The following is a 56,146-nucleotide window of genomic DNA, read 5'->3' on the forward strand; positions in this document are numbered from 1 at the left end:
TATAATTCAACCCATACAGATGCCTTGTTAATATCATAATCAAAATCTTGATCCTAAATTCCATTTGATAGAAAGCCAATGAGTAACATGATATCGACGGTGGATTGTTGTGCAAGAAATTGTGAGTATATCATGACTAATTAAAGGAAGGATGTTGTTGAAGCCTTCATATTGTATAAATTGGACCTTTATCACCTAATGGGGTTCAAGAATTTGAGCCATTTGTTTGGCTTCACCACGGTTGCTATAAAGTCAGATGACCTTCATTATCCGCCATATTGGCGTTAATGGTTTCCATTTTTTGTACTTGCAAAGAGGGAAAGCCTTTGTGCTTTGGAAGAGTTGGTCGACCTTTACACTATGGCCGTGGGCGATCTTGGCTACCTCATACGACCAATTGGAGAGGGTGATTTAAACTTCTTTTTTTTTGTGGTGTCCGAAGTTCGAACCTCAAACCTTGCATATATTATTCATTGTCCTTACCAACTAAGTTAAGCTCACGAGGACAATGATTTAAGCTTTTAACGATCATATAAGTGCCTCTAGCTTGACAATTTAAATATTACTTTTATTAAATCTTAATGGGCGATTATAAAGGAGGATGTTGAACTATTATTTAATCACTTTTTCATTATTGCTTATCTCGTCAATGTATTCTCTAATTGCTTGATAACACTTATTGATAAGGTGCCAAGTTCTTAGTCTCTAGGTGATTTTCTTCCTATATCTTGGATTGATTGTATTTATAAATTGTTGGCTAAGGTTTTTAATAAGAGTTTGGGAGAGCTTATGGATAATTTATTTCCCTCAACCGGTCATGGTGGATGTGGTGTTGACCGTGAATAAGTTAGTGGACTAGGTAAGGAAATATGGTAAAGACTTAGTGGTATACAAAAGAACCATTAATTTTTATTTTTAATAACGTTAGTTTTAGTAAAACTTAGAAGGTGCAAATACTAAAAGCCTGCGAGAAAAAGTCAAATTTTTAGGCCCAAGCCCAAGAGTCCAAACCCTAAAATAACATGTTCCTTTTGTTCCTCGCTCCCTATATAAGACGCCGCTGCATCTCAATTCTCTTCATTCCATCATCAACTTTATGTATTTTTTTTCTTCTTCTCCATTGTCATATCTTTTTTCTTGCTTCTCGATCTTGATGTATTCTTCCAACATCTAATTTATTTTGTGAGTCCAACTTCTTAAGCAAATTAGATTTGAGTCAAACTCATTTAATCAGTGTAACATCCGATTTTATCATGTCAAAATGGGGTATGTTATATTCTAGATCTGATATCAAACTAACTTTGTGTTTGATTTTAAGTCTAGAAATTATTTCCTATCGATCAAGCATGATTTTTATCAACATACAGAAGATTGACAATGATATTTTCAAAACAACTATAAATTTCTACTTATCAAATCAACGAAGTACCAAAACCAAAGGTATGCAATCAACACCAAATCCTTAATGTAATTTTTATTTGTTTTACATTATATAAACTTATATGTATATCATATTGTTTTTTACTTTTGTTTTGGATCGCCTATTTTAATATGAAATTTTAATGTTTTTCATACTTCATATTGTACAAATATATATATATATAGGAGGGATCAAATTACACCGTGATAATATTACATCGCTCAATATCGTTTTACTCGATGCATATTTTTCAAATTTGACCGTTGGATTGTAATTTAATATCATATAGATCATTCACGTAAATTTTTACGAAAATTTAAAATTATTTTGTATGTTATTGAGATACATCAAGATTAAAGGTTTATGCATTTTAGAGAACATTTTTAATCTTGTTGTATCTCAATAATATATCAAATTATTTTAGATTTTTGTAAAAATATATGTGAATGATCTATATGATATTAACTTATGATCCAACGGTCAAATTTAAAAAATATGCATCGAGTAAAACGATATTGAGCGGTGTAACATTGGTGTAACATTACCACGGTGTAATTTGATCCCTTCATATATATATATATATATATATATATATACATAACTGCATCTGATTGAATTGACGTATGTAAAGATTCAATTATTAAAAGATAAAAATAGTTTGCATATGTGCATATTAAATAAATCTTATGATATAAATAGTCTCTGTTATCTATGTAGAAGTCATGGTGGTGAGCGTTGAGTTGCTTCAACCACGAGTCTGCGGCGCTGTACATTTCAGACACCCTTGCATTATAAGAATCTGAAGAGGATGATGAGCGAAACCAAAAAGGTTCCTGCAATTTGAATCTAGCCATTCCAAAAGGAGAGAGAGGAATAAAACCACTATTGTTTTCCTTGTTTTTCTTTCCCACACCTTCCCATTCCTCAAAACAACTTATGTCTTTCGCTATGTCAATATCATCGTGCTTGTTTTTACAATCTTGAAATGATGATGACAATGTATGGTAAGTCTGGAAGCATGCTGAAAGCTCCTTTTCACTTGGCTGATGATTTGTTATGGAGTAATCAGGGTACCAAGCAACAACCATCCAACTTGCAGGGGAAATATCCAGACTTTTCAAAGTCATCAATGTCGGATGGTTTTTAGCTATCTCAGTTATCTTCTCAGTAAATAGAACCCTCAATCAAGGCCAAGTGAAATTTGGGGTCTAATTCATCCTTATAAAACCGGCTTGTGAGGTGAGGAATGTCTCTGCTTTATAAACTCTCATCAAGAATCTAATCTATCTGATGCGAGACTTGAGTTTTTCCCAATAATCTATATGTTGAAAATTTCATGAATACTTTTTTCAATATTTTGTAATAACTTAATATGGTTTTTCTTATGTAGGGAATTGGAAGAATATAAGTGGATAATAAATTTAGACAAGTATGAAAGGGTGAAAATTGTATTCCAAAACACGAGAGACTATTTCCAAGACTTGAGTCTGTGTGACTTTTCAATCACGTGACGACAACTTTACCGTTGCATATGTACATTGGTGGACATTGTTGATGGTTGTAAATAATTGAGCTATGCTCTAATTGCATGTATTACTTATTTGTACTTATACACTATGCTCTAATTGCATGTCTTACTTATTTGTACTTATACACTTGGTGAATCTATTTGATGATAATTATATATATATATATATATATATATATATATGAATTGGTGATTCCTATGATAAAAGTGATTGCTTGCTTATAACTTGAATTGATGAATTGTACTTGCTGAGTTAAGTATGCTAAATGAAGAATAAGGTGAGTAATCATTTCATTGATTGATGTTGATAAATGATGAACTTATGTCGATGACTTGATTAGAGATTGAATATGCTTGCTATGTTATGTTAGTAATGTGATAGCTTGAGATATATGGTATGAGGGATAATAATCATATAATACTAGTATTCGAGGAGGGATGGTTATATATATATAGGGGGCATATCACATGAGAATGACCATCTTATGTGAGAATGATGAGAATGTTTTTCAGCCTTTGGATTCAAATAGATGGCTGAGATTATAAGCCCATAAGTTAGACACACGCATCCTTTTCCACTCCCAATTCAATTTTCACGCTTTCTTCTCTGGCATTCCACTCCCAAAATTCAACCACCAACACCAATAATGTTTATGACCAGATCTCTTATTTTCATTATGTTTCATTGTTATGTTTTTTAGTTTTAATTATTGAAAATCAAAATCTATTTTTTTCACATAACATCAGTTAATTTCTTCATCCACCATGAGATTAAAACAAGAAGGCAGAATCGAATAACTAGAGGATGTAAACCCCCTCTACCGTCGTGCCGTCGTTAATGGCCATTGTGCTTGGGTTAACAACCTTTATGGGCGGTGGCTGCCGGAGGAAGAGGTGGATTCGAGAGCGTCAGCGGTCGGCGGCTCCCGGAGGCAGTGATGGCTTCAACGGCGTTGGCGGTCGTCAGCTGTTGGAGGAAAAGGTGGATTTGACGGTGAAATAGGCAGGCGTGATGGAGAGGACACAAATGGCAAGGACTGTATTAAAATGAGATCTGGAAAAAAAAAAAAATTACTGCAGAAGGAGAAGAAGATGGATTGAAGAAGGTGAACGGTTTGGATCAGATGTGGAGAGGCGCATGTGGCATCTAAAATAAAGTTTTTAATCTCAACCATCTATTTTAATCCAAAGGCTAAAAAACATTCTCATCATTCTCACATAAGATGGTCATTCTCATGTGATATGCCCTATATATATATATATATCTGTGTGTGTGTGTGTGTTGTGCATGAAAATCTAGGATGTCTGTATGTATGATTATTCTAGATTGATTATTCTGGATTTATTTATGTTGTGAAGATTTTACCCATTTGTCGGGATTTGGAGACCTTATTTACGGATGTATATTGTTCCAATGACATGTATACTTGGTGACATATTACTTATGTTTGATTTTGAATAATTTTATGAAATGGTATGATGGTGAGGATGTGTAACACCCATTCGGATACTGAGTCATCATCATCATGATGGGACGCCCATCCTTTAAGGGAACAAAATTCAACGGATCGAACACTTTGAGTTCCGTAAAAAAGAATAAACCATCAAATGATCCCCTGAAGATGGTAAAAACATTCGGCTTCAAAATATGAAATCATTGTTGAAACAAAAATAAAGCAAAAAAATAAAAATGAAATTTGTAACAACTTTTTTGACTTCAAAATGTTGTCTAAAACACTTAAGAACTTTTATATATAAAATGTGTAATATCATTTTTTCAAAAAAGGAAAAAAAAATTAACAAATTCATAACAACTTTTTTTGTTCCAAATTTTTTCTTAACAAAGATAAATTTTAAAAAATGAATTACAACTCTTTTTTTTTTGACAAAGAAAAAAATGAATGTGTCTGAATTACAACTTTGTTTGTGTAGTTTTTGTCATAAAACCTTTCTTACTAAAGCTTGTTTTGTCAAGCTATAAGTAACCCTAATTTTTAACCTAATATTTTCCCTCCAATGTTTATGCCTTAATTACTCCTTGGTGTTTTTCCTAATCAGCATTTCACCTTGAAAAATCAAGTCTGCCGATCCACTTTTCTTTCTTTAGCATTTATTGCGTTCAATTCAATCATCAATTTTGTTTTTCCAACATGCCATTTCAGTTTCATATTCAATTTGCTGTTTTATTTTCCCAACATGCAATTTCGGTTCCCTATGATTGCTTGAACTCCATCTATTTCCTATGTCCATTCTGGCACTATATCTATGTGTTTGCACTGAACAGTTTCATTTGCCTTATTCCAAACGAAATCATGAGAAAATCAAAACTTCACCTCCCTATTTCAAGCATGTTCGATCGTCCTCTCACTGCATCGCTCTCCTACCATTGCCTCACAGGTATATAACATCTGTCATCATTAGAATGCTTTCCCTATTTTCGTTTCTTTTGTACAACATGTTTTACCCTGAATATTTCTAACATGGTTTTTTGCTTTTTATTTTGTAGGACCTTTGAGCCGTAAGCCCGTAACCCATCAACATAATTTTACAGAACTATCAACCGCCTTCGTTTGAAGTATGGGACGTACACCATAGATTGCGAAGTTGATTGTCTGGGTTTTCAGATGTTTCGATTTTAAAATTTCTGTTTTTTGATTTTTTTATGGTTGGTTTTATGACAATGTTTATTTAAATTTACAAGTCGTACGTCTTTGTAGACACCTATCACGTAATGGTCACATGTACATGGTTCCCTTAATTGTATTTGCTGTTTTTACAAATTTAGATTCAGATTTCTGTGGAGAAGTTTGTCTTATCTGACCCAAAGTCCAGTTTCTGTAGCTCCTTCCTTGGCTCTCTGCTTTCTTTTAAAAGGGTTCTCATGCTAAACCATTCCTTTATGCCAAACCCTTATTTCCTGCTTCTTTGTTTTATTGAGCAATGTTCCGTTAGCAATTTTTTTGTATCTCCTTATGAAATAATCTACCTATTAAGTAGTTGATATTTGTTTGATTCGATATCCATGTACGATTCCGTTTTTCTTAGAAATAGCAGCTGATCGTGCTCCTTCTTAAAATCATTTTTATTAGTCATTATCATTAATAATTAATATACAAAATTTCCTTTTATGGGGGAGAAACGGTTGTACAAAGGGAGGATATATGTTCTTTCTATATAAACTCACACACATTTGTTTTCACGGTAATGTAGAGAAAAAGAATATTGTTCTTTTATTTATTCAATGTTTTTAGAAAATGAATTTTTCAGGTATCTAACTTCAACCAAAACTATTGTAAATGATACAGTAAATTACATTCTAATTAACCCTCCCCTATATGAAGTTTCTCAAGTTATTTTTAGCAAAAAAAAATCACGTGTAAAAATAAAGGGAATTATATTCGTTGCACTGTAACTTACATTTTGCATATTGGTTTGTAAGCATGAGAGGTTTTCTCACCATGACATTTTGAAATAGATGGGCATTGGAATTTTTATGCATTTTGTATTCAATTCTTCATTCTGTATAAAATCACATTATAAAGGCATATCATTTATAATTTTTTTCATTTGATTATTCTTTTTATTGGACTATGGAGGAATGTTGATAAGATAATTTTAATTTAACATGGAATCCAGATTGATTGTTTTTTTTATACGAAGGTTTAACTTTTCGATTTTCTACTATTGTTTTATAATTCACCAATATATCAATTGTCCATTCTTCTTTGTGACACTATTTTCTTTTAAGTCACCTCAAAGAAAATTCTATCCGAATAGGAGCAAGTGAAAGTTATGTTTTTATCACTATATCTTATAAAATTAAAACTAACATGCACATCTTATATATACACACACCTTCGCGAAAAATTAAATGTTGCATGAGTTGAGAAAAATGAACTAAGCTTAATGTTGGTATTAGTTAATGATTTATGAGTTCGATATTTTTAAGAAATTGCATTGCAGAGAGTTACATCTAGAGAAGGACTGAATATATTGATTACTTATGAAGATGGTGAAGATATTAATGTGGCATCTAATTTCGAAATGTGTAATATTTAATAATAAATGTTATGTTGTCATTAAAAATAGTTTATTTCTTTGGTGTAACATGTTTGGTAGGCGATACAAGATTTATCGATATTGTAGGTTTTGTTTCGCATAAATTTCGTTTTTGTTGTTTAATTTTTTAAATTCCATTCCACTATATTTCATTTTATTATGTATCAAATTATTCCAGCTAATAAGACCTGTGCGGCGCACGGATCGGCGTTCTAGTAAAGGCTAAACTTCACTTTTCGACTTTCGCCCTCTAAGTTTCAAAATGTTGCGAGTTTGGCCCCCTATTAAAAAAATGGCAAAAGTGACCCCCTATGTTTAGGGAAATATGCTCTTTTGACCTCCTAACATAAGGAAAATATGTTTTTTGATCCCTTATCTTTACAAAAAGTTGCGATTATGGTCCTTTTTTGGGACAAGTGGCGTCTTCTCAGCAATTTTGAGATAAAGGGAGCCAAAATTGCCATTTTTTTTAATAAGGGGCCAAAATCGCAACATTTTGAAACATAGAGGGCGAAAAATGCACTTTAACCTAAAATAAATTTTAAGGAAATAAAATACAGCTGGACTTTTCATTACAATTGACCAAAATTGAACCAATTGTCAGATATTAATGTGTTTGAATTCCAGTTTGTTCAAATGACGAAATTGTTAGATAGAGAGCTTGTAACACCCCGTTACCCAAAAGCAATAAAATAACATATAAACATCAGAGTAATTCCACAAACGGGCATGCTACATTGCAAATTCAAAATTCTTAAATAGAAAATAAAACTATTTAATTCAACATCATTCATAACTTCAATAATTCCCCAAACACCAAAATAATTAATATTTCATACTTATTTTAATTATTATTAAATAAACCATATAATAAAATAATATACCATATAAATCACCCAAAATCACACATATAAATATAAGCATATGTATATACTCCACATAAATCACCAAACCATCATATATAAATATATATATATACTCCACATAGTTTAAAATTAATTAAATAAATAATTAGGGCGTTACAACTCTCCCCAAATCACAGAATTTCGTCCTCGAAATCTTACCTCAAGCAAACAACTCCGAATACGACTCCCGCATCTTACTCTCCAGCTCCCAAGTCAAACTTTCACCAGTCGCTCCACCCCAAACGACTCTCACAAGAGGTATCTCTTTACCTCTCAAGGACTTCACCTTTCTGTCATCAATCCTCAGCGGTATAGTCTCAACTGTCAGGTTGTCTCTAACCTGTACATCATCCCTTGGAATCACATGAGAAGGATCCGCAACATACTTCCGAAGCTAAGAAACATGAAACACATCATGCAAGTTCGAAAGATGTGGTGGCAAACCAACTCTATATGCCATAGTACCAACTCTCTCTGAAATCTGATACGGACCAATAAACTTAGGAGTCAACTTCCTCGACTTCAAAGCCCGACCAACACCCGTCAAAGGAGTGACCCTCAGAAAAACATGATCACCCTCCTGAAACTCAAGATCCTTCCTTCGCTTGTCATGGTAACTCCTCTGTCGACTCTGCGAAGCTTTCATCTTTTCTCTTATCAACCTGACTTTCTCAGTAGTCTCGTGTACCAAATCCGGTCCCAACACAACACTCTCACCCGACTCAAACCAGCATAAAGGAGTCCTACACCTCCGACCATACAAGGCTTCGAACGGTGCCATACCAATACTCGAGTGATAGCTGTTGTTATAAGTAAACTCAATCAAAGGCAAGTGACTGTCCCAAGCTCCACCTTGCTCAAGCACACACACTCTCAACAAATCTTCCAATGATTGAATTGTCCTCTCCGACTGACCATCTGTCTGAGGATGATAAGCCGAACTCAACTTCAATTTCGAACCCAAGGCGTCCTGTAAACTTTTCCAGAACCTAGAAGTGAACCTCGGATCTCTATCCGACACAATACTCGACGGAACACCATGAAGTTTCACCACACTGTGAATATAAATCTCTGCCAACTGTGCTACCGGATAACTAATATTAATAGGAATGAAATGTGCCGACTTCGTCAACCGGTCGACAACTACCCAAATAGCGTCATGCCCTCTCGGAGTGTTCGGTAAACTCGTTACAAAATCCATAGAGATACTGTCCCACTTCCACTCCGGTACATCTAACGGTGTCAACAACCCTGCAGGCTTCTGATGCTCAACCTTAGACTTCTGACAAATCAAACAGGCATAAACAAACTGAGCAACATCTCTTTTTAAATCGGACCACCAAAACAGTTTCTTCAAATCATGGTACATTTTTGTAGCCCCCGGGTGAATACTCAACCTACTCTTGTGACTCTCCTCAAGAATCAACTTCTTCAACTCGTCATTGTCAGGAATACAAACTCTACCTCTGAATCTCAGCACACCCTGATCATCAACTTTGAAATCACTATCCTCAGTGTCATTACTAGAAGTCATCAAATCAACAAACTTCAAATCCTCTTTCTGAGCTTCTCGGATACTGTTCAAGAAATCACTATCAATTTTCAACATTCCCAACTGTATACTCTGAGGTGACAATTCACAGACAAGACTCATGTCTTTGAACTGTTCTAACAATTCAAACTCCTTCACCATCAAAGCAGACATGTGTAAAGTTTTCTTTCTCAAAGCATCAGCAACCACATTGGCCTTACCAGGATGGTAATTCAAGCCAAAATCAAAATCCTTCAGTAACTCTAACCACCTCCTCTGCCTCATGTTCAGTTCCTTCTGGTCAAATAAATACTTCAAACTTTTATGATCACTGAACACCTCAAATCTGGAACCGTACAAATAATGCCTCCAAATTTTCAAAACAAAAACCACCGCAGCTAACTCCAGGTCATGTGTAGGATAATTCTTCTCATGAACACGTAACTGCCTAGAAGCATACGCTACCACCTTACCATCTTGCATCAGAACACCACCTAAGCCCAGCTTAGATGCATCACAGTACACAACAAACGGTTCTTCTGGTTTAGGCAAAATCAAAACAGGAGCAGTTGTCAATCTTCGCTTCAATTCATTGAAACTACTCTCACACTGAGCATCCCACACAAAAGATTTACCCTTACAGGTCAACTGTGTCAACGGAAGAGCCAACTTCGAAAACCCTTCTATGAACCTGCGGTAATAACCAGCCAAACCCAGAAAACTTCTGATCTCAGTTACCGACTTCGGAGTCTCCCATTGTGATACCGCATCAACCTTTGAAGGATCCACTGCAATACCACTTCCAGAAATAATGTGACCCAGAAAACTTACTTCATTTAACCAGAACTCACATTTTGATAACTTAGCATACAACCTCTTTTCCTTCAACACTTGCAACACTATTCTCAAATGCTCTGCATGCTCCTCCTCATTCTTGGAATAGATTAGAATATCATCAATAAATACCACAACAAACTTATCCAGAAAAGCATGGAAAATTCGGTTCATGTACTCCATAAAAACACCAGGCGCATTAGTAACACCGAAAGGCATCACTTTGTACTCGTAATGACCATAACGTGTCCTAAAGGCCGTCTTCTGCATATCCTCATCCTTCACTTTTATCTGATGATAACCAGACCTCAAATCAATCTTACTAAATATCTTAGCACCAACCAACTGATCCATCAAGTCGTCAATTCTAGGAAGCGGATACCTGTTCTTGATCGTAACTTTGTTCAACTGACGGTAATCTATACACAGTCTCATACTACCATCCTTCTTCTTTACCAACAACACCGGTGCTCCCCAAGGTGAAACACTGGGTCTTACAAACTTTTTATCCAACAGGTCCTCCAACTGTTTCTTCAACTCAGCTAACTCAGAAGCTGACATACGGTACGGTGCCATCGACACCGGCTTAGTTCCTGGAACAAGATCAATTGAAAATTCAACCTCCCTCTCTGGTGGCACATCAGGAATTTCATCAGGGAATACTTCTGGAAATTCATTCACTACCGGTAACCCATCAATCACAGCTTGATTTTCTAACGACAATTGTGCCATTAGAGAATACATCAGGATACCATCACGTTCAAACTGTTTCATCTGTTTTGTAGACAGAAGCTCAACCTCACCTTCTTCTTCAGCAGAAGAGAAATGTACCGTCTTACTAAAGCAGTTGATATGAACTCGATTATATTCTAACCAATTCATACCAAAGATAACATCCATACCCGTCAACGGTAGACAAACTAAATCAATCACAAAATCTCTACCAAACATAGATATAGGACACCGCAGACAAACAAGAGAAGTGGTTACTGAACCCTTAGCTGGAGTTTCAACAACCATTTCCCCTTTCATATCAGACACATCCAAACCCAACTTATATGCACATTCAATAGCAATAAAACAATGAGTAGCACCAGTATCAATAATAGCAATTAAAGGAGTACTATTAAAGAAACAAGTACCTATGATAAGTCGGTCCTCATTAGGAGTCTGCGTACCAGTCAAAGCAAACACCTTTCCACCAATTCTAGTCTTCTTCGGCTCAGGACACTGTGAACTGATATGACCTTCCCCATTGCAGTTGTAACAGACAATGTCCCCACGCTTGCATTCAGCTAAACTGTGACCCTTCTGACCACACCTGAAGCACTTCCTATCATCTCTTCCACAAACATTACTCTTGTGGCCTTTCTCACCACACTTGTAGCAAACAATCTCAACAGGAGCATCTCTCCTCTTGGGCCTCCTATCATCACCCATCCTCTGCTTTCCTTTGTCAGCAGGAGCACTGTAAGGTTTAGGACGATTCTGTTGTCCCTTACCCCTCCTCTCACTCATAATCTTATAATGAGCTTTGGTGTCTTCTTCATAAATTCTGCACCTGTTAACCAACTCAGAAAAGACTCTGATCTGTTGATATCCAATAGCTCTCTTGATGTCAACCCTCAGCCCATTCTCAATCTTAATACACTTGGAGAACTCAGCTGTCTCCGCACTATAATGAGGATAGAATGTGGCAAGCTCCACAAACTTCGCAGCATACTCTGTGACAGACATGTCACCCTGTTTCAACTCCAGAAATTCTATCTCTTTCTTACCCCTGACATCCTCTGGAAAATACCTGCCCAGAAACTCCTTCCTGAACATGGCCCAGGTTACCACAGCATCATCCTGTTCCAACACAGGCAACAGACTAATCCACCAATCATCAGCCTCTTCAGCTAGCATGTGCGTCCCAAACCGCACCTTTTGAACCTCGGAACACTGCATGACCCTGAATATCCTTTCAATCTCCTTCAGCCACTTCTGAGCACCGTCAGGATCATACCTACCCTTGAAAGTCGGTGGATGATTCCTCAGGAAAGTCTCTAGCATCCTGGTTCCATCACCACCAGTCTCAACCTTAGGTTGCTGTTGAACAGCTTGAGCTACAGCCTCAAGCGCAGCAACAAGGGCAGCATCACTACTTCCAGCATCTCGAGATTCTACACGACAAACAACAACTCGGAACAACAACAAAAAGCAACATTAAAGTTGACACTCTATCCTAGGTGGCTCAACACGACTCTACTACTTGGCCGGACGGACCAACCTGCTCTGATACCAAATTGTAACACCCCGTTACCCAAAAGCAATAAAATAACATATAAACATCAGAGTAATTCCACAAACGGGCATGCTACATTGCAAATTCAAAATTCTTAAATAGAAAATAAAACTATTTAATTCAACATCATTCATAACTTCAATAATTCCCCAAACACCAAAATAATTAATATTTCATACTTATTTTAATTATTATTAAATAAACCATATAATAACATAATATACCATATAAATCACCCAAAATCACACATATAAATATAAGCATATGCATATACTCCACATAAATCACCAAACCATCATATATAAATATATATATATATACTCCACATAGTTTAAAATTAATTAAATAAATAATTAGGGCGTTACAGAGCTGAGCATAAATCAAATCAAACTAGTCCTATAGTAGCCAACACATCTCAACTAGGCATGAGAAATTATGATTTTAGCAGATGCGTATATGGATATGCTTCTAAATTTCTTTATAAATAACTCTCATGGAGGAATGTTTTGAGCGAATGTAATGTTTTGAGAGAATTCAACTACTTTGAGGTGAAGAGAATGTAATGTTTTGAGGGAATTCAACTACTTATTAAATTCACCTCAAAGTAGTTGAATTCCTTCAAAACATTACATTCCCTCAAAACATTCCCCATCCAAACACATTCTAAAATTTATTCCAAAGACAAAAAAATAAGGGTAAAAGTAATTAAAACATTCCCTTCCTTTTTAAAAAAAAAAAGTATTTAAAACATGATAGTTTTGTATCGTTTGACAATGTATCCAATGCGTCTATTTTATAAGAGCGAACATCACAATTAATTTTTTTTAAGAAAATTAATTTTCATTTTAGTTCAGGTTATTTTGTCTATAATCTAAGTTTTACAAGTTAATTGTTGAATCGAATTTCAAGATATTTTTGAGATGTCTTAACTCATTATCAATTGTAAATAGATGTGTCGTAGATAATTATAAAAAATATATTTATCCCTTTTTTATTTTTTATTTTTTTTATAATAAAACATGCTTATAACATTTCATTAATAATTAAATGTTCAATACAACGAGATACAATAGAATAAATAGTGGGATTAGATAATAATGTGGCAACCCCGACAAAGACATGAGTTACCTCATTTAATTGTTGCCGATTAAACTCAACCTTAAAGTTTGTAAACTTCGATCTAAACATACTTCTGCAAGCGGAGATAATAAGTCCAAATTCAGTAATATATGGACGAGTATGGTCGAAAGCAACCATGGTTGTTTTGGAATCCATGGCAAAATCAACATTGTCAAACCTCCCGTCACTAAGCCATTCCAATGCATAATAAAGGCCTAATACTTCTCCAACATTAACAGTGTGCAAAATTGACAATGGTATGCATTTAGCAAGATCAAAAGTACCCTCTTCATTACGAATACACATTCCGATCGCTATGATGTTCAAGTCAGTAGAGAAAGAGGCGTCCACGTTGCATTTAACTCTACCCCTGTGAGGTCGCTGCCATGAAAAAGGAAACATTCCTGGATGCCGTCGCTGCCCTATCACCCTGCACATTCATGCTGCTGCTGTGCGCATACAATTACTTAAATAAAATATCACATCTAGGACATTCGTCAAATAAGAAATTTGAACTAAAATAAAATTGGGGATCTTGACTATTAATATTCACATTATCAATGGCTAAGATCTATCATTAATCTTTATTTTGCTCAAAAAAAAAAAGAAATATCATTAATCTTTATTATTGATAGTGTATAGATCAATAGTCAATATTTACACATTATTTCATCTTAATCCATTTCCATAAAATTGACATAGGTAATGATTCGACTTAGAACGTCCAAAATTTTGTATGTGTACGTGAGAAAGGAAGTGTCTTAATATCATTGCAAGTTGGATCTAAACATTCAAAATTTAGGATTTATATATAATTTTTTTACACATTATGTTAAATCAAAATGAAATAATAGAAAGTTAAGTCTTAGGATAGACTTTTACAGAGCTAAATATTGTTTTTTTTCTTCTAACATAACATATAGGGGTTTTTAATAGAGTGTATCTTCTTCTAAAAGTTATTATAAATCTATTATATTATATTATATAAATTATAGATTCTGAAGGTAGCTAACAGGTTGGATAGGGCTCTTGGTGATTGTTCGTGGCGTACTACTTTTCCAGAAGCTTATGTGGAGAACTTGACACAGAATTATTCCGACCATCACTCTATCCCCTTAAGGGGTGTCGGTTTTGTTCCAGGTAAACGTTTGCGACCCTTCCGCTTTCAAGCTGCTTGGCTAACACATAAAGATTTTTTAGAGGTAGTCTATAAAGCTTGGGATAAAGGTGAACATATTGTACCCGCGAGTCTTGAGCATGTTCAGTTAGATGCGACTACATTCAACAAAGAGGTGTTTGGTGACGTTCACAAAAGGAAGGGTACTCCCGCGGTGAAATTGAAGTAGGTGCCACACATGATAGAAACGGTCGATTCTGAAGGTGAGAAAAACACAAGAAGGGGGGTTGAATTGTGTTAGCTTTTTCTTCGTTTTCTCCTAAGCTGAAAACACTGATCAGAAGCAAATAGAGTTCTGCTTCTAAAGTGATTTCCATAACTAAATAGCAGCGGATAAAACAGAGAGAGAGAAAGAAGAAAGACACAAAACAATTATACAGGTTCCTTCCACAAACCAGAAGTAGACCTGTCCCCCTTGCACTTCCAAGGAGAGTTCACTAAAATGTAATATCTGATTACAACTGCTCACTGCTAAAACTAGCAAGAGATTTCAAAAGCTCAAGCACAACTGCAAGAGACTTCCTATGCTCCTGAACACAATCAAGAGAATTCTAATGCTCAAGCACAACTGCAAGAGACTTCTAAATTCAAACAGAATTACAAAGAAAATTGTTTGAGGTTGAACACTTGATATACAATCAATGGTGTTCACAATACAAATCAGATACAGACTCTTAAGACTCTATGAACTTTGATAAGAAATTCTAAGTAAACATTAGATGCAGAATAATTTCAACAGAGTTTTGGCGCTTTCAAATTGTTGTAGAGTCTTGCCATTCTCTAAGTATTCACTCCTTTATATAGAGGTGTGAAAGAGACGTTGTGAATTGCCAGCACATCAAAATAAAGTCGTTTGAAACTTTGATCAATCACCAATGATCTTTTGCCTAATATGGTTATTGTCCTATGAAGGATGAATTTCAAATTCATTCCCAGTATGTAGGAACATTGTTGCAGGCATAGCTGTTATCCTTGTCTTGTAGCAGAGACACTAACTGAGTAGTGGAGATAGTGGTTGTACACTTTGTACAATTGTACAATGTCAACGCTCTTCAAAGAACAAGCATCCAATGCCTTTAAATCCTTTCAAAATAGCCGTTGCTTCACTTTTCCAGTCTTCTGCAATGTTTAGACGAGATTAAATCCATTGAACAACCTTTGACGCTTTAAGTCTTGCATCTCCTAATGAGCTTTAGCTTTTGGTGATCTTGCTTCTGATGACGTCATCACTTCAGGAGCACTTTTTGTCTTCAGGAGCACTTCTCTTCAGACGCCTTAAGTTTCCATTTTGTTGATTCCTTTGCTCTCTTTTTTTCTTCTAGAACCTAATAATGATTCTAAATTTTTGTCTATGGTCCTGTACACTTGAACAAATATTAGCATATCCGATTGACAATTTTTTAATACATTGTTATCATCAAAACTCTCAAAGGGTAATGTTAACACATTTTGTTCCAATAGATTCAACCCACCTCATCAAGAGCAGGACATCATTCCAAAAATAATATAATGATGTTTTGAAACAGGAAGAAATCCTTTGGTACCAAAAGTCGAGGGAGATTGGGTGAAACTTGGAGACCGAAACACGAGTTTTTTCCAAACTCAAACACTAGTGAGGAGAAAGAGAAATAAGATCCAATGTCTCTTTCTTGAAAATGGTCAATGGAATACTGATGATGCTATCCTCCAAGTAGAAGCCATAAATTACTTTAAACAGTTATTTGAGGTAGATCACTCCACTACTCCAAATACTATATTGGTTAATGATATTCCTTGTTTAAGTGAACAATGCAGAGATTCTCTTACAACACCGGTCCTTAAGGAAGAGGTGAGGAGAGCCGTGTTTAGTATGAAGTCTTATAAAGCGCCTGGCCCTGATGGCTTCCAACCCATATTTTTTAAACATTTTTGGGAAAGAATTGGTGATGACATATGGCATCTTGTGCATACCGCTTTCAATATGGGTACTATTAACACTTCAATTGCAGAGACATTAATTGTCCTAATTCCTAAGGAGAGTAATCCCCAAAGGTTAAAAAATTTTAGACCCATCAACCTTTGTAATGTTATTTTTAAGGTAATCACGAAAGTTTTAGTTAGTCGCTTGCGACCATTTCTTGTTGACCTGATAAGCCCTCTTCAAAGTTGCTTCATCCCTGATCGAGGTACTAATGATAATGCCATCCTAGGAGGTTGTTCATTTCATACATCATTCTCGTGCAAGAAAGGGATATATTGCGTTCAAAATTGATCTTGAAAAGGCATATGATAGGCTTAATTGGGACTTCTTGGAACTCACTCTCCATGATTTTGGTTTCTCCCCGCCAACTATATCTCTCATCATGAGTTGTGTCCGATCTAGCAATTTGAGTGTTATTTGGAATGGTGCCAAAACTGATCATTTTACTTCATCTAGATGTCTACGCCAAGGCCATCTTTTATCCCCTTACTTGTTTGTTATTTGTATGGAGAAACTATCTCTTAGTATTCAACTGAAAGTCTTAAGTGGAATATGGAAACCAATACAGGTATCTAAGGGTGGCCCACAATTATCTCATATTCTTTTTGCTAATGATGTTATGTTATTTTGTGAAGCCAGTACTAAACAAGTCAAAGTGGTTATGGATACCTTGGAGGAGTTTTGTTCAGCTTCAGGATTAATGATCAATACCTTAAAGTCCAATAGAGAGTGGGTTGCGAAGGTTTTAGAGCCTGTCATTAGGCTTAAACCACAAATCGGACCTAAAGAAATATTCGCTCTACTGGAGAGGGACTATGGAGTTACTATTGATGAATGCATGATATTTAGAGCAAGAGCTAAAACAAGGAAGCTTGATTGAAGGAAGTGAAAGGACGCATAATGGACTAACACCGGAGTTAATTCGAAGCAACACAAGTTCTACAGTGAAGATAAACACTACACCATCAAAAGTTAAGGGAGCTACAAGAAGACCAAAAAAACAAAGAAAGGAGAAGAATGAAGAATCTGATGAACAACAAGTTAGAAGAAATATGATTGATGCTGAAGAAATTGTGCAAGAACAGGTACCTAGATTATTGCATTTTTTTACTAACAAAACTATAAGTGTAACCCTTGAGTCAATAATACAAGATTTATTTATTTATTGCAGCCTATAATTGCTGGGAACACTGTTGAACATATTCATGATCATGCAGAAGAACATGCCCAACCAGTAATATTTTCTAATGTATTTCACTAATATTTTTACAATATGTAGGGTTCAATTTTCTTAAAAAGTGTGGAAATATAGTGTTAATAAGTGTACTATAAATATCTCACAGGTTTCACCAATAAGAAGGTATGACACAAGAGGACCAACCATTTCAACTAAGAGTCCCAAGAAAGGTCACAACATCAGGATTTCCACAAAAGAAGCTGTGAAGAATGATCATGTTAGGGTTATCAAAGGCTACCTTTTGGATATGTGAAAGTTATTGAACTTGTTGGTTTAAGGTGACTTATTTATGGCTTTATTTTGTACTATCAATGATGACTCTTTCATGGCTTTATTTTGGGTGTTTAATGAGTTTATTATGGTGCATGTTGCCATTATTTTGGGTATGTAATGACTTAGTTATTGCACAGGTTGCCTATTATGCACTTAAAAAATTTCGTCCTACATATATGTTTGTTTCTTTTTGAAGAAACATATATGTTTGTTTCTATTTACTCTGATATTAGTCTATATTACGCAAGAATTGATTTAATATAAAGTTATATACTTTTAAATCAGGCCAAGGGCTATATTGATTGTTAAACTAGGCTGTCTTTACCTCCTTATGTTAGCGTCTTGCTTTGTGCCCAGACGGCACGACACTTCTTAGCACATTGGCTAGAGCTCACATAATTAATTGTGGAGAAATGGAGTGTTTGGAGTTCGAACCCCAACACCTGCATAAATTATGCAATGTTCCTACCAACTGAGTTAAACTCACGGGGATTAGCACTTCTAGTGTTTAACAATGTTAATACTTAATACATATAATTTTAAATTATACTAAAAAAAGTTAAAAATTTAACAATGTTTTTAGCGATTTTGCCCATAAACTGTTTATACATTCCATATTATATTGACTAGCTACTACTTTAGTAACATAGATATCTAAAAATACTACTAACACTGATTCAATTACATTGTAATATACTACAGTTTTTTATTAAAAAGTAATTTTAAAGTGCTGCTGACTATTATTTTAATATATTGCTTGCCTTGAATCTTCGGTTAAAATTTGTTCCAACAGTTATGTACAAATAAAGGTAATTTTTTTTTCTTTTTTCTAACAAACCAAAATAAAATACATTACTCAAAACAAAGATAATCAATGCCTATGAATGTACTAAATTACACTACATGTGGGAAGGCCTTTAATTATCTTACTAATCTATAATTTAAAAAATTGTGATTAAAAATAAATAAAGAATGGTTTGGATGTTTTTGGAGTTTCATATTTTAGTAAATTAATATAGTTTTGAACAGATCTTTAAAAACTTATACTCATCTTACCCTCCGTCTCTTTCCATCACATATCCATCGCATCAATCACTCATACTGCTTTTATTACCTCCTCATTCTCTTTTTCTCTCTCTCTAGTCTCTTTCCATCACCTATCCTTCGCATCAATCACATATTTCTTTTAGGCTAAACTATAGTTTTAGTCCCTTAAATTTATCAATGTTGCAATTTTGGCCCCCTAATAAAAAAATGAAAATTTTGATCCCCTAAAATTTAACCCCTTTGCAACATTGACCTTTTGCCAATTTTGACTAGGTCAACGCCTATGTGGCATGAGGGCATGCGACATGTATATTTACTGAATTAAAAAAAATAAAAAAACCAAATAATCAATTTTTAAATTAAATAAATTTTAAAAAAGAAAGTAAAAAAAAATTTAAAAATCATAAATAATTAAAAATAAAACCAAAAACAATACAAATTCACCATTCTTCATCTTTTCCAACCCAACCCAAAAAAAGTATAATCTTTATGTCTTCATATCAATCTTCAATCTTTAATTCTAAACTAGAAATTTTTATTGTCTCTACCTTTCTTCTCTCTAATAACCAGCTAGCACCTCTCTATCTCTTCTAGCTGTTGAACAACATATTCCAAACCTCTTCTATCTATCATCCTTTTTCTCTCCTTATTTGTTACGCTGTGTTTTGCATCACTTCTTTTTCTATATCCACACACTTTTATACTAAAAAAAAAAAATAAAAAAAAATCTTGGGTTAATCTCATATGGCTTCTCTCTTTTTTTTTTTTCTATGCTTTTTCTTTCCGCTTCTGCTTCATCTAGAAATTTACCTTTGATGAAGGGTACACACCTTTGTTTGGGGATAACAACGTCTTTGAATTAGGGTTCTGAAATTTGGAGAGTGAGAAAGTGAATTGATTTGAGTGAGATTTAGAGGTGGTGAAAACTGAATGGAAAGGAATTGGAGTTGTTGTCGACGGTGATTGTGTAGTTAATGAGATTTGGTGTGGAGTGTTGGGAGTTTGAATAGAGATGCACAATGAGGTGAGAGAGAGCCCTGAATCAATGATCCAAGAGTTTAGAGAGAAGCTATGACATGGTAAAGAAGAAACAAAACTAGTACCTTGCTTTCCATCTGATGGATGATCAATGGAATAGAAGGAAGAAACTTGATTTGAAGAAGCATGTGCAGGGACTGAATCATGGGTAATGCATGAATTATGAAGTAAAAGCATTAGATTTTCATACTGCTCAGTAGTTATAGTAGGAGACGATTGCACTGCTTCTGGTTGGGAACTAAAATCCACATTTTCACCAACATTATATGTGGATGCATGATGATTTGTAGAAGAACCAACTTTGGAATTTCTCTGAAAGTGTGGAGGAAAACCATATTTCTGATAACAATAATCAATGGTATGTCCATTTCTTCCACAAAAAGTACAAAGTAGGTTTACCAAAATTAACAACATTGATTAAAGGTACATTGTCATCAAGAGGAGCAAAATTACACTGCCCTACATGTTTCAAAACCGTAGAGAAGATTTTCTTTATAGGAGGGAGAGGATCCATCAATAGAATCTGAGACTTCAGCATAGAGAAATTTTCATTCAAACCATTGAGAAACCTCATAGCATATAGCAAAAGATGATTCTTTCTAGCAGTTCTCATGGATTCACATACACACTGATGTCTGCAACTGCAACTAGGTATAGGAATATAAATCTCTAACTCTTCCCACAAAATCTTCAATTCTGAAAAAAAAAATATGTAGTAACTAACTTGGATTCTTGTTGTAACGCATAAATCTCTTGCATCAATTCTGAAATACGAACCAAACCACCTTGAGAAAAACGTTCTTTGAGATCATTCCACACATCCATGGCGTTTTCCATGAAGATGATGGACTGAGAAATTGAAGGGGAAACATAATTCAAGATCCATGAAAGTATTAACATATTGCAACGATTCCAAGAACAATAGGTTGGATCAAACAAATCATCCACCGATGGGATCGTTCCATCAACAAACTCAAACTTCATCTTCGCGCCAAGAGATCTACGCATAGCTCATGCCCAAGAATGATAGTTAGATCCATTCAAAACCAGTGTAACTGTAAATGAAGAAGGACCATCACCAGGGTGAACAAAAAATGGACTAGACTGATCAAGAACAATCTCAGATACCTAGCGTGTTCTTCTTCCTTATTGGCTAGCAAGCTTGACTCTAACTCCTTGATATCTTGTTTTAATAACTGATGTTGTGACCTTTGTTGGAGCAGACCCCCCAAATTGTTGGATACTTGGAACTCTTAGTTGAAATGATTAATCCTCTTATGTCATATCTTCTTATTGGTAAAACCTGTGAGATATTTATAGTTACACTATAAACTATATATTTCCAGACTTCTAAGAAAATCAATCACTACATATTAAAAAAATGTTCGCAACAATTACAGGCTACATTAAATAATTAAATCTTGTATTATTTACTCAAGGGTTACACTTATAATTTAGTTAGTAAAAAATGCAACACTCTAAGTACCAGTTCTTGCACCATTTCTTCGGAAATAGTCATATTTCTTCTAACTTATTCATCATATTTTTCATTCATCTTCCCTTCTTCATCGCCATCTCCTTTCTCCTTTGTTTTTAGGTCTTCTTGTAGCTCCCTTAGCTTTTGATGGTATAGTGTTTATCTTCACTGTAGAACTTGTGTTTTTTCTAATTAACTCACGTGCATATTCCGGTGTTAGTCCATACTGCTCCCTTTCACTTCCTTCAATCAGCTGCCTTGCTTCCTTTGTTGCTCTAAATATCATGTCGTGATCAACGCCAAATGCTCTTATTATCAGTTTGAGAGGCTGATTTGACGGTTAATTCTTTTTTATGAACTCGAAGAGTTAAGTCTGTTGAATTTTGTTCTCTTAAGTATGCGCGTCCCATCATGATGACATGGTACCTTAAGGGACAATTGATAGAATTCAACATCACCGAATGCGCCTACCAATTTGAGGGGCTATTTTGACGGCTTATTCTTTATTATGGAACTCAAAGAGTTCAGTCCGTTGAATCTTATTTCCTTGAAGGATGGACATCCCATCGCGATGACCGGGTAGTTGAAGGGGTGGTTTATCGAATTTAACATTGCTGAATGCTTTTACCACTTTGAAGGGATGATTTGACGGAGTAATCTTTTTTATTGAACTCCAACTTTTCGATCCATTTAATTTTGTTCCCTTGAAGGATGGGCGTCCCAACATGATGACTCAGTACCTGAAGGGGTGGTTTATTGAATTCAACACTGTGGAATGCTCCGAACAATATGAGGGGCTAATTCGACGGTTTATTGTATTTTATGGAACTCAAAACGTTAGGTCCGTTGAATTTTGTTTCCTTGATGGATGGGAATCCCATTGTGACGAACTGGTACCTGAAGGGACGATTTATCAAGTTCAACATTGTCGAATGCTTTTACCACTTTGAGGGGCTGAATTGACGGTTTATTCTTTTTAATGGAACTCGAAGCGTTAGATCCGTTGAATTTTATTCCCTTGAAAGATGGGCGTCCCGTCATGACGACTCGATACCCGAAGGGGTGGTTTATCAAATTCAATAGTGTGGAATGCTCATACCAATTTGAGGGGGCCAATTTGACGGTTTATTCTTTCTTATGGAACTCAAATATTTCTGTCTGTTGAATTTTGTTCCCTTGAACGATGTGCGTCCCGTCATGATGACCGAATACTTGAAGAGGACCGACGTTTATTGAATTCAATAATACTAAATGCACCTACTAGTTTTAGGAGCTTATTTGATGGTTCATTCTTTTTTGTGGAACTTGAACTGTTTGGTGCATCGAATTTTGTTCCCTTGAAGGATGGGAGTCCCTTCATGATAATTGGGTACTTGATGGGGAGGTTTATCAAGTTCAACATCGCCGGATGCAGCTACTAGTTTGAGGGTTTGGCTCGACGGTTTATTCTTTTATATGGAACTCAAAGCGTTGAACTTTGTCCCCTTAAAGAATGGGTGTCCCATCATGATGCCCAGCTACTTGAAGTGGCGGTCTATCGAACTTAACATCGCTGAATTTTTTACTAGTTTGCGGGGCCGATTTGACGGTTAATTTTTTTTTTATAAAACTTTGAGCGTTCAGACGGAGGGAGTATGATGACCGGGTAATTTAAAGAGTGGTTTATCGAATTCAAAATCGTCGAATTCTCCTACGAGTTTGAGGGACTGATTTGACAGTTTATTCTTAATATCATTCATTCCATGCAGCCTCCTATTGACGAATACACTAAACAACTGTCAAATATTATAATAAAAATATTAGTTCATTACTATGTAAAAGTTGGGATAATGTTGTTGCAAATTATAAAATTTCTTCATCAAATATCAACAAAAGTAAATTAAATTTACTAACAAAAAACAAAAGATTTAAAACTCCAATACAAGAAGATCAGGAAAAAAAATTCTATTTACATTGAAATAGTCCGTTTACATTTACACCACAATTACAAATATCATTACGACAGACAACTACAACACACATTTTTAAAAACATTAAAAAATAGGTGAATAGAAGCAATCCCAGATCTAGACTAATATGGAACACAAAGGTAAATGGAAAAGAATATATCATAAAGTAGAACACTACAATAAATGTTGCATTTTGCCAGAGGCAGAAGCCCTGACAAAATATAAAAAGCCTTGGCAAAGGGACGTTTGCCATGAGTTTTGCCAGGAGTAAAATCCCCAGTTAATCTGCTCATCACAAATAACCCTGCCAGGGCTTTAACTCCTGACAAATGTTCTCCTGGCACAACCCCTGATGCAGAATAAATTACATCCTATAGATCCGCACAGTGTAGAAAGAAGGATTCAATTGTTGCCTTTTATCAGCCAAAAAAGAAACCTTCCTTATTCAGTAATATCACTCTGAAAGAGGTTTGACACAATAGCCGACTGTTGGTCATGTCACTCTTTCGATCCCCAAAAAAAAGAAGAATAAAGAATGGTATGATTGATTGACAGCTACATATGTTTACGGTCAATAGCATCTTTGAATTCTTCCTATCCTTTGTGGAAAAAATGGTGAAAGAAAGGAAGAATTTCACCCTGAAGTGATAAGGAAAGTAGAAATATCTTTACTTGCTTTGGGAATGTATATGTATTTGTAACGGAGGAGAAGAAATAGTGCGAAACAAAAAAAAGAACGATCTTAATTTATATAGACGATTTAACATCAAAAGCCACATTGTCAAACATCATTAAAACTAAAGAAGTTGTCAAAGAATTTAATTTGGAGAATTTTCCAACACAACACCATTAAGTGAAGTATTGAATCTTTTTTTTGAACAATAAAAAATAGAATATATAACCACAAGAAACAAGCAATCCCAATAGCACAAGCTGTGCCAAAGGAATTACTGAATATAGACAGAGTCAGTTAGGCCAAACAAAAACCATTAAGTGATGCCCAAGCATTGTAAAAGGCTCGAACACCACCTATTTGTGTCAAACCTAAAAGTAGCCTTTATGCATTTCATCTGGGCTAAAGACATATATTTTACTTTATGCAACAACCTGAGCATAGGAGTTACACCATTATTAAACAGCCTATTATTACACTCATTCCATAAAACTCAAGCACAGAGAAGCCAAATAAGCTGAAGGAACGACCGCGTTGCTTTGCCACCACCTATTGAATAGACAAACTGAATTTTTAAATCTTATTCTAAGGTTTCCACCATTGAAGAGAAGTATTGAATCTTATACTAAGGTTTCCACCATTGTTGAATCTTATACTAGATTGCAAGGTAGAGGAATAAATTTCCCCCTAAAATGTGTGTTGTGCAATCATCCTTTCGAGGATAGCTACCATTTATATGTTCAGTGTACTATGTTTGAAAATGTTTGGAGAGTTGCTGGTGTTTAGCATATTATCGAATTGGCTTCGCAACAATTTGATAATGTGTTGGACGCTATTTTTTAGTATTTTGCAAGAGGTTCCAGAACAACAAAGAGATGATAACTACTATAATGTGGAGTACATGGAAGAACCACAATATTAATCTTTGGCCGCAATTGGTGGAAACAAGCAGAAACATTTTACAGCGAGTGAAGCATGTGTTAGAAGACTGGCGAGAAGCAAACCACAAACAACAGGCTGATGTTCCGCGACACACAGCAACATCTCCTGCTGTAAATTCTATGCACAGGTCGCATACGAACAGCAGAACAACATGCAATAGGTCGACTAAACCATGAAGTGGACATTATAAATGCAACGTTGTTGCTTCTTTTTTCAACATCCAAGAACAAATTTGGGATTGGTATGTGTATTCGAGATAAAACTGGCGGTTCACACTAGGTGAGGCCTTAGGGTTATATCACACTATCAGGTTGGTTCACGACTTACAATTATCAAATGTGGATTTTGAAGTTGACTTCAAAAGAATTGCTACTCATTTTAATGTAGGTAGTTGTGATTTAACAAAGTTTGGAACCATTTATGATGAGTAGTATCCAATTTTGTAATTTATATTTTCAACTTTTTTATTTTGTATTATTATGAAATGATGAATTTTTCATAGACTTTTATATCTAAGATTCTTGGTTTTCTCCAAGTAGTTACTCCCTATAACTGTCATGAGGTTCTCATTTTTAAGGGTAGGACCAAGCTATAAAGTTTTTGTTCAAATTACTAAAGGTGGTTTGGACCATAGAATTTTGTCTAAGGTTAACGAAGATGGATCCTTGAAGCTTTGTTGGGATATGATGCACTCTTATGTTCAATGGTCTATTGTTGTTAAGGCTAGGTTCTTCAGAGTTAATCGTCCTGCCACGTGTTATATGATGTTACCTTGTGGTCGAGTATTCGTTCGTGTTATGTATTTGATAATCAACAAAAACTGTACTTGGAAGATTAATAATAATTTTATGCCTTTGTTTAGAATGAAAAATGTCTCACATTCATCATTAGTGAGTAATGACTACCTCAAACTAACTGAGAATTTGGAGTTGTCTCATTATTCTAATGTGTCCTATTTTATTGAAGAGGAATGTTATTTAATTTGAACAACTAAATGGTTGACAATTTAAATGACAACCATAATTTACAAAGGAAAAATAGGTATATGCATGAAAACCTAAGCAACGAAGAGATAAAGTAAATAATAATGTGAATATGAGAGAGAAAGTTGTAACAAAAGTTGTCACAAAATGGATGTTCAAATATCATTTCTCTTTATTGAATATTGAAAACGGTCCATTCGTCGTTTGATTAAACAAATTAATGTTTTTTAATGTCGGTGATGTTATAAAATTTCTAATGTCTCATTACATATGTATCCTTCATCTAAGAAATTTTTATACTGATGGTGTGGAAGATGTAGGTGCAATTTGATTTGGTTTGTATTTAGTAGGAGACTGCTAGAAGGTGCCTTTTGTTTGTTTTTCAAGCTGATTTTAGTGGAAAAACCTTATTTTTCATCTTTTAACCCATACGTAATGATGCACTATGAATAGAGACTCTTGCGCACACTTTTATTTAATCAGAAAAGTGTCAAGCAAGATATCGAAACAAGGCAGTGGTGAAGCATCAAGAGCTTTAAGGAAGATGATCTTTATCCACCTTTTGTTCTCTCTAGGGTATGTTTTTCAATTGTTTTGTAGCAATGGTTTCCAGACCCAACTAAACCCCTTCAATTAGGGTTTCACAATGAACCTCTTCTTATTTGTTTGATTTAATTAGTAATGTTTTTTATTCGGATTTTAAACGAAAGTAGTCAATAGTAAATCCACAAATAGGTTTAAATAAATGTATATATAACTGTTCTGGACCGGCCAGCAGGATCTTAGGCCTATTGACTTAAGCCCAATACAATCCAAACTCAAACACCACGTTTTGCAATATTACTTGCGACACACCCTTCCATTGCGAAAGGGGTTTACGGAGCATGCAAGACCAGTTCAAAACGAACCACAACTTCTCTTTGCACGTTCCTGCAATAATCTCTCTAGCGGTTACACTTCCCACGATTTCGTAACCGCCAGACCTAGGTGTACCATCACAACGACTCTGCAGCCCTCCACCTCTATATATAGGGAACTCTTAGCAGTCCCCAAGGTAGAATCGACTCTTTCTCTAAACCCTCACTCTATGATCTCTACTAACTTGAGCGTAGGTGCGCCTGTAGGTACACACAACCCCGCCGTTCCAAGAAGCATTATTGACGCATTCTACAACCACTCAAACCACCTCATTCAAAGCACCGGCAGTTACCTTCTGATCAGGTACGATCAACAACCAATGTGTCAAGTGTTTCATACATCAATCTTATATCCATTAGATATCATCTTCATCCTCCAATACATCACCGAGATAGCATAATCATCCAATACACATAGGGTATACTTTTCAATTGTTTTGTAATGATGTCGGTTTCCATGTCCAATTAAACTTGTTTGATTAGGGTTCCATGATTAACCCCTTCTTACTTGTTGGATTTAATTAATAAAGTTTTTCATTTAATTTATGTTTCGATATTCATATTTAATTGTATATACATTTGGCCTCTAATTCTTTTTGAATTGAGAATCTGAATCAATATTCTCCAAAATTGATTTATAGAAGGATACTTGTTTTGACAAACCTTGTTTATGTTAGATAGTGACAATAGTAAAATTGTTTATTTTCTTAATTAAATGCTATTAATGGAATCAAATATGAATCTAGGTTTTTAACTCATCTTAAGGAAATCATGCAATTGTAACTGGTTGAAGTGCAGGGATATTAAACTTAACTTCCACAGATACATCAAGAAAATTTAAACACACGTTTCTTAAATCAAATATATAAGGTATGAACTGATGATTTACCTAGTTACTTTCAACAAAGACGAAGGGGAAACTCAAAGATTTTGTAATCGCCGTTACGAATTTGAATTAAACCAACCTAATCTTGTATTAGACAGGGCAATATAACCTTGTAACCCTTTTAATCTCTTTACATTTATTTACTTTGAAATAAGATCTGTTAATTACCAATTTGAACGACAATCCTTGTGAAGAAGATAAACTTACTACTTTATTGCTTGTTACGATTTGGTGCACTTTCCAATATTTACACCTTTCGTCCATCAGTAATTGTGGTCTTAAATGGCCATCATTATCGACCATAGTAGCGATAATGGTTTCCATTCATTTTGGATGTCAAGAGAGAAAACTTATGGGTAATTTAATTCCCTCAACCAGTCATGATTTATTCATCGAATTCCCATGGTGAATATGGTGTTGATAGTGAATCAGTTAATGGTCTAGGTAAATAAATAAGTTAAAGACTTAGTGGTTTACAAGAGGAACATTCGTTTTATTTTTAAACAACGATACTTTTAGAAAAAATTATAAGGTGCAGATTTAAAAAGCCCATTAAAAAAATCATTTTGCTAGGCCCAAGCCCAAAAATCCAAACCCTAAAGTTACCTTTACCTCTTTGTACTCTTTCTCTATATAAGACGCCGCTGCATCTCATTTTTCTCCAATGCTTCTTCGATTTATGTATTCTTCATTTCTTATCCATTTTCTAAATATTTTTTCTTGTTTTTCTTTATTGATGTATTCTTAAAACATCTAATTTCCTCTGTCAGTCCAACTTCTTTTTCTGACGTCAAGATCTGGCATGAGATATTCTTGATATCATAACCTGAGAAACATATTATCTGTTTGATTTCAAGTCAAGCCACTCTGTCCTCTCGATCAAGCATGATTTTTATGAACATTTATGAGGAGGAAAACGATCAGGACGATGACGATGATGTTTTCAAAATAAGCATAATTTCTAGCTATCAAATCGACGATGTACCAAAGGTATCCAATCAAAACCAAATCCTCAATTTAATTTATTTTTCATTATATAAATTGATATGTAAATCATATTTTTTTCCTTTCGTTTGGGATTATCTGATAGATATAGGAATATAGAGATTGTTATTCAACTTTAATAATTATTTAATATAGATTGTTTATCTCTATAGTCATATATCTATCATATATAGAGTAAACTTAAGTCATTTTTAAACTTGAATTATGCATGTGTGTCACCTATAAAAATAAAAATAAAATTTATCTACTCCCTCTATCCCATTTTAACTGATCCCTTGGCTTATTTCACAATTATTAAGAAAAAGTGTATAACTGAAAGAGAGAGAAAATTGGTTTTCAGTGTCTTATAAACTATTGGTGCGTTCTTCTTTATCATAAATGCAAAGTAGAATATATTGAATTGAGAATGTTGAAAGTAGTATTAATTAGTGTTATAATTAGAAAAAAGTAATTAATATAATATTGAAACGTGAAATGAATCAATATTTCTGGGACAATATTGTTTTGCAAATAACTCAATTATTATAGGACTGAGGGAGTATAAACTAAATATGAGTAATTCTTAAGCTTGGATTATTATGTCTATATCACCTCCATAAAAATATACTATGAAAAGGGAAGAAGATTTTATAGAAGTGATGTTTAATTTCAAGAAAAAAAATGTAGAAGATAGTTTAAATGCATAATACCCACTTTAGTGGTAGGCCTCTGCAGTAATTCGAGAAGCTTATTTGAATTACATTTATTTTCTTGCTCTTTTTTATCTTTTTCTACTATCATGCTTTGCTTTTTTACTTCCATGCTATTTTAGTTTATGATTTTGACTTTCATTTCTAATACAAATGAACGACACGTCATCCATATCAAAAGTAATTTTTATCAACGACATCCTATAATATAGTCATTTTTTAAATCAAAGAATAATTCATTAGAACTATCAAATTATTTATTTTCAACAAAATAAAAGATAATTAAAGTTACACAGGTTATATACATAGCAGTTTGATATAAATAATTTGAAGAATTCTTTAGAGATTAAATAAAAAAAATTATAGTTTAAAAAGCATTCAAAATGAAAAACTTTAAATATCAAAATACTTTATCTCTCTTTTGTAGTAAATTAGCTTTTCAAAAGGTAATAAAAATATTTTGAAAGAAGGTTCCACACAAAAATAACTAAAACATCAAAATTAATTTGTTTTAGACCTACAACAACCGGCTAACAACTGCATAGCTATCCGAGCAAACATGAAATAAAAACCGCATAGTCGAAGACTTTTAAAGTTTCCAATACCTGTGAAAACCATTCAAAACTTGAACATATAGGAGTATATATTCAAAACTCTATAGTTACTTTCAAGTCTCGATACCAGTGAAAACTGAAAACCATTAAAAGTTTGAACGTCTACAACACTATCAAACATATTTTAGTTGGATATTGCCTCTTCATTGTTTGAATAGCAAGGTTTTTCAGTAAGGAATTGTTCCCAAAACACATCATTCACTTCTTGTCGAGCAGCTACTTCAACTTGGACGTTATCTGAAACCTCCTTTGGATCAGCTAGATTGATAGCCTCATTAGCCACATTTCGGTTTGAGGAAACTCTAATTTCAAATTCTTTACCATCAACGTTAACTCTTGTCTGCATTCCTGTCAGTTCTCCTTCATAAAGATTTTTCTGCAGGCTTTCCACATCTTCGTTTGATCACTGTGTGATACCTGATATCAAGTTCATGTATGAGTCAGCTGGTGATAATTCTAGTCTTAGTTTATTTGAGATATCTTAATAGAAAACATTCCCAAATTCCAGTCTGATATTTCTAGGATTGTCAACCAAGCTACCTTCGGCAACAAGCTTAATCTGATCAACCTGAGACAATCGCCTTTTCTTATTATAAGCTGCCAAATCCATGGATTTGAATTTGCCGGAAAGAAGTTCAACAATAAAAGAATCCTGAAGAGCCTTCTCAAAGAAGTTCTGCAAATTTGTCTGCCTCTTCTCCATGCCATCCAATCGACGTTGAAAATCTTCCAGCTGAAGCTTTTCTTTCTCAAGATAATTGTAGCTTGATAGTTTGGATTGAATGGCATTTTTCTCGTGAGACAACTTCTCTATTTCTTGCTCCAATGCTGCCTTTTTCGGATCTACAGCAGAACCTCGAGGATGACTATGACTGTGGATAGGTTTCCTGCGGTGTATATTCTTCAAAAGATATTTTTGATCTTTTATAAATTCTTCATTGGAAAACTCCCAACGATCAGGATCTGCTTTTCGAAACCCCTGATAAAGACATAAAATTATTATTAATCATCTAAATAGAATTTTTAGGGTGTGTTTGGATTGAGGGTTTAGGAGGGGAAGGGAGGAGAGCGCTCACTTTTATTTTTTAAATTACGAACAATGTAAAATATATTTTTAAAATAAATTAAGTGTTTCTGATGTATTATATGATCATTTGTCATGTTGTTAATTCAATTTTCTAAAAATCATTTTATAATGTCCGTAATTCTAAAACTTGTGAATTCAATCTTCTAAAAAGTAAGTCATCCCTTCCTTTCCCCTGTTAATCCCTCAATTTGATTATCGACGAGAAAAATGCCCTTCAATCCAAACTATCAAGCTACAATTATCTTGAGAAAACAAAGCTTCAGCAGGAAGTTTTTCAACAGCGATTGGATGGCATGGAGAAGAGGCACACAAATTTGCAGAACTTCTTTGAGAAGGTTCTTCAAGATTCTTTTATTGTTGAACTTCTTTCCGACAAATTCGGATCCATGGATTTGGCAGCTTATAATAAGAAAAGGCGATTGTCTCAGGTTGATCACATGCAACCTGTTGCCGAAGGTAGCTTGGTTGACAATCCTAGCATAATCAGATTGGAATTGGGAATGTTTTCTATTAAGATATCTCAAATAAACTAAGACTAAAATTATCACCTGCTGACTCAGATATGAACTTGATATCAGGTAGTACACAGGGTTCAAACGAAGATGCGGAAAGCCTGCAGAAAAATCTTTCTGAAGGAGAACTAAAAAGAATGTAGACAAGAGTTAACGTTGATGGTAAAGAATCTGAAATTAGAGTTTCCTCAAACCGTAATCTGGCTAATGAGGCTATCAATCTAGCTGATCCAAAGGAGGTTTCAGGTAACGTCCAAGTCGAAGTAGCTTCTCGACACGAAGTGAATGATGTGTTTTGGGAACAATTCCTTACTTAAAGACCATGCTATTCAGACAATGAAGAGGCAATATCCAACTAAAATATATTTGGTAGTGTTGTAGACATTCAAGCTTTTAATGGTTTTCAGTTTTCACTGGCATCGAGACTTGAAAGAGACTATGCAGTTTTGAATATATACTCCTATATGTTTAAGTTTTGAATGGTTTTCACAGGTATTGTGAACTTTAAAAGTCTTCGATTATGCGGTTTTTATTTTATTTTTGCTCAGATAGCTATGCAGTTGTTAGCTGGTTGCTTTAGGTCTAAAACCAATTAATTTTGATGTTTTAGTTATGTTTGTGTGGAACCTTCTTTCAAAAATATTTTGATTAGATTTTGAAAAGCTAATTTAATACAAATGAGAGAAAGTATTTAGATATTTAATGTTTTTCATTTTGAATGCTTTTTAAACTATAGTTTTTTTTTAATCTCTAAAGAATTCTTCAAATTATTTATATCAAACTGCTATGTATATAACCCGCGCAACTTTAATTATCTTTTATTTTGTTGAAAATAAATAATTTGATAGTTATATTGAATTATTCTTTGATTTAAAAAATTACTATATTATAAGATGACCTTGATAAAAAATACTTTTGATACGGATGATGTGTCGTTCATTTGTTATTAGAAATGAAAGTCAAATTCATAAACTAAAATAGCATGGAAGTAAAAAGCAAAACATGATAGTAGAAAAAGATAATAAAGAGCAAGAAAATAAATGTAATTCAAAGAAGCTTCTCAAATTACTGCGGAGGCCTACCACTAAAGTGGGTATTATGCATTTAAACTATCTTCTACATTTTTTTTTTCTTGAACTTAAACATCACTTCTATAAAAGCTTTTTCCCTTTTCATAGTATATTTTTATATGGGTGATACAGACATAATAATCCAAGCTTAAGAATTACTCATATTTAGTTTATGCTCTCTGTCCTATAATAACTGAACCATTTATAAAAAAAATATTGTCCTATAAATATTGATCCATTTCACTTTTCAATATTATATTAATTACTTTTTTCCAATTATAATACTAATTAATACTAGTTTCACCACTCTCAATCCAATATATTCTACTTTGCATTTACGATAAAGAAGAACACACCAATAGTTGATAAGGCATTCAAAACCAATTTTCTCTCTCTTTCACTTATACACTTTTTCTTAATAATTGTGAAATGAGTCAAGAGCTCAGTTAAAATGGGACGGAGGGAGTAGATAGATTTTATTTTTATTTTTATAGGTGACACACATGCATAATTCAAGTTTAAAAATGACTTAAGTTTACTCTATATATGATAGATATATGACTATAGAGATAAACAATCTATATTAAATAATTATTAAAGTTGAATAACAATCTCTATATTCCAATATCTATCAGATAATCCCAAACGAAAGGAAAAAAAATATGATTTACATATCAATTTATATATTGAAAAATAAATATTATATTGTTCTTGTAAAATAGCTCTTCTCATTGTATTGTTCTTGTACTTACTCAAGTTTATAACTTGATTGAAAATAAGTTCAATTATGTTGTCATCTTTAGTTATGAAATAAATTCTCATTAGCGGATTGGTTATATTTTTTTTAAAAGGAATCGTTGAGTTCGACACTCGGTCTTACCGATAAATTTTTTTTTAATGGTAAAAGATTAGTTATGAAATACAAGTCTTTGATGGTAAAAGAAATCCTAGAGTTCGACATTCAGTTTTACTGATAAAATTTTACTTCCACGATTTTGTACACTTGTTCAAAATGATTAGAAACTTATGGACATCACTTTGGGTTCTTTTATTTTTTTAAATCCAAAATTTTGGTCCTTTTTTTAAATCCGAAATTTTGATCCCTCTATCAAGTTTGACGTCCAATATTAAACCAAAATGTTGATGCGACAAGGTGACATAGCTACAACATGTTGACGTCAATCAACATATCATCAAAAACCCTTATATACCAATAAAAAATAAGCTTATAAGAAAATTCCATGTCATTGTTTATTAAATTTTTTATAAAATGAATGGTCTAGAATTAAAGTTGAATATAAAATTCAACTCAAAATTTTTATAGGGGGTGTCCCACATTAAAACCTATTTGAAGAGCCTATAGAATTTATAGGGGTGTCTCACATAAAAAAAGTTCAAGAACATTTTATTGAGTTAGTTTTTTTTTTCATTGTACTTCTTTTTATAAAAAAAAGGTTAAATATGAGTTTTTTTTTTTTTATAAAAGAGGCTAAATATGAGATCTTCTGTCCGATTTTTCAACATTTTACGGCTGCATTTGAGCATCAATTATTTTGCATTAATAAAAGCTCTAATTTTGTGAAGGATTAAAATTACAATTAAAATTTTATATCGACTAAGCTTAAAAACTTGTGATTTGTATGATTAAAAACTATTTAATCCGTTTTATGGTGTGTGATCCGTATTATGTTTATTGTTATTTTGAACGAACACAAGGCTTTGTTGCTGAAAAGACAATTTTCATCTTATCCATGATAAATGTGTTAACATGAATTTTGCTCATAAAATCCTTTGGGAAAAAATTCATGGATCATCAATATGGTTTATATTATTGTCACAAAGAAGAAATTGAGTACGTGTGTTATACTAATTTTTAATACTGGTTAGTAGTCTTTGAATCTTTTTGTCGATATAATTTCTTTGGCGTAATGTAATTTGTAATCTTGAGTTGTTTGTCATTTGTTTAATATCTATTGCATGTTGTATGTTTATCTACTTTGTTGTTTTAACGATTATATCAACTTAAATTTTGATGTCATTATTTATTTTGTTTTATTTAAATTACATTGTTCAATAATAGATACATTAATCCGTGCGTACGCACGGGTATCACGCTAGTATTGAACAAGTGGAGCTTACATTTTATTTTATTTTTGAAGGAAAGTGGAGCTTATATAGAAATTCAAATAAAATACAATATTTAAATATATATTAATTGCAAAACTCTTATATGGCATACTTGAACCATGACGACACAAGAATATAAATGTGACTCAACGACTCAAACAACAATACTATTTTGCAAAATGCATGTGTAAATAACATTGCAACGGAAGTGTATTCAAATCAATCATACGTGTGTATACATCCATATATTTCACAACATATACAAATAGGTAAAAAGAATGAATATATAAAAATAATTATTACATATAATCAGTATATTGTTTTTAAATGTATTTTTCTCTTCCTTCAAAAAAAATGTATTTGTCTCTTGAATATTTTTTTTAACCGTTTTTCCTTTTTTTTTTTTTTTGGGTCAAAGGCTGAATTTTCTCATCAAGGCTCATGGCTAACGTATGTTCGTCATTTTTCTCATCTTGAATCGTATGTGTGCCTCTTTTCATTTTAGTATATTTACATTATTTTTACGACAAGAACTATGATACACCATTCTCTCTCTCACAAAGACTATAGCTTGTAATCTTCCCGTACACAAATTATTCTTTTCAGTTATTGTATACTCTATTGCATCAAGAAAGTTCTTGTTAAATACAAGTTACCATTGTAAGCTATTGACAATCAATGGAATATAGCAGATTTCCGACTTTAAATATTCTATATCACGTTAGTATTCACACTTTCTTTTTTCAGTTTTTTTATGGTACATTTGATAGAGGATGTTGAAATTTAAGAGGAGTTTCAAGTTATTTTTTTAAGAGTATCGATTTCATCCAAATAATTTTTTTTTGACATTGGATTGGAGTTATTTAATCTAAAAATTTAAAAAATCATTTGGATGAAATTTTTATTAAAAAATTGAAATATCAAAGTCCAAGCTGATAGACCTTCTGCAAAAATGATATAATCGGTAGAGTGAGAGAGGGAAGACTTGCCGGAGACCCTGGGTTCCGGCGTGATAGAACCAATGTAGTTCCCATTAATGATGACATTACATTCAACTGAGGTCATGCACATCATCATCCATGTTACCCACAGAGAACAAAAACCTATCTTTTTCTAGAATAGGGTAAGACTTGCAACCTATATGATGAAGGATTTCAAATGCATTCATCGCATTATCCATGATGGATCATGAGTGAACAAAAGTCTCTTACTCTGGGGATATGGATATCCACTTCTTGATCAGAGGTTGAAGGCGGTAACTAGAACCTTGGAGATGATTTTAATATCACGTTGCACAACGAGATAGGGTGCAGGTTCCTTATGATTTCAGGTTTGTCCCTTTCTTGAGCAAAGACAATATTAGTTTCATTAAAACTTGGTGGTAAGTGACTGGTATTGAGCTAGTGTTAAGCCTCATTTGACAATAATAGTTTCACTCTCAACTCTCACTCTCACCTCCTCAAACAAAAAATGTTTATCCTTATTTCAGTAGAGAAATTATATTTGTACAACCATTTTGCTACAACTTTTTAACAACTTTGTCTCTCTTACTCACATGATGTTATTATCCTCTTTCTTCCTTTTTCTCTCTCCATTGTTTTTGACCAATCAAAAGAGAGGAAAACAAAGTTGTCACCAAAGTTGTCATTAAATGGATGTACAAATATCATTGCTCATTTCAGTATCAATAACCAACAATGCTTAGTTGTTCTATTTTGTTGATTCTTTGAAATAAGTGTCGTTATATCCTTTGTACAATCATCTTGCTTCATCTTCGGTAAAATATATGAATTCTAAAGCATTTTGTTTTGTGGTGGCTGGGGTTTGAACCCTGAACTTGCATATATTATGCATTGCCCATACCAACTAAGTTCGAGGACGAATTCTAAAGCATTTGTTAGTACTATATATTGCAACTCTACGCAAAACAATGCAAATAAATAAATAAATAAATACAACAGCTATAAAATATTTTTCGTCACTCTCTCTAACTAAAGTTAGGTCAAGTCTGTCACCAGTGACGTTCACAACTCCACCATTTGTCCAAGTGCTGGTTTTTCACTCATTTTTCATACCATTTGCTTCCTTGACGGTGACACTCACTGCACTTTCATCCTTTGTAGTGTTAATGTTGGTTGTTCATCCATCTGTTGTAGAGTCGGCTTGGGTGACAACAACCAATATCAAGGTTGCATATCTTTCGTGCTGAAAGGGCTTTTTTTGCCTTTAATTTTGTTCTACGTTTTGTTTCTTAGCTTAGGGTTTTAAGATATGATTTTATTACATTTTTCCTCATTTTAGGTTGTCCTCTTCTTTCCTAGCACTAACTCTGGACAAGGTCGAATATATGGAGGATTTAAGTCTTTTTATTATAAGCACGACGATGCTACTAAAACTTTTTCTAATAGAATTCCCCATTTCTCCCAAAAGCAAAGATAAAGTTGTATTTTTCATAGATGCTTCATCTTTTTTAGGAAAGGGAAAGGATGAAACATCTTTGAGAAACACAACTTTATCTTTTGTTTTAGGATAGAGGGGGAATAATACTAGAAAAAGTTATATTATTATCATCTTGCCTATAAGAAAGATGCTTAACTTCTCTACTTATTCAGCCTTGGTCAGAGTTATTCCTAGGAAAGATGATGACAACCTAAAATAATCAAAAGGTAAAAAAACCATATCAAAAAACATTAAGTAAAGAAGTAAAAATGCAAAATAACAAAATTAAAGCTAAAAACAAACCCTTCTGGCACAATAGATGGATGGATCTGATGGATCTTTAGTAACCATCACCGGAACCATATCTACGACTGATGGATGGAAAACCAACATTATGATGGATAGGTAAAATCAAAGATGGAGATTTGGAATAACACTTTTAAGTTATTCTCGGAGTCAATATAACCATCATTTAAACTATATGTTCAAGAACCTTTTTTTACAAAACCAAAAGGTATTATTACTCATCTCTCCACAGTCCTTCTTACTCGAATTTGATTCTATTATCTCTTCTAATGTTATTGCCTACATCATATAGCCTGAAAACAACCAAGGGAGATGTGTATCACTGGCAAATACACTATGTTTCAATGTTTTTTTAATATATAATTTTAAATATATGCAGAGGAAAATTTAGAAAAACTATAAAACACACTATTAGAAAAGATGTAGAAATTAATTACTTAGATCAAATTATGAGTTAGGAGAGAACAATATGGAATAATTTGATCCATGTAGCAAACGTCACGTGGTTGTTGTGGTTAAATATGGGAAACTAGTATAGTGACCCGTGCCAGCACGGGGAAATAAAAAACTTTTTTGATCATATGTATAGATTTTATATTATGTTATCTTAAAGTTATAATTGTGGTTATAATTTAAATTGGATATGAAAAAATATCATCTTAATTTTGTATATATTTTGAAATATTTAAACATTGCATATAACGATAAAAGTATTTGGATTATTATACTTGTACTAATTATTTGTAGTATAAAATGCACTCATTGTTAAACTTAGTATATGTAATATTTTTGCAAAAATACGCCGACGTACTGTATAATAATATTTGTTGACAAAATGTATTTTATTAATCATAAAAACTAAAAAAGATATGTACTTTTTTTATATAATAGTCAATGTCACATGCATACACGTAGTCGGTAAATGCAAACGTTTAATTTTTTACGGGTGTGTATAAATATAGTTTCGGCTTCAGAAACGCCGCTTGTTATTTGTTTTTAATTTTTACAAAATAAATGGTCTAATGTAAATATTGTATTTTACGGTAACAACGATGTAAAAAAAAAGGTTCCGCGGATTGTTAAACTTGAAAAGTGCATGAATTAATAGTCAATGGCAGGAGGATCTGTAACGCCCTAATTATTTATTTAATTAATTTTAAACTATGTGGAGTATATATATATTTATATATGATGGTTTGGTGATTTATGTGGAGTATATGCATATGCTTATATTTATATGTGTGATTTTGGGTGATTTATATGGTATATTATTTTATTATATGGTTTATTTAATAATAATTAAAATAAGTATGAAATATTAATTATTTTGGTGTTTGAGGAATTAATTGGAGTTATTAGGAATTTGGGGGAGTTAAGTGTAATTAGGAGGGAGTTACTCTTAAGTGGGAAGTTAAGAAAATAGAAAGTGGGAGTCAGAAACAGTTTTACGTGAAACCAAGCCAAGGAAGAGAAAACCAGGAACAAGAGAGAAGAACCAGAGGAACCCTTTTTGCTGTGCATTTTTCATTCTGAATTAAGGTAAGGGTGGGGTTTACTTCAATGGTGTAGAATTTAAAGTCTGATTTTGAGTTTAACAGGTTTTGGTAGAAATTGGGGATTTTGGGTTTTATGATGAAATTGTAGTTTTGAAGTTGTAAGCATGAATTTGATGTTAGAAATAGGTTCTAAGTGCATACAGAAAGTTAATTTGCATCTGTAAACTGATTTGGGGAGTGATTGGAAGAAAAATGGGATTTTTGGGTAAAACCAGTTTTCTGCCCGTACAGAAGTTCATCGCTCGCCTCGCGAGTAGCTGTGCTCGCCATGGCGAGTGAGCAACTTCATAGCTCGCCTCGCGAGCAATCCAACTCGCCATGGCGAGTAGCCCAGATTAAAACCTGATTTTTGAAAAGTTGTTATAAGATGTTTTGGGGATGGTTTAAGGTACCTAGATGATTTTAATGATGAATGGTGGAAGTTTTAGGTTAGAAAGATGAATAGGGAGCTTAGAAATGGAGTTTGAGTGAGAAAATGTCACTTTTTCCCGAGAGTGCCTGATTTTCACTCGCCTCGAGTTCGCCTTGAACTCGCCATGGCGAGCTAGTGTTTTTGTGAACTCGCCATGGCGAGCAGATGTGCTCGCGAGGCGAGCTAGTGCAGTTTTGAGTGCAGTTTTGCTTGCTTGATTGATAAGGTTTAAGTGTTGTTGTTTAAGCATAATTTTATTTTATTATGCATCATTCTGAATGGTTTAATCTCTGTTGGATGTTGATTGATGATGAGGAATGCATTGTATGTTTTAATTATTAATCATACATGTTGTATTAATTGGAGTCACATGGAGTTGCATTGCATGGTCAGTTGTATGTAGATATACACAAGTAGGTCCATTGCATATGCATAAAACAGCGGTGAGGGCTTCGGTCCTGGAGTACTAGTTGCTCAACAGCGGTGAGGGCTTCGGTCCTGATGAATGCTTTAACCATTCAAAAGCGGTGAGGGCTCCGGTCCTGATTGGTACCACATGCATAATTGCATTTCATTAAGAAGTCTAAGATGGTATCTTAGCAGTGGTCATGTCATTTGCATGAGTCTTGGTTGTTGGTTTCAGTTGTTATCTGATAGATGATGTTGGTGTTGAATATGTGTTATATATATTTATATTCACTGTAATTATGGTGTATTGTTGATGTTGTTGTTGCTTGTGACTTATACATATATATGTTTACAAGATAATGTGTTGTTGATTAGGGTGTTAGATTCATTTGATGATTTTTAATATCTATATTTATTGTTGTGAATCTCACCCCTTCTGCTTGAAAACGTTGCCCTTCCTATGGGTAACTTGCAGGTGATCCTGAGTAGTTGGTGGTGGCTCATTGTCGTGTCTAGGGCTCTGATACGTGGGATGGGAGCATTTATATTATTTTATTGTTGTTTTCCTCCTATGTATCAATTTTTGGAACTTAACGATGTGGCCCTTTGTTGGTTGACTTTTGTTGTTTAGGCTTAATGCCAGGATATTGTTGGAGGTTTAAATTGTTGTGGTTGTTATTGAAATGCAAAACTTTCCGCTGCATAATTATTGAAGTTATGAATGATGTTGAATTAAATAGTTTTATTTTCTATTTAAGAATTTTGAATTTGCAATGTAGCATGCCCGTTTGTGGAATTACTCTGATGTTTATATGTTATTTTATTGCTTTGGGTAACGGGGTGTTACAGGATCTGCTTATATAGAAATTGCATGTCTATAATGACCAGTACGCCTTACAAAGAAATTTAGAATAAAACGACTTCCAAACAATAGGCAACTTTAGTTTTCTAAATTATAGCAACAACAATTCTAAAACATAACCAATGATCATACTTTTTGAAAAACTTCAGGATATACAACATTTGTGGTCTCCTTACAAACATTATTATCTTCATCCAGGATGAGCAGCTTCAGACCTTTTCTTGAAGTTACTCGAGAGACAGCGACATAAAGTTGTCCATGCGTGAACACAGGCTTAGGAAGATAAACCCCACTCGAGATAAAGATTGACCCTGGCTTTTATTTATTGTTATTTCAAAACAAAGCGTCAATGGAAATTGCATGCGCCTGAATCTGAAGGGTAGTCCTGAATCACTCGAAATAAGATTCATCCTGGGAATGTATTCCCTGGGTACCTGCCCTTTTTCCTGTAATTACGGTAGCAGCTATTGTGCTCTTCCCTAGATGAGTAACTGTCAGCCTAGTACCATTACACAGTCCATTGGCCTGATCAATGTTTTTCCATCACCATAACTGGACATCCCACCTTTAGTTTTAACCTGTGATTTGGAATTCCAGAGCTCTTAATACCATTAAGAAATTTCGATATGAACCTCTCGCTTTGGACATCAGAATTTTCACCTGATCTACAAACAGAATCAGAGCCTAAATACTCTTTCTCTTCACCTGGAATCAGCGACATCATAAATTCGTTAACATGCTCAACTGAATCAAGTGTTGGTGCGAGTATTCCCATTTGTTGGAAAAATAGCTGGTCACCAAGGTTATCATTCAGATCGGGATACACAAAGTCTATTAGTGACATCAACGGATTTGTTACGTACGATATCAACAAATCTTCAGGAATTTCTACCTTCATTTCACTATTCTCATCCGAAGCGTCGTTGCCGTCTCCAATTGAGAGTATCCACTTGCCAAAATTAGCAATTTCTTCTTGCTCTGCAGGTATCGAAGATGCACCTAATCTCATATTAACAGTAAGCTTCAACACATTACAATAGAAGAGTCACTATACCGCTGGATGCAACATTCAATAAAATTAACCCCTTCGATCTAACAGCAGCCGACAATGTTTTCTATATAAAGGTTTTTCCAGTACCACCGTAACCATATAAGAAAGAGAAACCACCGTCGTCAGAACCAACGGACTCCATGATCTTGTCATGCACACATCTTTGTTCATCAGTCAGCATCAGTAACATATCAGCGTGTGTCTTTTCCAGTTCATCTTTGTTGTAACTTAGCTCATCAACGATAAGCTTGTTTGTGAAAGTTGGCATGTCTGCTGCGTTTGGCCTGGGCATAGATTTGAAGTCAGTAAGCGACGTCCATTTTCCTGAAGCAGCATTTCAATTTCAATCAAACAAAGGTTCTTCAAGCCATCGTCACTGATACGCAGATCTGGATATTAAATGTAAAGTCACGAAATTAATATTAACACCTTTGCATGCATATGTGTGCACGTTGAAAAGAAAGAAAAAATATTAGCTTTATATGAGAATCCTTTATATTTAAATTTACCAGCCTAAAAAATGTAGAAAATGTTGAATGGTATCATAGAGTTAGTAACCCTTAGTTTTTTCTTTACTATATCCTAAAAAAAGTACCTCTTAACTACTTAAACTACTCTAATCAGCCTTTACTATATCCTAAAAACACACCCCTCGAAAACAACCTTGCCATCAAGGTTAGAATGTGCTAAATTTCTTAATGTGTAATAGTCTTCAAATGTATCACCCTTATCCCTATTTTTTATTAGTGAAGTACTGTTTTGATTCTCACTTTAATTTGAACTCTTTGGTTCCACCAAGATTCTTTACTCCTAGCTAGGTCCAAAACCTATTAATTCTTCTTGTGTCACTTTTGCTACTTTTCTAATCTCATATGTCATCTTGTTCCACGTATCATTTTCGCATCTATGCAGCTTCACACAACCTTCCTTCAAAATCTTTTGTAGGAAAACACTTTGGTCTTGATCCTTTAAATGTCACCACTTGATCCTTGTTTCCCAATCATGGCCTCTCATCTCCGCTCTTATCTTAACCCTTACATCCATAACCAATACTATATGTTGGATAGTTAAAGTCTCTCCATGTAAAACTTTAAATTCAAACAAATATTTGTCATAATTGCTAATAAGAAATAAATCTATTTGAGAACATGAAATCTTACTCTTGTATGTAATAAATTTCCTTTTTATTTTCCTAAAGTAAGATTGAAAGACAACAAAAAAATCTAGGATGGATTTACCTTATGCATTTATGTCCCCGAGGCTATACCCTCATTCAAGTCATTAAAACTTATCAAACACTCCTTACATGCCCATTTAGATCCCCTCCTAGAAAAACATTTTCTCCTTATGGTATATCTTAAATTTAACCTTTCAAATCCTTCCAAAATTTAACTTTAGAATATTCTTCCAAACCTACCTAAGATGAGTAAACACTCATAACATTAAAGATGTCTTATTTCCTTTAAAAAAAATAAAAATAAAGATGTCTTATTAAACTAAAAATTTGTGGGATACAATCAAATCTCACATCCTCTTTACATCCACAATATCCTTTTTCATTTCCTTATCCACAATAATGCCTACACCATTTCACGATCTAACTTTTCCAGTTTATCAATGCTTAAATCTTGAACTATCTAATTCTTTCGCCTTTTCACGTACCCACATAGTTTTTTGTTGGCACATAAAATTAATCTTCATTTTAGTCATAGCGTCAACTATTTCCAAATATGTTCAAGTAAGGGTACCTTTATTCCATGTTCTAAAACGGATAATACTCTCATTAACTAACTTCTTTACCCACACTCGTTCACAAAGATGTGGAGACCTTTGCTTATTTTTTTAGTGCATTCAGGCAGCGATGTATCCATCCTTGCTCATTTAACATAATATTTGAGCTATACAATGCGTTTCTTCTACGCATTGACCCAGTGTTTACACTATTATATACTTGGTCCATGTCATAAAGATTTAAAGTGTTTCAATTAAATTCAAGTGTTCAAATTTTAATTAGTATAATCTAGTCCAAGTTTTGAAATTTTTATAATATAGAATGTCGTTTAATTATATATATTTTTAAGATTTTTTTTAAAAAAAAGTTACATGTAATTATTTATTGATCAAACTTAATGAAACTTGATTGCATCGGGTAATAGATTACAATGAAAACTGACTCATCCTGTGAACACCTGTAGGCGTGGATGCTGAAGCATGTTTGCTTAGTTTCTTTTTAAATAAGTATCATCATCCATAATTAACTTTTTTTAATACCCATGACGATCACAAACTTATGTTTGCTTAAATTTAATTTTTTTTTATTGAATGATTTTTCTTACAAACGACGAAGGAATTAAATGATTGTATTTCTTATGTTAGTGGTCATTTACTATTGATTGATTTTAATTCCCTCATTAATGATACTCTCTTCAATTCATTAAAAAACAATGACATATTGAAAGTGCTCATCCCACTTTTACTTAAAAAAAAGGTTATTTTTTAGGACAAAAAAACAGGTATATTTTTATTTTATTTTTCAGGAGAATGAGATGGTTTGCATGGTATAATATGAGTTAGACTACCCGTTGTACTCTCTTTTATTATGTATTATTTTCCTTATTAAAACTCAAATATTTAAATAGCCAATTGTCATTCTTTATCTTTTGATAAAAATATATTTTTTAATTTTGATTTAATGCACATTAGGATTATAGAAATCAATACTTTTAATGATTTCTCCCTCCAAAAAAAAAATAATTTTAATGATTTCAATAATAAAAACAATAAAAATCGAAATTACTGTAAATAAAAAACTATAATAATCATTTATAAGTATAGTAGAAATTTCCACAACTAATTAGTTACCTTATTTTTAACTTTCATTTAAAATTTAAGGTTGACCATAATTTTTTTCCGTTGAATTCTAAATTAGCAACCACATAATATCAAATAAGTTATTTGTCCCAAATTTTTTATTTCATACTTTGATTGATTCTCTTAATTCCGAGAACTTGTCTGGTTTGATTTTTTTTTTTAATGATGGTTCAATGATTTATTGTTTACCAAGAATTGTAGAAACATGAATTGAAGAACGGGATGAAGGTCAAGATTAAATAGAAATAAGAAAATGAGACATACATATATATTTTTTTTGAAGAAGACATACATATTCATTATTGAGTGATTTAAAATATTCCTTGAATTTGTTTTTTGTGACTGCCTTGATTGAAGCATTTTAAATTTTCTACAATTTGTTTACCTTTAATGCAATTAATTCTTAATTCATGAGTTTTATTTTTTAAATAAAAGAGGATTTTTTTATGATGGTTTAAAAGTTATTCAATGGTGATTGACTATGGAAAACTGAAAATTTACTATATATTCTTAAATGATTTAAAGAATACCGTGAATTTTTAAGATATCCTTGATTGCAGCATGTCAAAGTTTCAACAATTCATTAATACTTCATCTGTTTCAAAATACATTTCACAATTTTACAATATGCATTATTCACATAACTTACTTTGACCATATTTTTTAACTAATATATAAATACAAATATTAGCATGTAAAATGTTGTTTAATATGCCTCAATGAATATTTTCAAATATGATTATAAAAGTATGTGTTTATTTTTGAAAAAAGAAAATAGGATTTTTTTATGCTTATTTAAAGATTATTAACTGCGTAAAAAATGATAAATATTAGAATTAATGCATATATATCTTGCACATTAATACATATACAATTCTATAAATATACTTGTTGGATCCAATTAAGCACCCAAATTTAGGAACTCCGTTGTTGACCGTCTTAGTCTATATTTTGACATCACAATGTTAGGTTATGTTTGAAGTCTAATTTGAAATGTTTTTGAGGCAAAATATCATATGATCCAAATATAAAATCAAACACGGCTAACTTTGACTTGGATGAATCTTTTGAAGAAAAAAAAATCCAATCAAATTTAATGCAATATAATTTGGATCAATATTTACATATCCAAAATAAAGTTTTAGAAAACTCTTTTAATGTTAATAATATAAAGGAACAATATTAATAGATTTGATACAAAAATAGATTAAACTAATAAGTATTATTAAAAAAATTGAAAATCCTTTTCATTTCATTTTATCACAAGTTGATAAAACTTGACACACACACACTCATAAGAGTAAGATGAAGTAGCATAAAAAAAAAATAGCAAATAATAGATTAGTGTAATAAATTTGTAAAAGTTTAGTCTAGTGGTAAAAACACATATCTTACATATTAAAGCCATATCACCAAATTAAATCAACTTGTGATAAAATGAAATTGACCGATTTTTCAAAAAAGGTTAATATAATTATTTTAAAAATTTCTTTAGGTTTAAATTTTTTAAAAAAGATCAAATTATTTTTATTCATAAATATTTTGTTTTTTTTATAAAAAGTTAGGAAACAAATTAATCAATTTATTCATAAAAAATCAAATACATTATACATAACAATTATTATTAAAATTTGTCCTTAAGGATAATCTTCTCATTAAAGCTAATTATTATTTAAAATCTTATAATAAAATGACTTGTTTCAAGACATCATTATTCATTAAGGAAAATATTCTCATAAAAATTAATGTTTATTCAAAATATTTTTAATTTAATAATTTTTTGTTGTAATTTTCTTTGACTAATGAGGAATTACATGAATATATATTTTTCGTAATATTAATAATAAATACATGCTAGCACCATTTGTTTTTAAGGAATAATATATGCTAGAACTATTTGTAATCCAACAAATTAAAAAACAATTTATTAATCTTCTCGTTAATAATATATTAATTAGGACTATTTTCTTTCTTTGCAAAATTCTAATATATTAGTATTATTTTATGAAATCCAATAATTTATAGACATCATTCATAATGAAAACAATAATATATTACTACTATTATCTCGATAGTTAATTATTATATTATTAAAAAAAATTATGCACAATATTAGGCCTATTCTTTTTATTTTTGAAGAGATATTAGGCCTATTCTAAAAAGTAATATATAGAATCATGCATGTGTACAAATTTAATTTGAAACTACAATGCCTATTCTGGTTACTATCTTAATAACGTTTTTCTCTAAAAAATAATAATCATAATAATGTTTTTTTAGGAATGTTAATATTGCAATTTATTTATAATATCAAAATCAAAAATATAAATATAAATAGTTATAAAAATTAATTTGGGATAGCATTAAATATGAAATGCATGAGAGAAGAGTGTCACATGTTGAGACTTGGAAAAATGCAAATGCTTGAGAAAGAGTGCCACATGTCAACACGAAAAGAAGAGAAAATTATTTCCATAAAGGGACATGAAATAGGTCCTAAATTTATATTATATAGATGATTGGTAGACACACTTTCATGTACATCTCATATACACCCGTTATGTGGCATGGGTATTTTGGAAATTTCACACAGCTTTCTCTTTCTCACCCTCTTCTCTCTCTTAGATCTACCTTTCTTCTCCTTCTCACTCTGCCTCTCACTCACCCGCCACCACCACCGGCCACCGCCGCATCCTTTCCCTTCGCCCCACCTCTCCCTTTGATGGCCGGCCGTTGGTCCTCCTCTCTCTTTCTCGTCGGCCGCCACCACCACCACCTTCATCACCGGTCACCACCATAACTGGAAAATTCTAATCTCTGAAAATTGCAAGGAGTGGTTCTTTGATAGTAAGTGGGAAAATTCTAAACCAAACTTTATTTTAAACCTTTACCCCATGAAACTTCTTCTTTTCTTTGCAATATCTAATCTCTGAAAATTGATGCTAATTTAGATCTTCTAAAAAAATTGTATATTTTCAATTTGCAGGTATTGTTCTAGATCTTCTAAAAAATTGTATATTTTCAATTTGCAAGGATTATTCGGAACAGACCTGTGCAAATTCATGGTTGGGTTATTAAAGACATTCTAATATCTAATGTGAAGTCGAAACACATAAAGACAACCAATTTTGAACGTATGAAAGAATTGTTGTCATGACATTGACAAATTATGGTATGTTGTTCATTTATTTGGTCATTAACTTACATGTGCAAAAAAAAAATCAATTCAAGCCAATTTGTCAGTGAGACATTCAAAGTTACCACCATCCATGTACTTCAGATTATTAAGGGCATCATATTTTATGTTGTTAGCTCGGATATGAGAATGACGACCAATTTTAAATGCAGGGAAAAAATGGTTACGTCTTTGACAAATTATGGTTATATTGTTCGCTTATTTGGTTATCTGTAATTTACACTTTAGTTAAAAATCGGTTACATTAACTTGTCATCGTATTCTTGTCAATCAATAGTTGTTTAGTTGTAGATGTTAGTGCTTTGATGATGTAATGTGTGTATTTTAAAATTGTTGATGAAAAAACAAGAGCTACACTATAAATTTCAGAATATGGAAGAAAATCAAGAGAGTACAAGTGTGTTGTTAGCTAATGTTATGACATTGAAGACTATGAAGCATCAAACCCTCAAAACAATTCGGTACGTGGGGGGTATGCATAGTCGGTACGTTATTTCGGTTCATGGTACGTTCTAATATGAAAATTCATACTCTTATGTTCACATTAAAATGCATGATATGATGATTAGTCCACTGAAGTTTTACTTAAAGAATGGATTGTAAGTGAAGTGAGATTTGTTACCCTTGATTCACTAATGAATGAAGTGAGATTTCTTATCAGGACCTGCACATCTTTTTAGTACTTATGCAATAATGGCCCATACACTCTTGTATATTTTTTGCAGCATGTGCCAACATATTCAATTGCAGAAGAGATGGCAGGATTTGGAGCATCAATATTAGAGGGTATACTAACATTTGTGTTGGTGTACACAATTTATGATGCAATGGACACTAGGCGTGGTCAAGTAAGTTCAACAGGAACACTTGTCATTGGTTTAATAGCAGGAGCAAGTGTGTTAGCAGCAGGTCCATTCTCTGGTGGGTGAATCAACCATGCATGTGCTTTTGGTTCTGCTTCACTTGTTAGAACATTCAGGAATCAAGCTGTCTATTGGGTTGGTCCTTTGGTTGGTGCAGCTGTTGCTGGTCTTCTTTATGATAATGTGTTGTTCCCTTCTCAGTATTCAGATTCTATTAGAGGAGTTTCAGATGGAACAGTTAGGACGTAATTTTATCATTTGCTTAAATAATTGTAAGTTACTTGTGTTGTTACAACTTACAAGTATATGAATATTCCATATATTTGGCTTCTTGATTTTAACTAAGGGTAAAAATATCACTTGTGTGCCAAATATTTTGAATCATTGCACTAAAAGTTTTTCCTATCATAAATAACTTCTTTTAGAATTTGCGAGTTTATCACGCCTAAAGACAGACAAGTTTTAATTTCTGAAAAAATAGTGGTCACGCATCTTAAAAAATGTGTTCACACAGACCATATATTTGACTAGTTTATCTTTCCCAGGATACCTAATCCCGTTTTAGGCGAATCGAAGACATAATCTAATTTGGTCACTGCACTTAAAGCCTTTCCAACCATAAATAACTTCTCGTAGAATCTGCGAGTTTATCACGCCTAAAGACGGACATGTTCTAATTTCTGAAAAAATAGTGGTCACGCGCCTTAAAAAATGTGATCACACAGACCATATATTTGGGTAGTTTATCTTTCCCAGGTGTAAATAATCTCGTTTTAGGCGAATCGAACACATAATCTAATTTGATCAGTGCACTAAAAGTCTTTCCAACCATAAATAACTTATTTTACAATTTGCGAGTTTATCACGCCTAAAGACGGACAAGTTCTAATTTCTGAAAAAATAGTGGTCACACACCTTAAAAAATGTGGTCACACAGACCATATATTTGGCTAGTTTATATTTCTGGAGTATAAATAATCTTGTTTTAGGCGAATCGAACACATAATCTAATTTGATCAATGCACTAAAAGCCTTTCCAACCATAAATAACCTCTTTTACAATCTGCGAGTTTATCACGCCTAAAGACGAACAAGTTCTAATTTCTGAAAAAATAGTGGTCACGCACCTTAAAAAATGTGGTTACACAAACCATACATTTGGCTAGTTTATCTTTCCCAAGTATAAATAATCTTGTTTTAAGCGAATCGAACACATAATATAATTTGATCACTACACTATAAGCCTTTCCGGCCATAAATAACTTCTTTTACAATCTGCGAGTTTATCACGCCTAAAGACGGACAAGTTCTAATTTCTAAAAAATTGTGCTCACGCGTCTTAAAAAATGTGGTTACACAAAACCTCCCAAAAAACAATATATATTACATAACATGTAGAGTGACTCATTAAACTGCAGGATAGTTCAACAATGTTAGTAACTAACAACATATGGTGTTTCCATTAATATTACAGATGCGACATGGTCCTACTAATTAAAAAATAGCATCAAAAAAATTCTACATTACAATCATATCAAAACACTACACTAATTTAAATCATCTTCTTTATGCGTCCATCCTTCACCCGCGATGAATGCAGAAATCCACTTTTTACACGGTTTCTTGGCTTGTCCTTAATTATAGTCAACAAATTTGATGCATGATGTGCTTCATCATCTGATACATTTGCCACCTCCCTTTCAACAACCCTTTCAATCTCATCCATGGAGACGTCCTCCTCGACACCTTCATTTAAATGGTGTTTTCTGACATTCAGACCTTTGAAGTTTGTTAAGCTTCTTGTTGACTTTAGTAATATACTTTGACTTACATTCTTGCCTGAGACGTAACTGTAATAAACACGAATTTCAAAGGCGACATATAGGGAAAGGCATTAACAAAAACACAAAACACTTATGAAATCAAACAAACTAATTGACATTCATAGCATACACATAACCATTTTGTCGGCTAGAGAATGCTAGAATTACCACGGGAAATCAACTGGGTAGTGTAATGGTTGAGAAAAGAAATTCAAAAATCTGGAAAAATGATGGTCACACAACTGAAAGATTGTTGTCACACAGACCAAATTTATGGTTAACTGTAACTTCCTGTTTAAAAAGAATGACATTTTAGGCCAAACGAACATCGAAGTACACTAGTTCACCACATTTAACGTTCGTCTGACCATAAACAACTTCTTTTATAAGCTGCAAGTTTTATCAAAAGTGGAACCACGTTTTATCCAAAAATGAGATTTGAGGTACATTTTATCTCTTTCTTACTATTTATCCACCTAAATTATGTGAAAGGAATACATTTGGGAAAACTAGATAATCTTGACTAATGAGCATGGGTGAGAGGTGAACTATTGTTCATCTTTAACAGGCTTCACAAAAACTAACCATATTTTTTTTTCTGTGTTAATATTACTCATCTATAAGTTTACTAATCTGCAAACATAAAATTAAAGCAATTCCGGTGCATGAAACTTAAAAGTTGATCACAATTGGTATTTTAGTGATAGATTTCCTTAAAATTATAGTCTTAAAATGATAATTCTACTAACCAATTAACTAAAGCATATATGAGAAGGGAAGGCCTTGCTTTTCCTGTGAAAGTTGAATATGAGAAGCATCCTGCATATTGTTCTCACTGTAAGGTGCTACGTCACACTATACTACAATGCAAAAGACTGAATTATGAAAAAACGCAATATGTTAAAGAGATTCATCAGACCAAATTTCAATCTCAGCATGCTAAGTCGAATATTGATGGTACTAAGAACATGAAAAACAAGAAACATGAGTCTGAAGGAGCGTTAGAGGAGCATCAAGTGCAATTGGAAAAGGAGAAGTTTTTCTGTTCTACAAATGCACACACAACAACTGAATTTGCAAATGGGAACGCAAGGATCAACAAATCTGCACTACTGCACAACTCTGTTGATCTGCTGACAGTTGAGAATGAAACCACTCGTGGATTAGCAGTTACAAATGCACATACAACACCTCAGTTTGATAATGGGAACACAGGGATTGGAAATTCTGCGCTTTTGCAAAACTTTTTTGAACTGTTGTCATCTGATTCTGAGGCCAATCATGGGGAGGCTGATATGACCATTTATGCTTCCACTGCAGAGCAGTTGGTTGATACCCGGATGGAAAGTTTGGATGCTCCTTTAGAGTTAGCTTCTAACCAGATGGGAATATTGGATGTTCCTTTAAAGACTGCCTGTTTGTTGACTGACACATGTTTTAAGGCACCTTGTTCTTCGGAAACCAGGCCCTTAAACAATAGTGTTACTTCTGTGTCTGCCCCTAAGGCTTTCGATCCAGCTTTAGTTGCTAATTGGGCAGCTACTCCTGTGTTGACACCAGCTTGTTTCCCTATTCCTATCACCTCCAATTATGAGTTTTTGGGCATGGATAAGCGACCTCCCACAACCCCTTATGTCCAAATCTTTCATAGTGCAGCTGCCAACAAAAGTATTCAGGTTCTGAAGAAGTTTTGGGGGGATGAAGTGGATGAGGACAACTCTGAATCAGACTTTGCCAGTGACAACACAGATGGAAGCAACAAATATTTTGAAGAAAACTTGGTTAAGGCCTGCTCCTCCAAAGCTAGCAAGCAGCAAAAGAAACAAAAGAGTCCTAGGCAGAAACAGGACAATAGTAAGGAAGGGATCAAGACACGTTTCAAAACACATGTTCTTTCCCATAGCTCTGCATAAGACTGATGCATATCCACATTCTCATCACAATGGGGGAATAACCCTCCATCTTTTATTCTTCATTTGTTTCTTATAGATGGTTCTGGTCTGCCTTATTATAGGTTGTAATGTGATAACTTTTGACAAGGGTTCAGGCCCAATCCTGTCAGTTTAATGCTTTTCATTGCTTGATAAATAAAAAAAAAAATTAACTAAAGCATATAACCATAATTTTACAAAGGCGTAACCACATTTACTCAGGCGTAATCGCATTGTTCATTGTTTTGGTTATCTAATTTTTACATGATAGGTTGGCTTAAAATGATATAGTTTTCATAGGATAATTTGTGATATACAAATAATTAAAACATATAACCTTAGCATTTCCTTAGCTCAATTGTGTTCTTTCACAAATTTGAAATTGACAAAACCACAAGAATAAACGCAATCACTTACAATCAGCATCAAATATTGAACAAGCTCAATTTGAATTGACATTGAACATTGAACACATGCAATCACATGGAATTGAAAAACACAGGCACAAACGCAAATATAAACCCTAAAAACCTTATGTATGGAACATGAATCAGGAGTTAGCGCTGAAGAAGGTAACAGAACTTACAAGAATTGAAAACGGAGAATTGGAGAAGAACATAGAGTTTGGAGGCCGTCGAGAGCGAACGTGACGTGATACAAAGAGAGATAGAGAATCGCGAGCATCAATAACCCCTTTCTCCCCCTACTGAATTGATTGAAGAAGGTAAAGTTATTGAAGGCAAAATTCTTCTCGCCGGCGAAAAACTAGAACAGGGGGAGAGAGAAACTGGACTGAATAATGAAGGAGAGGATAGAAGCACAATTTTTTTTTTGATATGACATGGATTAGACCAAAAAAAAAATTGTTAAATATACGCCAACTAATAGTGGTATGGGGTGTTTGTCCACGTAAGTTGGTCGACGTATCAGAACTCTTTAAATATAGGAAAAAAATAGGTAGACATCTTTTTTCATACACTTCTTATGTACACCCTATGTATTAGGGGCATTTGAGTAATTTGATATCATATCATCACCTTTTTTCATCTTTTCTTTCAATGTTTTTGCCACGTGTCACAAATGTATGGGTGTAAAAGAGTATATGCCACCTAAGGTGGTTGATGTATAAGAGCTCTTAAATATATGCTTATGTATGTAATATAACTACATATTATCCTATTTTTGTATACAATTATGAATTTTTCTTAATCTATTAAAAGAAAACTCAGAACCAAGTGAACAAATAGATGGCTTACTAATTAAAAGTTTTAAACATTAAATGTCAAGAACAAAATTTCAATGAGATTGTAGCTCAATCGCAATTACTCAAATCTTTTTAGACTTGATTATCCCATCAGCCACACGTCCCCATCAATTTTATTTATTTATGTTTTCCCTTCTAACAAAATAAGCTGTAAAAGTGAATTCATCAATATAGTCATCATAAAATGGATATTGCAATTTAAATTGCACACTCACTATTGAATATGTAAACATGAATCATCAGTTTTCCACATGCATGATTCATTTTGAAGCAGTTTCAACTAGGGTTTTTGCTAGCAGAAAATCGATGGCCAAATGGAGGAATTTGGAGTCCGAATTTGCCAACAGAAACGTATTTTTGAGCTGAGATTTTGTTCCAATTTATGAGGGATACTTTTACTATAAATATAGACATTGTATCAGTGTAAACCTTGAGATAGAGGGGGCTGAACCAAGGGTTTAGAATTCAAACTAGGGTTTGTATAAAATTTGCTCTTGGCAACAAACACTAGGGTTGGGTTGATTCACCTTGGGAAACACTCTTAGGACTTTGAGTAAAATTAAGCGGAAGACTTATTCTTGTAACCCATTGATATCTCTATTGTAAAGTTATTCATCATATAGTGAAACGGAAAGCTGCTCTCTCCCCCAGACTAGGTCAATTTGGACCGAACTGGGTAAACAAATTTCGTGTGTTCTCTCTTTCTTTCTCTTGTTGTTTTCTACTTTTGGCTTGTGTTTATAATTGTTCCATATACTTTGTTTTGGTTGCTTGATTATCACTTGTTCCACACATCAAGTTTGTTATTGGTGTGATTTTTCATCGAATTTACAACAAGATTAAATAATAAACTCTCAAAACCTAAACCATATTTAGTCCCTAGTGGAACAAATTGTTCAACCCATTATACTAATCTATTTAAATTTTTGACACCACCTAATTTTTTTTCAAGATCCGCCACAAGATAATACTTACCTTTGAAAAGCTGGGTTTTGGAAGTCAAGAAGTCAAAAGTCTGGTTTCACCAGTTGCATTGAAGAACCGCAATATTAAACTTTGACCGCAATTGGTGGAAACAAGCACAAACACTTTAGAGCAAGCAAAGCATGTGTTAGAAGACCGACGAGAAGCAAACCACAATCAACAGGTTATTGTTCCGCGACGCGCAGCAACATCTGTTGATGTAAATTCTATGCACAGGTCGCATGTGAACTGAAGAACAACTAGCAATAGGTGGACTAAACCATGAAGTGGACATTATAAATGCGACGTTGTTGCTTCTTTTTCAACGTCCAAGAACAAGTTTGGTATTGGTACGTGTATTCGAGATAAAACTGGCGGTTCACACTAGGTGAGGCCTTAGGGTTATATCACACTATCCGGTTGGTTCACGACTTACAATTATCAAATGCGGATTTTGAAGTTGAGTTGAAAAGAATTGCTGATTATTTTATGAGTAAATAGGCAAAAACCCCCTGAAATTGTAACTTTCGTCAAAAACCCCCCTGATTTTTAAGAAACTTCAAAAACCCCCCTGAAATTATCAAACGTTAGTCAATTACCCCCCTTCCGTTTGTTTTGGCTGTTAAGTGACTATTTTTTAATTTCTTTTTGCTTTCTTCATCTTCTTCCTTTCACTTTTTTCATCATCTTCATCAACATTCATAAAAAAATCTAGAAAATTTTTAAGAAACAACAACATCATCATCAACATCGCACACTTTCTAATGATTCTCTCTCTCTCTTGTTTGTTACCTTCTTCAATTAATCAACAACAACCCTTTGGAATTCATCAACAACAGAAAGAATAACAGAAAA

At 33.4% G+C, this 56,146-nt stretch overlaps 2 long non-coding RNA genes and 1 pseudogene across 5 annotated transcripts; 1 reads left to right on the forward strand and 2 right to left on the reverse strand.

Moving 5' to 3' along the window:
* Positions 1 to 30,674: 30,674 nt before the first annotated feature.
* LOC25496324 (uncharacterized) lies at positions 30,675 to 42,672 on the reverse strand (annotated as a pseudogene).
* A 5,131-nt stretch (positions 42,673 to 47,803) lies between these two features.
* Positions 47,804 to 49,673, forward strand: LOC11446590 (uncharacterized). Of its 2 annotated transcripts, none has more exons than XR_005646657.1 (3): positions 47,804 to 48,098; positions 48,238 to 48,952; positions 49,173 to 49,673. It is a non-coding gene; the product is annotated as an uncharacterized lncRNA (long non-coding RNA). The 2 variants fall into 2 exon arrangements; XR_003013040.2 differs by having other exon boundaries at positions 48,238 to 48,423; positions 48,817 to 49,673.
* A 1,001-nt stretch (positions 49,674 to 50,674) lies between these two features.
* Positions 50,675 to 53,919, reverse strand: LOC112422894 (uncharacterized). Of its 3 annotated transcripts, XR_003013340.2 has the most exons (4): positions 53,651 to 53,919; positions 52,053 to 52,966; positions 51,883 to 51,952; positions 50,675 to 51,160 (listed from the first exon to the last, which is right to left on the reverse strand). It is a non-coding gene; the product is annotated as an uncharacterized lncRNA (long non-coding RNA). The 3 variants fall into 3 exon arrangements; XR_003013341.2 differs by lacking the exon at positions 52,053 to 52,966; XR_003013339.2 differs by lacking the exons at positions 51,883 to 51,952; positions 52,053 to 52,966 and having other exon boundaries at positions 53,651 to 53,918.
* Between the last annotated feature and the right edge of the window lie 2,227 nt (positions 53,920 to 56,146).

The sequence above is a fragment of the Medicago truncatula genome, chromosome 6 (genome assembly GCF_003473485.1).
Source record: "Medicago truncatula cultivar Jemalong A17 chromosome 6, MtrunA17r5.0-ANR, whole genome shotgun sequence".
Taxonomy (NCBI): domain Eukaryota; kingdom Viridiplantae; phylum Streptophyta; class Magnoliopsida; order Fabales; family Fabaceae; genus Medicago; species Medicago truncatula.